Source organism: Humulus lupulus, chromosome 4 (genome assembly GCF_963169125.1).
Source record: "Humulus lupulus chromosome 4, drHumLupu1.1, whole genome shotgun sequence".
In the NCBI taxonomy this organism is placed as follows: domain Eukaryota; kingdom Viridiplantae; phylum Streptophyta; class Magnoliopsida; order Rosales; family Cannabaceae; genus Humulus; species Humulus lupulus.
This window is the reverse complement of record NC_084796.1, coordinates 220,391,631-220,450,271: the sequence shown is the minus strand read 5'-3', so window position 1 is coordinate 220,450,271 and position 58,641 is coordinate 220,391,631. Positions and strand designations below refer to the sequence as shown.

Below are 58,641 nucleotides of genomic sequence, written 5' to 3'. Positions count from 1 at the left end.
AGTATATAAGCTGGCGAGGCTGAATGGCGGATTAGTTCCACGAGCTTGAAATGGTGAACATCTACGACCTTATTATCATTAATGTAGGAATGATATCTTCACTTTAACCAAGCATGCATTTGATCTTTTGATTTTTATCAATAAAGTATTAAATTTCATTCAAAAGTTGTATTTTTTATTGTTATACTTTTTTGAAAACCCTCAAAATTCAATAACCTAAGATCACAATCATAGGATATTAAGGGGGTATAAGTGGTATAGAATCATACAATAGGCTCGAAAAAATATAACATAAATAAAAATTAACTCCAATAGTAATGTCATGATTATTAAACTGACATAAAGAAAGTAATAAGTGTATGGATCATTAACCAAACATGCGAACTAAACAAGCCTGGAACAAACCAGTAAGACCTAACCGATAGTCAAAAGTTGGAATTCTAGATAAACCAATTGAAAACTATAAGTCGAAACTAGGGGTAGAAATTTTCGCAAACAAGTTTCGACCTCGCAACCTCGAGGCCATACTCGAGGATGAGGAAAAGTAACTGGAAAAACAAAATATAACTACACTAACGAAGATTACATACCGTTTCAGTATTTTTTAGAAAAATACATGGTAAAAGTAAAGTTCGACCTTGACAATAATGAAGTCGAACATGGGCATTTCGAATAAACTATGCATGAATGTATTGAAATTCGAACTTAAACCCAACGTATATTTGTATGAATAAACACGCATAAAAGTAGGTCCTTGATAATAACATGCTCAAAATATTTCAATCCAGAAATATAATTCATAATATTAAGGCAAAAAGCTAAATGTAAACAATGTGCAAAAAGGTTTTCGAGCTAGAAAATTGAAAGCACAAAAATTACTATCATAATATAAATTAATAAGATAATTAAAATAGCACAAAATCGAGCTATAAACTGTCTTTGCCTCAAGGGCACAAAAATGTAATTACAAAAAATATAATGGGTCGCAACCCATGATCTCGGCTTCAGACGATAGATGCCTCTCTAGTCGCAGTCCCAGAAGCCTCCCCTGCTTCCTCAACCTCGAGCCTGGCCTCTTCTTCTTTAAGTCGAACTTGCCACCTTGCAATGAATTCAGTTTCCAGGTTGGCAAGGAAGCTGGTATCGAGGTTGGGGTTGTTAACCAAAATTCGATACATCTCCATGTCTACGACACGATATTTTTTGGTCTTAAACTCCTCTAGAAGACGAGCCTTCTCACCTTCTATAACTTCAAAGGTCATCTTCTTCTCTTCTTCCAACTTGGCATACAGCTCTCGAATCTTCTTGAGCTCGGAGTCCCGAACCTCGATCTCCTTAGAGGTCACTTCCAGCTTTGATTCAATTTTAGGAATTCTTTGGACCTCTTTCAAAGCTACCTCCAACCTCGACTCAAGCTCAGGAATCTTCTGAATCGCCGCATCCCTTGTGAAATTTCCAGCCGGGCTGCTTTAAGGTCATCCTCGAGCTTTAACTGGGCATCTCGAGCCTCCTCCGCAAGCGCTTTGCTTGTTGTAACCTCGTTATTCAGTAAGAAATTGTGCTGAACGAAGGATACGAATTCCTACACACACAAATAAACACAAAGGTAAGCAACGTACAAGCCCAAGTTAGTACAGAATAAGAAGACTAAAGCAAAAATAACTAACCGAAGAGAACAGCTCGCCGCTCTTTTCGAAAAGAGTGCTGGCGTCTCGACATGAGGTTAGGAATTCCCATTGAGGGGCCTTGAGGTTGCTGAAACTTTGACCTATACTGGTCAAAGCATCAGAACTGATATTGACTCTAGGGATTCCAACAGCAATGTCGACCACAAACTCGGGCACATAGGTCGAGATCGACTGGAAGCGGTCTCGTGTGGGAGCTTGGACTCGATTTGCTTGGGCTACATCGGGAGGCACAACCTCGGAGGGCGTTGTTGACTCAGTAATCTTTCTAAGCCCGACCTCAGAAGGTACGACAGGCTCGAAAGCATTACTTGGGTCTAGGGGCACCTGGGTCAGGGGGACTACCTTGGTCTTTTTGGACAGCTTGGAGGGGCGACCTCCCTTTTGTGACATTCTTTGGCATTTGTTTGCCTTAGAGGCCATAGGCTTGTTAAGCACATTATCCAGATCCGAGTCCATGTCACCTGAAGAACAAATGGTTGTACGTAAGTAATCAAAAAAGGCTACTATAAGAGTAAAAACCCCAAGAAAAAAGAAACCTAACTGGTACTTTTGGTCGAGCTTGAGCTCGGGGACCAAGAAATTCCCCTATCTTCTGATGACTCTAGGGGAGTCCCCTCTCAATAAGAGGGGGATAATCTTGAAAGGTCCTTATACACATTGGTCCCATACTATATAACTACCCCATCCCATACCTCATTTAAGCTATACATGGTCTGGTATTGTCCTAAACATCTATCGAACCTATAGACTCTAAGGTCAACTCTTGACCATGCTAAGAAGTTATCTCTTGGGTCCTCGAACACGATCATCATGTTAGGCTCGTTCTTAAGCAATGATGGAGAGCACATGGTGTGGACCAACACTACTTCACCTCCATTAGCTGAGCTTATTGAGGCCTCGTCGTGGGCTTCATTGCCCGAGACTGGTAGCTCATGATGACGGGAGTCAGCGACACAAAATTGCGAACCCGAGGTCCTCCTCCTCGGGGGAAATTTAGCAGTGGGAAGTAGCACATCTTCCCACCTCTGGTATTTTTGAATCCCCAAATCATCCATGGACTCACCTTCTCCTAAAAGGCCACAAGCTCGGAGCTTGTCTTCATGAAGGAGGTAAATGAGGGACATTCGACCATAAGGGAGCTTGAGAATTGCTGCCCTATGCTCCTTCATGGATTTTGTAGGAGTAGGCCGGTGGTAGTTGGCTATAGCAAGAATAGAGTGAATATTCCGAGCATAATTACTCAAGGAAAAATGGAAAAGACGTATTGAAATACTTACAGATGCATTGGAAGGAGTAAAATTGGGAAGGAGTGAGCCCATCCGTCTAGAAGAATGCTGTCTTGAAATTTGGAGGATGGTTTGGGATGTCCTCGAACAGCCGCTTCTCCTTTGGGTAGCTTGATAGGTAATAGAACTCGTCTCCTCCGCGAGCTCAAGAAGGGTTGCTCTTGATGCAGAAGAGATACAATATCTCTTGTGCTAAAGGCACGTCTTACTTCATTTCGTGGTACAACGACCTTAGGGCTGACAGAACTCTGAAAGAGTTGGTCTGGAGTTGGAAGGGTGTGAGGCCGACATAATACAAGAGATTTTTGAAGTAGCTCCTCAGGGGCAGCAAGGCCCCAGCCCTCATATGCTCACAGCTCCAGGCGACGAGCTTGACTTTACGGTCGGGATTGACATCTCCTGGGGCATAGCAACTCCTTTCATTGGAGGTCATAGGATGGCACATCAGGGAACTAGAAAGTTTTAGGCCATGATAGGCTAGCAGCTCAGAAATATGGCCGTTGGAAGTAACTGAGCTCCAATAGTGCTCAGCCTCAAAAAATTTCTCCGAGGTGGGGACTGAGAGAGCTTGGGAGGTCGATGGACGAGTTGAAGAGTCTTCCATTAGAGTAAATGAAAGTGCACCGGGTAGAAAGGCGACTGTGACTTTAAGCTTGGGATCTAAGGGAATAGGCCTGATCTCAGGGTCTGGATTAGGATAAGCTGCCACTCGGAGTCTCTTCCTCTTTCTCTCTTAGACCTCTTCGATTTGACGTTGAAAACTGTCTTGTTTGTCTTCTTCCTCACACCTTTCTTTGTGCTCAAGGATCAATCGCTGATTTCGGGTGAAAGGCGATTCAAGACCGGGAGTTGATGTGTGATAAGGGATAGCAAACTCGGGCCCCCACCAATTCTCAGAGTACTGCGACATCTAACAAGGAAGAAAAAGGCGAGGATCCATCATATAGAAGATAATAAGGAGATTATAATTTTCATAACTTGAGCTCGAAAGCTCGAGATAATAAGATTGCCTAAATCGAGACTGAAGGCTCGAAAGGGCGAGATTGACTTGGATGTTTGTCCTGAATTATTGTAAAGTTTGGGAATCGAGAGTGCACCCACGCAAGAGTGGGGAGAGTATTATCAATTTAGGAGAATCCTGGATTTCCAGGGAAAAAGGTGGCAGTTACCCTAAAAGGCAGCATTTTCGGGATTCGTGCATTAAAACCCTAATCCAATAACCTATTTCTTAAGCTACACGGAACCCATGATCTAAACGCCCCATAACCTGAAGAAACTCCATTTTCTCTCGGGACACATGGCATGACATAATGGGTCCATGGGCTACCTCAAAGAGATCCAAGCCCATCCCGAGCCTGATGAACAAGGAAGAAGAATGTCCTAATAGCCCAATCATCAATGAGCCCAACAACGTTCGGTGGACGTGACTATAACAAGGGATCCGGGACCAAGATGCAGGCCCAACTCATCTTCCCGGTCCCAGCATACCCGTATCCTCCAGGATGCCAACTGTTGATGCGGTTTTTCGCCAACAGTGAATTATATGAATAACTAGGATGGATTAGTGCTTAATGATAAATCGTAATAAGAAAATGATAATATTCAAGGATGTTGGAAGCCAACTACGAAGAGAAAAATGATCAGGTGCAGTCTAATCAATCAGATAAAAAAGGTAATTGGCCGTATGGCCTTAATCAGGTGCATGATGTTTGATCACGGATGTTTAAATTGCGTATTCGTGAATTCAAGAATTAAACAGACACATGATGTCTATTATAGGCACGTTTATATTGCGTGGTCAACTTTACAAAGATCCTGGGGTATGTCAGGCCTCTAATGTACCACGAGCTTAATTTAAAGCTAGCTCGTGTCTTTTGGTGCCATGTCTATACAATGGTTTCAGGTGATAAGCTGCTAAATGACTCATCAACTCGAGCTATTTGTTTAGGGGATCGTACCAAATTTCCCCAGATGAATGGTGAACACGTGGCACATTGATTATGGTGTTTTGTTAGTTCGCTTTGCCCGAGCTGCCTCAACAATGTACGCGCTGATATTCAGGGCGTACACCAATAGAGGTGGAAAGTTCACTAGTTTAGGAATAGGCCTTGTCAAGAATGAATCCAAGTCCTGGTGAACAAAGCAGGACTTCGGTAAATAAATCGGGACATTAGTGAAGGAACCTGGACTAGACGTCCGGGTAGGCAAAGTTTGATCTTCCCTGACGCTAACATGTCCCCAAGAAACATGGAAGTTGGTCTCCTCAACTAACTTGCAGAAGAGGTTACGCACAGAATGTACGTTGCTCCTAGGAAACAATACTGCCACTACTCTAACATATCCTGTCCCCAGGCGGACAAGTCTGAGAGTACGTACTATTGGCAGTTGTAGGGATTGGCCATGCCTAAGCCGGACCAATGGGCCATGATTACTATGTTTTATTTAGCAACATCCTTTGTATTATGCCTCCATTAGTGATTAAACCATGATTACATCCCTATTGGGCCTGGACTAGTCTAGCCCAAGCCCATTGCGCTTGACTACCTATAAATAGGACCAGTTGTGCACTGTAGCGGGGATCCCAAATTTTCTCTTGTAAGCAATTACTCTGCTCAAACTTGCAGAAAACTCCATTGTCAAAAGCTCTCTAGAACCTAATACAATTGACTCGTGGACTAAGACTCATTAACGCCCCAACCACGTAAAAACTCTGCTTGTTTATCTTTGATCCTATCATTTTAGCTCTAATTTCTCATTATATTTATAGTTTCCGAAAAACTCAGTAAACAGTTTGGTGCTTTAATTGAGAGTCGAAGGAAGCTTGAGTCAATCTCGACCATCTGCAAAAATGGTGAACAATAGGCATACAACAAGACAATGGAGAACCATTGCCCGATCAAAAATTTCCTCAAGACCAACTTGAGAATACGCCTTATCAGGGGCCTTTTCCTGATAACTCCTAGAACTTCAGGGATGGGGGTGATCATGATGAAGGCTATTACAAAGAAGATGAAGGGGATTACGAGGATCACGAGACCAAAAACCCTGTCGATTCTAAAGAAAAGAATATGGAGCCTGAGACAACAGGTCCACCTAAGACAACAGGTCCTCGATCAAGAAGCCAGAATAACTGAATAAAAAGAAGCCACCCGCCAGATGCAAGAGTCCCTCCTGGCTCTTCCGGCTTTCATTGCTACCCAAGGATTGACAGCCAATCCTTCAATCGTTTCACCTCTAGAAACACAGCCGCCTGTCCCACTGATCAGGACTGGCGTACCTAATAACACTGTCCTTATCCCTCCTCCGGGACCACATCCCGGAGCTGTCTCGTCTAATCCCACTCAGGAGAAAAGAAAAGCCAAAGTGGGCGATCCTGTGGGAAAAACAAACCCCCATAAGAAAGCTCATCCCGTTCTAAGAACCGGGACTGACCTAGGGAAATTCCCTAGGAATGGGCGGATAAATCCTGTCCTAGGAAAGGATCATCATAACGATCTGCAGGGGAAGCGCCCGCAGGGTACTAAGCCCTAAAACGTCCCTAGACAGGACGAACGAGAATGACACTTTTATCACAGCGCTTCCATGAACAAGGAACACAGAGGGCACAAACGTGAAAAATAACCAGAAGCCATCAATTCGGGTAACGATACTTCCCGAGTAGACTTGCGTGATGGCCTTAATGCCCAAAAGGAACAGGCTTGCAAGGAAAAGATTCGCCCCTGAAGAGGAAGCTTAAGGAATAACCTCAATGATAGGAGGAACGTGAAAGTCCCCTTGGATGATGGAGTGGCCATATAGTTCATGGAACAATTGGACTCTCTTAAGAAGGTCATGGATTGCTTGGTCTGAAAACAAGAAGGCGGAGGTTCCGATTCCAAAGAAGAGGAAAAGGATCCATGCGCCAAGCACATACTGGATGTTGTGCAATCGAAGGGGTTCAAGAGGCTAAACATATCTGCCTACATCGGGAACGCGGACCCCAGGGATCACTTGTTCCGCTACAATCGCTTAATGATCGTGGCTCACGTTTGTGACAACGGAAAATGCTTATATTTCTTGATCACTCTGGATCAGAGCTATCCCCTCTCTAGGACGACAAGCAATTCAGAAAGGCGGCCACCCTTGAGGAATTCATCAAGAGTGCACAAGGTCTCATCAACTGGGAGGAAGCCTGAATCCAAGCCTTTGGGTGGTGCAGTATCCAGTCGACCACCCAAAACATTCCCGGATACGAAGCGCAGTATCTGGCACCCTCAGTGGCGTTCGGATCTGTTGGGACCCATGGGATGCCATTCATGACCCCAACGGTCTATGGGCCCACTTCAACAGGGTATGCTTCAGCTCCGTCAGCCCCATTTTTTGGGTACGGAGTGGCACCCATCGGGTACAGTGCTGCTCTCGATGGAGCCCAACCTCCTCAAGCCGGAGGAGCTAAGGCAAGCATAAATCCTTCTCGAGGAAAAAGATCGGGCAAAGGTCAGAACCAATCCGAGCCCTCAAAAACGGGAAAAATGGGATACGAGCCCCAGTACATGGAGTATACCAACCTGTTGGACACCTGGGAAAATATCTACCTGGCAATGGGCAATGTAGTCCATTACCGTAAGCCTGCCCCCATTTTGAAAGGGGGAAATAATTCAAGGGACACCAGCAAAAGGTGCGCTTACAACAAGGACGTGGGTCATTCGACCGAAGAATGTCGTCAGCTGAAGGACAAAATTGAGAACTTGATCAAATTGGGGCATCTCCATCAATGGATAGGGATGCCGACAGGAGTTCTGGGACTGTCAGTAGCTCTTGAACAACCTATGGCCCCAGGTGCACCTTGGTTGTACCAACCTCCTCAGGGAGGGTACGCTCCAAGTTCGGGAGCACAGGCCCCCCAGGCAGCCCCAATAGTGCAAACACATGGACCTGGAATGTTGTATCCTCCCGGAACCACGCCTCCACGGGTAGATGGACATGTGGCCACTATATCAGGAGGCCCGCGTCTGGGAGGACCATCCCGGTATGATCACAAAAGATACCTCAGTGAGCTCGACCATGACCACGAGGTATGTGCCTTGGTCCAAACCCCAACGAAGCGCTTGAAATTGATGAACCTGCCCATCACATTCATGGAAGAGGATGCCCGGAACGTTCATTTCCCGAATCATGACCCCTTGGTAATTGTTGCCCAAATAGCCAACAAAAGGGTATCCCGATTTTTGGTGGATGATCGAAGCTCTGCTAATGTACTGTTCAAGTCGACCTTCATAGTGATTGGCCTGACAAAGGCAGATCTGGCTTCCTGGCCAACACAAATCTACGGCTTCAATGGAGATTCATTGATCCCGATGGGTAAGATTCAACTACCCGTGACGTTGGGGAACGGGGCTCAGGCCTCTTTCAAGTATTGTACTTTTGTAGTGGTGGACTGCCCCACTGCATACAACGTGATTTTTGGCCGTCCCGCCTTGGTACTATCACCTCCATCCGCCACCTCTGCATGAAATTCCCATGCGATAATGGAGGGGTGGGGACTGTACGGGGAGATCAGAAGAGCGCCCGGAAGTGCCGTCATGTCTCCGCTCGACCAATCTTCATGGTTCGTGAGGAGCCTCTTGAAGAGGAAAATGTGGATCCAATTCGCTTTCCTCCTGGACCATAGAAAGAATATCAACCGAAAATACTCCCTATTCGATGGTGTACGGATGTGAAGTGGTCATCCCAGTAGAAACGGCTGTCCCGTCTCATAGACGAGACACATATGATCCTGTCAAGAACCACACCTTACTCCAAGAATCCTTTGATCTCATTGAAGAGACCCGGGAAGAGTCAGAGGTGCAGCTGAGGATGTACCATGGAAAGATCGTCAGGCATGTTAACTCTAAAGTTAAGAGCCGAAGATTCAAAACTGGCGATTTAGTCCTTATAATAGGCTTCCATGGGACTCAAGATCTAGGAGTGGGGGTTCTGGGACCCAACTGGGAAGGACCCTATGAATTCCAAAATGAAATATGTCTAGGAACGTATCGCTTAAGGTGACTAGATGGAACGGAGGTCCCAAGGGCCTAGAACGTAGAACACCTCTGCCAGTACTATCAGTAGTCAGGAGGATCTGATTCTGTTATCCTTTCTAATTTTTGTTTTTTACAATGTACGCCCCAGGGTGATTTCTTGTTTAATGAAAATGGTGTATACAAAACATCATAAGAAATGTTATAAGGAGAGAAGAAGTTCACGCCCGTCTTTTTTTTTTTACACAAACAAGTGACCTAAGACTACACTCTTCCATCACTTGGGGGGTATGGCCATCTATACAAGTAAGTCCAGGAATAAAAACAAAACAAGATGCAAAGCCTAGAGCTTAGCTCTGATCCAGACTAGTATAGACTAGGGGTGCAAAACCCAACTCCCAACAAAATAGGATGCAAGGTTAAAAGCCCAGTCCTAACTTGGACATACATGGTCCGGGGGGTTCAAAACCTAATAGGACGTAAGGCTCAAAGCCTAGTCCTAATCTAGACATACATTTTCTAGGGGGTTCATATGCTAATAGAGCACAAGGATTTAAGCCCAGTCCTAACCTGGACATACATGGTTCGAGGGGTTTAGAACCCAATAGGATGCAAGGCTTAAAGCCTAGTCCCAACCCTGACATACATGGTTCGGGGGAGGGGGTTCAAAACCCAATAGGATGCAAGGCTCAAAGCCCAGTCCTAACCCGGACATACATGGTCCAGGGGTTCAAAACCCAATAGGACGTAAGGCTCAAAGCCCAGTCCTAACCCGGACATACATGGTCCGGGGGGTTCAATACCAAATAGGGCGCAAGGCTCAAAGCCCAATCTTAATCCGGACATACATGGTGTTGGGGGTTCAAAACCCAATAGGACGTAAGGCTAAAAGCCCAGTCCCAACCTGGACATACATGGTCTGAAGGGTTCAAAACCCAATAGGGCACAAGGCTAAAAGACTAGTCTCAACCCAGACATACATGGTTTGGGGAGTTCAAAACCTAATATGATGCAAGGCTCAAAGCCCAGTCGTAACCCAGACATACATGGTCTGGGGGTTCAAAACCCAATAGGGCGCAAGGCTCAAATCCTAGTCCTAAGCCAGACCTATATGGTCCAGGGGTTCAAAACCCAACACTTAAAAATTGGTCCAGACCTAACATGGTCCCGAATAACAAAATCCCTATTCATGTTTTCCTTCGAATGGCCTAGAACCATTGAAACTTGAGTCTTATGTTTAAGTTGTTTAAAGTTAGTCTTATAAATGGCCCAGGCCATTGGAACTTGAACCTCAGGATTGAAATAAGCTAATTAACTAATCTCTGGTGGTCCAAACCATTGGAACCTGAACACCAGAGTCAGGACAAATAAATCAGACAACATTTATTAACTCCTTAATGGTCCAGACCGTTGAAACCTGAACATCGGGTTTAGAACGAGTTAAATAATTAAGTCATATCTAAAACAAATCTCTTACGGTCCAGGTCGTTGGAGCCTGAACTATAAAGTTGGGATAAATCAGTTAAGTTATATTGATAAGTCCAAAATAGTCCAAGCCGTCAGGACCCGAACAAGGGTCTTAGGACAAGCTAAATACTTTCTACAACATTTTCCTATGGTCATGGCCATTGGAACTAAGACCCAACATTCGACCCAGATTCATACAGAGTGATAAAAACACTTAGTGAATTTTGTTCATGCAAAGTGATAAAACACGTAGTGAATTTTGAGGAAAAACAGACGAGTGTAAAATGGAAATCATAGTGCAGAAAATAAAATAAATATATAAATATGAATGATAAAAATTGTCTTGGACGCATCCGCGTCCATAGAATTAATACAATTACAAAAAACAGGAAGGAAGCCTTAATTAAAATACAAAGGCTCAGGCCTAGGCTTCGTCCTGATCTGGGACATCCATAGTATTCTCATCGTGTTCATCCCCAGCCAGAAGCGCCGCATCAACTTTCTCCTTGGCCTCAAATTCAGCCCTTTTTACAGCTGGATTCGGATAGACCCGAAGATTCATGTCTTTATCCTGGAGCCAAACCATGTAAATGGCCTCATCAAAAATGGCCTCCAGCAATGCATTAGCCTGCTTCTTCGCTTGACAAGCCTCCTCGCTCCACTTCATCTCCAGCTGAACCATGCCATCTAAGGTTTGGTTTCGGGATTCAAGGTTTGCCACCTTTTCCCACTCCTGGCAAAGTTGAGCCTCAGTTGCCTCCAGAAGGGCCTTGATCGAAGCCTCTAAGCCATGAACATGATGCAACTCTGCCTCTAGGTTGTCCACCAACTTCTTATGGTTGGCGTCCTTCCTAGACAAAGCTTCCTCATGCTGAGCTTGAACCCAAGCAGCCTTAATTCGGGCAACTTCCTTGGCCAGGGCCTCCTTAGCATCTTCCTGCTGGTTAACGACCCCTTCCAACTTCATCTGAGCCGTCTCCAACTTCATCACAATTTCTGCCACCAGATTTGAGTTCCTATGGGCTAACAGGGCATCCTAAAACAAACCAAAGTTAGAGAATATACAAGCAATAAGTATGGTAAAAGAAAAGATTATTCATAAAAATTTTATCATTTAAACAAAATAAACCCATAAAACTCTATGGCATACAAATATGAAGAATATCAATTTGAAAACATAAACCTAGATTGAGAGAAGATAGTGAAAAATATCGAAAAAAGGAGGAAGATCGACGAGGAAAGATGGCTGACAAAGATGGCGAGAGATGACCAGAGACAACGGAAATAGCTGAACGACAACGATAGAGGTAGATGACTGACAATGAATGCACACGACCGACAATGATGGCAGCTCAAAGAAGGATTTGGAAGAAGAATATTGTGTCGAGACTTTTTTGGTTAGGAGAAACAATACCAATTACTCCCACAGCAAGTAAACCTGCCTATTTGGGTCTGATTACTTATCCTACAAAAAGTGGGCCAGTGTTAGGTCTCTTGGATTATTAATCCAATATAATTTTATCACTAAACATGGGTTTCAGATTATTTATACCAATCCTAGTCGGACTCTGACAAGACAAATGAGCCCTTAATGAATAAGATTTTATCTTTAATTTAGTGTAGGTTTTTTTTTTAATTGTTTTCTTCAAGTTTTAATGTTTTTTAATAAAAAATATTTTTAATTATTTTAAAATTAATAAAATAACATTTTTTATTTGTCACATGATCAAACTGTTAAAAGTTTAAAGTGGATGTGATGGAATGATATATTTTCAACAATTGTTATAGGAGAGGGGGCAAATTAAGGGTGGACACGGGACCCGCAAAACCCGCCCGACCCGAACCCGGAGACCCCGTTTTTTCGAAAAACCTGTCAAATTTGGGTCTAACCCGACCCGAACCCGAACCCGAAACATATCGGGTCGGGTTCAGGTTTAAGAATCATGCACCGTCGGGTTCGGGTGTAACCCGAAACCCGACCGAAAATTAAAAAAAAAAGAATATAAATAAATAAAATCTGAAAGAAACTGAACTGAACCCTAAAGTAAAGCTAAACCCGACCCTTTTTTTTTCTTCTTCTCTTTCATTTCATTCAAGCTTCCGAGTCCCTGAATTTCAAGCTTCAGCTGGAGAGAAGAGAGCAGCCTCCTTAAGCACGGCCGCCGAGTACCACTGCCGACCCATCGAGACGAGAGCCTCCCTCACCCTCAGCACTCACGCGGCGGCACCACCAGAACGCACGACCACCAGATCGCATGGCCATGACCAGTGGCACGCCTCGCCTCGCAAGCTAGCGGTCCGGTAAGTTTTCTTTCTGTTACACCCAGATTTCGAGCCATGAAAATAGTGACCTCGAGAGCTGGATTCGTAATGAATGAACTCGTGAAGTCTGGAAAATGTCCAAAATCTAAGCTCGAGCCTGCGAAGAAAATACGGCCTCGAAGATGATAGCCTCGAAATCTACACAAGCTCGAAAGATAGATCCCGAAGTACATCTGTTCTCGGGATGGCCTCGGATCAGGGCTCCGAACATGACGCGTGTATGAGCTCGAAGTCATATGGCTTCGGGAAGATGCTATAGCTCGAAAATCAATAAGAAACCTGGGTGTATAGGGGCCTTGGTGATATAGGATAATAACTTTGAATATCCTAATGAGTCATCTATAAGAGACGTGGTCTACATTTATTACTATAAATCCCCTATAATCAAGGGATATTATTCGTTCAGTTATACGCCCCCTGATCTTCAGGGGATGTTTCCTTGTATATTGGATTGCAGGCTTTTAATGCCATTTAATTTATTTGCATATACAGAATAACTTCCCAAAATATGTGGGATAGTATTCTGAAATCTTCTCTATAAATAGAGAGGTCATGCACCATTGTAAATGACCGAATTTTTGTGATCTTGAGGGGAAAATATGGAGAATTCATCCTTGGAGAATTTTCAGAGATCGTCTCAAGTTTAATAACAAAGACTCGTGGACTAGGCAGATTTAACTGCTGAACCACGTAAAAGATCTCGTGTGTTTTATCGAATTTCATTTGGCCATAACTGATTATTGTTTTCGTGCTCTTCTTTCACTGTTGACGAAAAACGGCGTCAACAGTTTGGTGCTTTTTGGGAGGTGGACCAAGTGTTGGCTGGACCACTACAGTAAGCTGAGGCTCGGCCATAATGGAGGCACCAACCTGCGAAGTCGGCGTCGCGACGGAGCTCGTAACAGGTGGAGGAGGGGTTTTCTCGGACCTCCTGGGGACCTTGGTGGGCCGGTCAACCTTTCGTGAACCCGCCCTGGGACGCTTGTTCCTTTTGGCGCTGCCACTCTCGATGATGTTGTCAAGGTCGGAGTCCATCTTGCCTGCATAGTCACGCCACAATGTGAATCATAACAAAAAGAGGGAATAGTATATAAAGTGATTCAGTATCGCATAGATATACAAAGTAATGATAGAAGAAACCTAACTGGAACTCTCCCCCAAGCTCGAGCTCGGGGACCATAAAATTCCCCCATCTTCAGAAGAGGCGGGGGGAGTACCTTCCCTATAGGTGGACGTCAACCTCGAAAGGTCCCTATAATCATTGGTCCCATATTGGACGGCTATCCCGTCCCACACCTCGTTCAGACTGTACATGGTGTCATACTTCCCGAGCCAACTATCAAACCTATGAACTCTGTCGTCTACCTAATTCCATATGTAGAAGTGGTCCCTATCTTCCGGGCATAAAACTAACCTATCGGGTTTGTGTTTTAATAGGGTGGGGGACCACATTCTTGAGCTAAGGATGACTTTACCTTCTTCATCCGAGTCTGAGCTCGAGGCTTCATCGTTAGCCTCGTTCCCCGATGGTGGACTCCTTCGGCGAGCTGGAGGTGGAGGCCTCACCTCTTCCCAACGATCATACTTTTTATTGGACCAGTCCGAGGTGGACTGGCCATCTCCCAAAAGCCCGTAAGCTCGGAGCTTACTCTCATGTAAGAGGTATGAGAAGGACCTCCTGCCGTAAGGGAGTTAGAGCAGAGTCTCTCTATGCTCCTTCATTGCGTCGTCGGGAGTAGGACGGTGAAAATTGGCTGGAAAATAAGACACATTGCAACTAAGTACGAACCTACAAATAAAAGCCCTAGCACAGAGATAAAGAAAGTTGGAGTACTTACGAATCCGTCTAAATGAGTAGCATCGAAACGGGGACAAGCCATCTGTCCAGAAGAAGGCTTTCTTAAAGTCAGGTGGATGATTAGGATGATCCTCAAACACCTTTTTCTCTTTGGGGTAGCTCGAAAGATAGTAAAAGCTGTCTCCTCCCCGAGCTCGGGAGGGGTTGCTTTTCAGACAGAAGAGGTATAAAATCTCCTGTGGTGAGGGTCCTTCCCACTTCAGCTCGTGGTATAGCGACCTCAGGGCAGACAGAACCCTGTAAGAATTGGTGTTGAGCTGGAATGGAGCCAGCCCAACAAAGTCCGTGAAGTCCTTGAAAAATGACTTCGAAGGCAGTAACGCTCCTGCCTTCATATGCTCTTGGCTCCAGGCCGCATATCTCAGCTTGGGATTTCCATCTCCCGGGGCGCGGCAGCTTCGCTCACTGAGGGTAGGAGCTCGACACCTTAGGGTGCTTGACAGCCTAAGACCATGGAAAGCCAGGATATCAGCTATCTGGCCTAGTGAGGTAATCGAGCTCCAGTAGTGCTCGGCTTCGAAGAACTCCCTCCTTGGTTGCGAGGTAGAAGGCTCCCCCATGAGCGAGAATTGGAGCTCTCCCGGGCTATAAGCAACGGTCACTTTTAATTTAGGGTCGAGGGGAATCGGCCTGGGTCCAGAATCAAGTTCTGGATAAAGAGCCTCCCGAAGGGTTCTCCTCTTCCTCTCTATAACCTCGTCAATTTGGCGGCGATAATGAGCTCGAATCTCCTCCTGTTCACGTGCGAGATCGTACTCGCGAATCAGACGTTGATTCCGAGCAAACAGCGACTCCGGGCTCGAGGTTTTTGGTGAGTAAGGGATTGCCAGCAACGACCCCCACCGTCTTTCCAGATTCTGTGACATCTAGCGAGAAAGAAAAAATGTTGAGGGCCATGCATGCAAGGGTTCAAGAATTACGAGCTTGACAGGATAAGCTCGAAGAATGCTTAAGAATGCAACGAGCTCGAAACTAAGACTCCGATTGAGAGTCAGAACGTGTTCTCCATGAGAAAAAGGAGGAGAGTGGACAAATTTTTTTGAAAATCCCAAAAATCAGGGGAAAAAGAGTGGCGGTTATCCAGAAAAGGTAATCTTGGGTATCGTGCGTTCTTTAAAACCAAGGTTTTATACCCGATATCTTGGTGTGCAAGATATGCCTTTTAAAATTTTGAAACCCAGAAAAAAGAGACCTTGTTCTACACCAAAACTGGATTTGAAACCAGAGATTTAAACCTAGTATGGGAACGTAAACGTGGAAGCCTATCGGTCAAAAATTTCCTAGCATATCATACTAAGGAAATATATTAGCGCACTCCCAGAAATAACAAGAACAATATGGACAGAAACTGGCATAAAGGAAAATAAAAAGACAATCAGACACTTACACAATGATGGCGATTCTAGAGAAATCGTTGATTGAAGGAGAGGCTGCAGATATGAGCTCACGGTCTCGAACAAACTGGCGGTCCTCTGTTTCTTCGGCTGAGAAAACATGCACAAGCAAGAAGTTCTCAGGGATAGTTTCTGGTTTTGCTCTTTTCTTTCTTCTGATGAGCGAAAAATAAAAGGAAGACGATGAGTGGGGTCTTGTATATAGATGGAAAAAGGGGATTAATCTGAGCCATTGAACAAAGCCCTTGCAAAATCCAACGGATAGGGATTAATGATATGATGGAACCAGAAAGGTGGCAAACGAATGATCGTGGGCAGATTCCCAAGGTACTCGAGTACCTTGAATGGGCAATACCCAACTGACACATGTCCATTTTCAAGTATGTGACGGTGCGATTCCCGAAGAAAGTAGTTCAAAAGTTTCCTTCTCATAGGATTCGAACAAATACTTTTGAGGGGGCAAGATGTTACACCCAGATTTCGAGCCATGAAAATTGTGACCTCGAAAGCTGGATTCGTAATGAATGAACTCGTGAAGTCTGGAAAATGTCCAAAATCTAAGCTCGAGCCTGCGAAGCAAATACGACCTCGAAGATGATAGCCTCGAAATCCACACAAGCTCGAAAGATAGATCCCGAAGTACATCTATTCTCGGGATGGCCTCGGATCAGGGCTCCGAACATGACGCGTGTATGAGCTCGAAGTCATATGGCTTCGGGAAGATGCTATAACTCGAAAATCAATAAGAAACCTGGGTGTATAGGGGCCTTGGTGATATAGGATAATAACTTTGAATATCCTAATGAGTCATCTATAAGAGACGCGGTCTACATTTATTACTATAAATCCCCTATAATTAAGGGATATTATTCGTTCAGTTATACGCCCCCTGATCTTCAGGGGATGTTTCCTTGTATATTGGATTGCAGGCTTTTAATGCCATTTAATTTATTTGCATATACATAATAACTTCCCAAAATATGTGGGATAGTATTCTGAAATCTTCTCTATAAATAGAGAGATCATGGACCATTGTAAATGACCGAATTTTTGTGATCTTGAGGGAAAACTCTGGAGAATTCATCCTTGGAGATTTTTCAGAGATCATCTCAAGTTTAATAACAAAGACTCGTGGACTAGGCAGATTTAACTGCTGAACCACGTAAAAGATCTCGTGTGTTTTATCGAATTTCATTTGGCCATAACTGATTATTGTTTTCGTGCTCTTCTTTCACTGTTGACGAAAAACGGCGTCAACACTTTCTGTTAAAGTTAAAGCACCTAACTCTCTAGCTCCATATTGACCTTGAGCTCATTTTGTATTTACATTTATAGTAATTAAAATTGATGAGCTGATTTTGTATTTACATTTAGTATATATATATGTTTTCTTTCTGTTAGTATATATGTTTTGTATTTAGTGATGAGCTCATTTTTTCATAAATATATATATATATATATTTATATAATTTGTTTTGTATCTGTTTTCGGTGCATATTATGAATACAACTTGATGCCTGCTTTTTTGTGACTCATCCCAAACTTATCAAAGTGAAAAACAAGCCTTCCACTTCATTCATTACAATAAGTAGAGAATACATTCGAAGTGGAAGGGACTCTGATTAAAAGTATAAAAGTATGCACTATTATAACTCACAATGTTTTTTTTTTAGAAAATAAACAACCATATTTTTGGAAAAAGATGGTATTTTTGAAAAAAATGGTACTTTTGAAAAAAAAATAGCATTTTTGCAAATTTGGGCTTTTCGGCCCAAAATCACAAATGGCCCAGCCAACCTGAAAATGAAACCCGAACAAACCCGAAAATTTCGGATCAGTTTCGGTACCATTTTTCTTAACACGAAACCCGCAAAACCCGAACTCGATGAACCCGAAATCCGAAAATCCGACCCGTGTGCACCCTAGGGCATATCATCAAAGCAAAAGAAATATTGGGAGGCAAAAATCTACTAGTGTCATAGTTGATGGAGAAAAACCTATTTGTCCTTATTTTTTTCATTGAATGCATGACATCAGTTGTTTTTTTTTTCCCAGGCCTCATTTAATGCTCTGGAAGAACTGCTGCGCCGCGAGAAATCCTGCTCTATACAAGTTCTCGGACGAGGTTTTTGAACAGAACTTCGATAGGCGAGAGGTGTAAGCACCGCGAGGTGTGAAGCGATCTCGTACTAAACGAAACGACTTTCACTTTCCATAACCAAAATGAAAGAAAGTTAACATTCTTTTTTTTTTTTTAATGCTCTGTTTTCTATTTGGCACAAGAGTGAAATCAGTTGCAGATTTTGACACCTGGAGTTTAATGTGAATTTGTGGTTGTTACCCATAAACTGAGTTTTATTTTGTATTTCGTTGGAATGTAAACAGAGTTTACGTGATATGGTCATCCTTCAATGTAGTCAACATGAAAATTATGATTCACCATTTCCATTCCCTCAAAAAAAAAAGAAAAAACAAATTCACCATTTCCAAACATAAAGAAAATATTAATTCACCAATTTATAACCCAACTAATTAGTGATAACTACATTTTACCACCAGTGGCCATTTTTGTGCATTTACTTAAATATGTTTGTATTAAAAAAAAATATATAATGTAAGTTATTTTTAATAATAAAAGATAAGTTATTGATTGCATTAATAATCCATTAAAATAGTTAAAAATAAAATCACGATTAACAGATTGTTGATAATTTCATCTAAAAATAATATAATTTTTAAGAGTACATAAACGATCTCAAAATTTCCTTTTTTTAAAAATACTTGAATTGATAGTTCTCATAATACCATCAAAATTAATCACAAAATTAGAAACAATTTTTTTTTTAAACTTGTTTCCTCATTAATTTCATATTTCATAACTTACACATAACATCTCTCTTCTCATACAAACACACTTATATACCAAAATAAAAAATTTGGCAGCTAAAATACAAAATGTTACATTTTGGGTGTGACTATTAGTACCAATCCATTAAATAAATTATATTTATGGTAAATTGATGGTGAAAGTACCAAACCTTTTAAAAACGTTCCAATTATAGACCAATTTTTTCTATAAAAATATTTTTAGGATTTCTTTTAGATATTTCAAATTTATTTTATCAAACATGCTTTGGAACTTTGCAATAAATAAATATTTTAATTTTTTTAATCTCATTTTTACTATATTATATTTTTTTAATACAATAAATAATATCGGGAAAAAAATATAATATAGTAAAAAAATTGAAAAAAAAAACTTAAAAATATTTATTTATTACAAAATTCCAAAATCTTTTAAGAAAATAAAATTTGAAAGATTTCTTTTTAAAAAATACCTACAAATAGTTTTCTAAAAGGATTATTTGCGGCAAAAATACTAAATTTTTTTATCGGTAAAACTACCTAATTTTAATATTTTGTTGCAACTGCTATTATCATCTCCATTAAATAATGCATTGACTAATTAGTTTGCCACATGTCACATTTTTATTAATTCACTTCATAATTTAAAAAAAAAATCTTTTTTAAAATCTTAAAAATAAGTGTTCCACGTCTTTCTTGGGGGATAATTTCATGTCAACAATTCCTAACATGTGGCCACGGACCTCACGTTTCTCGAGGAGTCCTCAGAAAGATACTGTCAAGTTAGTCACCTTAAGAAGTCATTGGAACCAGAATAGTTGTTTACCCAAGAAGGGAGCTTAGATTCACCCATAAACCCTTAGGGTAGAAATTCTCGAGGGGTCCCGAAGAGATGTTCGGGAAATACTTACGAAGACATCTCGGAAAGCCTGAGGAGTTCCTTTGAGAAATGGACTAGCGGATTCTCCGGAAGACCTGGAGACCACCAAAGATACGCCCAGCACGGACCTCATTCTCAAAGTGGTCCCTAATACCTTTCTGTTAGGATTTCGAGAACCACATCTTTAAGTAAAAACGTTCCACACTTGATTGTCGCCCAATCGACCTTATCACCCGACGACACAATTCAGTTTCCTTATGAATAATGGATAATTCCCATTTAATTGGGAAATTAATATAAACTTTTTATATTATTGATTCCAGTCTTAATTCCCCCATGTCGCCTATAAATAGCGTGTGAATGTGTCATTTGTAGGGATTTGAAACCCTAATTTTGGACTATCGTTTTATTTTGAGGCAAAACATTCGTCTGCCCATGTTGTAAAACCCTAAGAGGTTTGTGATTCCAGCAAGTCATTCTCAATACAAGTGACTCGTGAACTCGACCATATTAACGGTCGAACCATGTAACAGATTGTCTACTCTTTTATTGTTTTCTACACATTTTTTTTCTTTCTACTTTTATAGTTGATGGAACTTTGGATCTTGACCATAAAATGATTAATCGTGACATTCATTTTATCTTTAATATGCCTATTTATCCATCACCATGAAAAAATTAATAAAACGGCAAACCAATGGGTGACCAAAGACTCCAATATCACTCGTTGACCCTTAAACGTTTCAACAATTTAGTAGAACATTAGTGAACTCGACCATCAAATCACTAATATTACCATTTATTTCATCTCTGATATGCTCATTTTATGCATCACAATGAAAAAATAGCAAACGGCATGGGTAGATCATTCGATGATTAAAGCCTCTTAATTGACATTTAAAAGTCAACTTTAACTATTTAGTACTTCGTACGATTAATGATCTCGACCATTATGGGATCAATCATGACGTTGATTTTGTTTCTTATGTGGCCAATATATACATCACCATAAAAAAATAATAAATTGGAGACGAGTCTATATTTCATCACATTAAATGTATTTAACAGTGACCCATAAATGTATGACATTACATTTTTCTCCCTGGTCAGATCATGTATTATGATATAATTGCACCAGCTAATATCTGATTTAATTGTGGCACCAATTTATGCTATTAGACAAAATCGTGGGAGGAGAATATGATATCCGTACATCTATTTACAGGACTGACTCATTCACGTTATTTATTCATGCTCACTTCTTGTACAAAAGAATTCTTTAAAAATTGCTTCTAGGCTTTAAACACATAATGATTAATAAGAGTGACTCCTAATCTAGGTAAAGTTAATTACTGAATTATGTAAAATTTCAATGATCATATTTGTTTCTTGTTCACAATTTCAATTGCTTAATTATCGCATTTTTATTTCGTTGATGAATTTTTTTTTAAGAAAACTAATACATTATCTTATTTATTTTTATTTAAATTATATATTAAATAAATTAATATAAGAAAACCAAGAACATGTTTCTGTAATTGAATTTAAATAGAGATAATGATAAAAACACTTATATTATATGCAGCGGAATGAATAAGTCATTCATTCATATTCTCTAACCCTTGTATCCTTTCTGTTGCAGGGTATCACCAAGAAACTGAACCGATCTTCAAATTTCTTCACAGTCTTCTAAACTATTCTTAGAATCACCTAGACTAGAGTAGACAATTATCAATACATGTGATAGATATAAAGAGAAGAAGAAGAAGAAGAGAAGAGAATATTGAGGCTTAGAAAATGACTTTTGTTGTAGAGAGTCTAAAACTAAAGTATCAAAACTAGATCTCCTGATCATCTGCTCATCTCCAGATCTTCTGATTTCAACTCTCACTTAGCATTCTTTTTATAGGCTCAATTATGTCACTTATTTAAATTAAAAATCAATAATATAATAGGTAATATCAGCCATTAGGTCAAAATTATCATGGGTTTTAAACCCATAAAAATTTTCATTTAATTATAAGCCCGTTGGACTTAAAATCAAGACCCATATTATTTTCTATTGATTAATTAATTAAATAATTATTTAAATTCTTTATGAAATAAATTATTTATAATTTGAACCTTTATTTAAACTTATTTATTAATTTAGACACTAATTTTTTTATCAAGAAAAGAAATATTATATTTATCAACCAACAAATACAAACAAAGGCCGGAGTAGATAACTCCCCCTCAATTACAAGCTAGAGAAAAAATGTATCATCAAATTTTCCCTCAAGTTCAGATTTTTACATCTAAGGCTAAGGTTATGGACTCTAGCTTTAACCGAATCTCTAATAAGAACATCAATATGGGCCACAGAAAAACAGCAATTCTCCAACCAGCATTTGTTTCTGTTTTTCCAAATGAAATACACTGAAGCAGCCAAGGTAGCAGAAACTACCCGAGACAAGGCATCATTTCTGGGCTCATTTAGCTAGCAACACCAATTCTGGAAGTTCCCAGGCCAAAGTAGATCTCCCAGTCAATTAGACACTAATTTTTATTAATTAATAAATCTGCACTAAAATATCTTTTCTTCTCTAAATTGTATAACTTTGTGAAACTATACGAAATTGATCTGGTCAACTTTGATAATTCTAATTGATAATTAAATCAATAAATTGAGACTATCTAGATGATTTTATCCAAGGTACAGTGGGGACCGTGGGCCTATGAAATCAAGCTCTAATAAGTTATCATAAATTTAATAAATAAATTTACTAACTTATTAATTATTCGTGCCTCCGCTAAAGACAATATAGATACGTTATTAGTTATCCATTGTTACAACCATAATTATCACTCAATCCTCTATGGATGGTCTACAATGAGATGTGACTAAAAATACCGTTTTACCTCTCATTGTCTTTTATCATTAAAACTTTTAGTTCCTTGTAAATGATATTTCAGTAAACTAATATTAATTACTGAAATGAGATTTCTATATGTTGACTCTCGATTTAGTCAACGACACAGAGTCACTAAAAACGATAAGAATTATGAAACTGAATGCAAGAACTAAAACGACACAATGATTTTGTAGTGGTTCGACCCCATAGATTGGTAAAAACCTGCGTCCACTTAGTGTTTTTATTGATGTAAACTACAAAACTTGCGATCAACAAACTAGGGTTCACTAAGTTTCACAAGCTTTGAGGTTGAATACAAAGAATCGTGTATTGTTCTCTCTGAATACAAATTATTGCCTATCCCTTAAATGAATCCCATGAGTCCTATTTATAGGCTCAAGAATGTACATATGGGTCTATGGGCCGTTCTTAACTTTTGCTACAAGCATAATAAAATAGCAACAAAAATAATGACATTTACATATAAAAGTAATCAAATATCTTAGGAATATCTAACTCATAACCTTCCCTAACTACAAGCCTCGATCCTATGAGTAGATCTGGTCGCATATTTCAGCACACCTTCTTTTCATGCAGCTCACCATATTCCTTGCGCCTATCGAGCAACTCAGTTTCCTCTTGATACTCTGGTTGTTGATCGACCTAGTCTTCATCAATAACCAGGCACGTGCTATCCATGTGCCTCTTAAACATGTCACGTCATCATGCAAATATTTTAGGAAAATATTTGCCCCAAATTTATTTTAATGCGATAAGCATATAATAAACTTATTCGACCAGAAATCTGGCGCACCTGTCACATCTGTCAGTACTTACTTTCTCGAAAAGGTAAGTAATCATTGTCCTTTTAGTTCCCCTGACACATTTTGATGGTTATTGTGATTCCCCATGCATCAAAACTCTATTCTTGTCATTACTCACCATTAATGCCCCTTCACTCCTTTTCATTTTTTACCCGAACCTTCTCTCTCTTCAAGAACACTTCAGAATAAACCTCCGAGAAACCCAAAGAGTCTAGTGTGGTTTGAGGCATCTTTGAGCGAATTCAAGCAAAACCTTTGTGATTTCTTCCACAATCCGTACTTCAAGTAAGTTTTCCACCCCTACTCTAATCTTTGTAGCAATTTGCATGCATTTTGGCTTTGATTTACCTATTTTCGTAACTGGTTTTACACTGTTCTTGGCGATTTTTTGGGTAAATCGAGTTTAGGAAAAAAATACATAGAATTACCATGCTAGAATAGGGATTTTAGGCAATATAATGTACAAAACAATGTTTAGAAGGAATATGGAGTTTATTTACACTGATTTCGGGCCCAAAATCGAAGTGAAATTTTGATTTTGGGTATTTCGGGAAAACTGGGTTTTTCCCTCCTATTTTCGGAGTTGAAAAGTTTTTCTTTTCATATTCGCTTTTTGATCAAATTTTCCAACTTGTTCGCATGTTTATTGTGTTTTTATCAAGATGCTGCTGGTTGTAAAAAAGCTTAACTTTTATACATGAGCAGCGATATCCTTACATTTTTTTTCTTCTTTCTCTATTGGTCGTAGATTCTCACTTCCCCTTTGCTCTTCTCAGATATTCATGCATGATCTTTGTGGAAGTGAAAGACCAATAGACAAAGACCTGCTTGCTCTGCTGTTTAGGAATCAAGAGCAACATTCTCTGCATTTTCCAAAGCCTTTGACACCATCTCCAATTCCTACAATTAGCTTTCCTCAAAATCCTCCAAAGAACCAACCGAACACGGGTCGTGTCAAACACATTTCTCATAGGGAAAGAAAAACCACAAACTCACCTACCACAACCATCTACTAACATCGAGGGTCCTTCGAACAACCCTCAACCTTTGAACGTTTCACCACCAGAGATTCAGCCCAAGGTCCGTCCACATGAAGGGTCACGCGCAGAGGTACCCTGGTACATCACCCCTTCGAGCATCATATCGAACAAGATGGTGGAAAACTGCCCCAAGAAGTACGGGCTTCCTGGGATTATCTTATACAAGCCCACATCCGATGTAATGCCCCGAATTCTCCGATGTGGTTTAATGGCGGGATTGGTAGGCTGGGAGGGCCATAACTGTTTAATTACGCCATTAAATGATAATATGCATGTTTATGTGAATTATATTATAATATGATGTTAAATGTATGGATGTGGGTCCACATTTCATGACAGGGGTATTTTGGTCATTTGGCTCGTTGAGGGCGTAATTGTATATTTGTATGCATGTCTGTGATATATTGTTAAGGCCACATTATAATGTGGATTTGTTCGAGCTATTCGGCATGAGACGATCTTTGAATGTTAAGTAGCAGTTTAGTCATAATGGGATTAAGTTCGAGGCTCGGGGTGAGTCTCGGGGTGTTTTTAATGATTAGAGCGTTACCAAGAGATAAAGGGTAACAGGATATGAATTATTGGTATTTGAGAATATTGAGAATAGCGGGAATTGGAGAGCGTTAATTATGATTAACGAAATAGGTGAAAGTTGACGATTTTACCCTTGGGGAGACTTTAGAAGATTTAAATGACCTAGGGGCATTAAGTTCATTTGGCTTGGGTTATATATGTTTTTGGTTGGCTATAGAAACATATAGAACAAAACAGAGCATGTTATTGGAGCTTACCCGTACCTTCCTTCTCCTCCATCTCCTTTGTGATTTTTGTGATCTTGTTGAGGATTTAAGCTTGGAAAGTAGGCCTTGGGTGTTTGGGAGAGTGTTCTACCATTGAAGAGCACCACAACCTGAATTTGAGGTAAGTTTTTAGCCACTAGTTTCCATGTATGCTATGTTTTGGTTGTTAGTTTCAGCTCATGATTTTGATGTGGATAGTTGGAAACAATGGGAGTTTTTGTGTAAGATTGATTGGGTTTTGGTGAGGGGGTGATGTAGATGAAGTTTAGGGGTTGAATTGGATGTTTTGGTAAGGTTTGGGATTGGTTTGGAAGGTTGGTTTCAAGGGGAATCGCAAGGAGGGAAATTCAGAGGAGTTGCTGGTCTGATGTTGGTGCCCCAGCGCCAGTCCTAGCGCCCCAGTGCTATGCAGGGCAGAGAGTAGCCCTCTTTGTTTCTGGGGCAGCGCCCCAGCGCTGGTTGGCAACGCCTAGGCACTAGGTCAGTTTCAGGGTGTGTTGTTTTTAGGGCTCGGGATGGTTTTTAAGGCTCGGGGGTTGGTTCCTTTACCCCTTTTGAGTAGATTGGGAGTCCCGAGAGTGAGGGATTGATCCCGGGAGTGTGGTTTAGATTGTGGACCATTCATTGATTTACCTTATTAATGGTTTCTAATTGGTTATGACTAGGTAAACGCTAAGGAATCTAAAGGTTGGTCGTTCTCAGGGGTCGTTCTTATATTATTTCTCGCTCGAACCAGAGGTAAGAAAAGTGCACCCCATACGTGACATGCATGGTTGTTCATGAAGCATGTTGACTGAGTAAATGTGGACATGGATTGATTATTGAATGCTTAGCAAATCTTGCTCACTTGCGCATGGTACTGACTCATTAGTCAGAATTGGTGTAGGTGTCAGTATCAACTGTGAAGCTGTGACTCATTAGTCAGGTTCGGCAGTGGTACTGGGCACTGGTCACATGGAGCTGACTCATTAGTCAGGACGGCTTAAGCGCGATCAATGCAAGCCAATAAAGATTAGATCTAATCGACATCTGCATTGGATGACTCAAAGAGCATTAATGCTGGACCGACCTCAAGTTCGATGAATACTATAAGCGCTTGTGTGGCTTACCCATCAGTCACTCATCTGTTAAGTTAGAGACTCACCCATCAGTCTCTCATCTGTTTAAGGCTAGTGGCTTACCCAGCAACCACTCTTCTGTTTAAATTAGTGACTTGCTTGTCAGTCACTCAGTATGGTTTACTAGAACCTCAAGTGATATTCACTCATCTGTTTAAGAGCTATAAGTTCTGTGTGATTATAATGATAATCATTTGGTAATGTTTATATACAATACTGTGTTTTCTTGCTGGGCTTTGGCTCATGGGTACTATGTGGTGCAGGTAAAGGGAAAGAAAAGCTCACCCAGCCCTGAGTGGAGAGCTTAGGTGGTGATGTGTACATATGCGGCCGCTTAACCACCACGGCCAAGGAGTTCTCAGAGGAACTAGGGGGTTTACCCTATTTTTTGTCGCTTAGGTCGGCGGGTTTGTAAATTTGAATCAGTAGTGACCATCTTGTATTATAAACAACTTGTAAATGTTTTGATGAGCTCATGAACAGTTTTATATACTTAATAAAGCATATCCTTTCCTTTTTACTGATTTTCCACCTTAGCCTATTAATAACACCTAGAACACGTTTTTAACCAAAGGACCCGGGTAGCGGGTCAAATTTCTGGTTCACCGTAACTGTTCTGGGGTAGCCAGGGCGTTACACACGACCAGAGGGCAAACGTTCCCGGAGGTACCTATAGCCTGGTTGAGGTACCACATAGAAGCAGGGGTAATTTAAATTCAGAAGTTTGACTTTGAAAGTCGGGAATTTTGGATTGCCCCTGCACGAATTTTTCCGAGGGGTGGCCAATTATTTTGAGATCGCCCCATTCCAAATAACTCCCAATGGATATAGAGTACTTTCAGGACTCTATATCCTGTATAATCACAAAAAATGGCCTGTGCCTACCCCATGAGATCAACTACCTGTTCGATCTCAAATCCAATCTCAACCAAAGCAACACGAGGTTCTTCCATTTCTATCACCAAGAATATAGTCTCACATTCTTGAGTGATATAACTTATAAATCCAACTTAGGAAAAGAACTTCCAAGAGTACTTCCTCACGATCGACCTAGTCGAAAACAACATGACCTTCACACGAGCAGTAAAATCTTTAATCTCTGTTCCACTTTCTTCTAGTCGCTTTGTATCTTTTCCTTGTTCTTAGTTAGTTTGCATTGTGCCTAGGTCCATGGTATCGACCAAAACCTACTCCAGAGATGGAGAGAAGAGCTGCAGCCCTGGCCAACATGACGAATATAGAAAAAAGTGACAAGGAGTTGGTCACGGAAAGCAATTAGAGCCTCACCAAGAGGTGAGGGAATCAACTGAGGGGAGTGCCGCTGGAGAGGGAACTGAAGAACAAGAAAACCCCGAGCAGCAACAGGATGTGTCACAGCCCCAAAGGTGCCGACCAACGGGAGTGACCATTCGAGAACCCAACCCCAACACTCGACTAACCAATATCCCTCCCCAACATGGGAGGGGGAAACAAAAATTACCCGAATATGCTGGTCCTACACTCGAATCCTTCAATGAGAATGGTATAGATGTTTTATTTTTAGATACATTCCCCATCCCTTATCATTTATTCGATAAGGACGACAATTTTAATTTTTCGACCAGTAGTTTAGCTTGGACTTCTTCGAGACAGATAGTGAGGGTAGCAATAATTCCTTAGATGACGTAGCGACCAATAATTGTAGTTTGGGTATACTACTTAGAATTTCTTTTCAGCTTGTTCCTTATCATGTAAAACTATTTCTTGACATATCTACTATTTTTTTTTTCTTGTAGTCATGCAATTCGACGATGCATTTAACATCTATGCCTCTGGAGGCAAACCAGCAAGCTCGAAGAAGTCTCGTAGGTAAAATTTAGGAGATGCCAGTGGGGAACCTTTAAGAAAAAAGGCTCGACCAAAAGACCCTCTGGCTCCTATTCCTTCCAAAATGACTACACCTCCTCCTCCTCGCATCAGGCCCTCCACCGACCAGGCAGGAGAATCTTTGGCAGCAGAATTGTTGAGCAATGTTTATAGCTCAACAAATGATAAGCTTCAGAAAATATCCAAGCACCGTCGCAGCCAAGATTCCTTTGCATGTCTCCCTTAGTTGAAACCCAGCTAGGTCCTTGCTCATGGGTTCAACAAAGTCCTCAGCGTATGTTTCTTCTGTATTTTATTATATTCGAACAATATTTCTTTTGATTAGCTATGACAACTTCATCTTTCCATTGTTCGCAGGGTCTTCTTACCGTGAACAACGGTTAGTGCCGCGCCGAGGAGGCTGACTCAAAACATGCTGAGGAGATCAAGGCATGGGTGGCCAAGGTTATGGCAGCTGAAGACAAAGCTGCTATTTTAACCAAGGAGATGAAGAAGAGCCAAGAAAATCTGTCTAAGGCTATTGCGGCTAAGGATAAATTCAAGGAAGCCTCCGAGACAAACTATATGGAGGTAGCCAACCTGCAAGAAGATCTAGAGGCAAGCATGAAGGAGGCCAACAGTCTGGAGGATCGAGTGAAGCTGCTCGAAGCGCAAAATGCCCAAAACTTGGAGAGGTTTTGAGGAGCTGCCTCAGCTGATTTTACATGTTTTGGAAGAATAATCAAGATGCAAATTTGATTTCCTTCTTGAGTAGGTAAAATAGGCTAATCTTGCCAAGTGCGCCGCTTTCCTAGAAGAGGAGAAAAGTGCCCAAGAATCTCTTGAAATTTCTTTGGCGAAGGACGTCAATGGTGTCGAGGAGGAATCCGGACCCTCTGTTGATCAGCAACCTCAATAGGACCCCCCTTCAGCTGCACAGTAATTAAAAAAAAAATTATGTAACTAGAACACCCGAACAGACTGTTCGCAGTGTTAAGATAGTTTGCTACCTAAGGCAGTTTTATTTACTTTTAATATTTTGAATTACATCCGAGCAGCAATTGCTCGCGGTGTAAAGATATTTCGTTTTGATATTATAATATTTGCACATTACAATTACTATTATAACATTGGCGCGTATGACCGAACCTAGCATAACACCTTATTATCTTACAAAATTAGCTAAAAAAGTTTGAAAAATACTCTAAGTGTCATAGTATGCTTTCACTTATTTTGCTTGCTTAGTATCTTATATGCCCCCCAAGTGATAGAAGAGTTTAAGGTTCTCGGTCACTTTCCCTTGACCAATACATGTTCAAACATTGTTGCTCGCGTACTTATAAACAATCAATGATAATATAGCAAAACAACACACGTAATGAGCAAATACTTGTAATAAATACAATAGTTGGCAAGAATAACTGGCTGCGTACAGTTCCTTTTATTTCTCAAAAAAATGGACAAAAATTCGTGTCTGTACGAGTGATCAAAAATTGATCTTACACTTATAAGCGACCAGCCATCTAACTAACCATCCCTTCTTCAAAAACTTGTAAAAAGTAAAATTAATACAAGCCAAATCTTTAAAAAGAAATGTTCATTGATAATACTTGCGCAGGTGTTCTCCATTCCAATAGCGAGGAACGAGATCTCCGTTAAAGCGAGCAAGTTTGTATGTGCCTGGTTGAAGAATTTCTTCAATTTGATACGGACCCTCCCGGTTTGGTCCAAGTACTCCATAAGCCTGATCATGAGTGTTGAGAAAAACTCTTCTAAGAACCAAATCTCCTACGTCAAACTTTCTTTCACGTACGTTAGAATTAAATTATCGAGCAACCTTTTGCTAGTAAGATGCAACTCATAATTGAGCCTGCTCGCGCCTTTCGTTAACCAAGTCCAAAGACTCCATTAATAACTGGTTATTCGTATTCTGGTCGTATGTTATCCTTCTATGTGAGGGTTGATTCAACCCAACTAGTAACATGGCCTCATACCCATAGGCTAAGGAAAATGGTGTATGGCCTGTTGTTGTTCAATGTGCTGTTCTATAGAACCAGAGTACTTCTAGCAATTGTTCTGGCCCTGATCCCTTTGCATCTTCGAGCCTTTTCTTCAGTGTGTCCTTCGGAGTTTTGTTTACAGCTTCTACCTGTCTGTTGGCTTGTGGATGGGAAACTGATGAAAAGCTCTTCATTGTGCCATGCCTCTTGCAAAAATCGGTAAACAGATTGCTGTCAAATTGTGTGCCATTATCTAATGCAATATTTTTTCGGCAACCCATATCGTAATACAATGTTTCTGACAACGAAATCCAGCACTTTCTTGGTTGTGATTATTGCAAGCGGTTCAGCTTCAGCCCACTTAGTAATGTAGTCAGCAACAACTATTGCATACTTGACATTCTCCTTTCCCGTGGGCAAAGATCCGATCAGATCTATTTCCCAGAATGCGAAGGGCCATGGGCTTTGCATCTATTTAAGCTCATTTGGGGTTGCTCGAGGTATCTTGCAGAATCTTTGGCATTTATCACACTTTTTAACAAATTCCATAGAATCCTCAATCATTGCTGGCCAGAAATATCCTTGTTGAAGAATCTTTTTTGACAAACTTTGTCCCCGGCATGATCGCCACAGAACCCTTCATGCACTTCTTGCATCAATTCCTTAGCTTTTTCCTTGGAAAAACATCTCAATAAAGGCATTTTTTTACCCAAAAATGGCTCCTGATGATGTGGCAAGAATTTATTACACGTGGTTGGCACATGCAGCGTTATAGTGAAGGGATGTTATTCACCTATCGACCAGATGTTTATTGCTACATCAGATCTCGTGTTTAGATGCGACCAGTCTGGTCGCATGCTTCAATTTATTTCCTTTAAGAAACGCAATCTTGTAATAACTACATTTATTATATTTTCTCTTTATTGCCTTGATACGCTGATATTAAGGATAATTAAGGCCCATTGGCCCATGTAACCCCCTTGAGCCTATAAATATGAATGAGAGGTCTCAAGGAAGGGACTTTTGAACCTTGAACTTGTATACTCATAGAGAGAGCATAGTGTGATTATCCACTGAAAGTTGTAATTCTCCTGAGGCTTGTGAAACTCAAGAACCCTAGTTCTTTGATCATGGAATTGAGATTCAAGATCAATAAGAACACTAAGTGGAAGTAGGTTATTACCACACAGTTGGAGCCGAACCACTATAAATCGCTTGTGTTGCTTTCTTCCTATTTGATTCTCTTCTTAATTTCCTTTTCATTCTTTGTCGTTATTTTGACTCTGTGTCGTTGGCCAAATCAAGGGTTAACATTTTGATGCTTTTGTTGAGAGATTAATCAAGAAGCTTTAGGAAGATCAAATGGCGAAGACATTCAAGAGAGCTGGACAGGCTGTTGGCGTTACATCATCTCAACCTCCTCCTCCAAATGTGGCTGAAAATGAACCACACTTGGATTTTGAAGAGGAGGAAATGGATTTCGAGACACTGAGGGCAACACTAGGCATGTTGCAGGATGAGTTGGCCAATCTGAGGGCCAATCAGGAGAATGTAGCAGAGACCTTGATGCTGCAACAAAGGGAGATTGAGCGTCAGCGTCAGGAGCTAAATGAGTGATAGGTAGAAATGGACCGTTGGCAGAGAGATGCCACAGCTGCTCTTGAAGCAGCCATTCAGTTGGCCAGAGGACATGCTGCGCCGAACTCTCAACCGGATCAGCCAACAAATGCACCACTGCAATGACCCCTAATCCATGTCCTCCGCTCCAACCAGCAATCCCTCAAAGGCCGGGGCAGCCACCTGTTGCTCAAGATGATGTCCCAATTCAGGAACCTGAGCGACAGCCACCCTCTCAAGCTGGTCACGGCAATCCCCAGCGCCAGAGGCAGAATAGGGTCGGGCAGCCTCCCCACAGCCCTAGACGCCCAAGGGACGATGACCCAAATCCACCGAGCAAGGGGCAACATCCTTCTGCCAATAGAAGACATAACGAGTCAGGCTCTGCGGTCAAGGTCCCCCCATGGCATAATAATGCACGGGGACCCACCGACCAGCGCAGGCCTCCCTTTGACACTCAGGAGATACCAGCCAGAGGAGGAAACAGCATGACCAGCCAGTCGCGCCATAGTTGGCTGCAGTTTAGGGATGGCCATGACTACAATGAAGCTGATTCCTGCAGGGGGAATGTTGGTCGAAGACACGAGGAAATAGGTGGAGATAGAAACCCCCCACAGAGAGAAAATAGGCCTGCGAGCCATAACGTTGGGGGGCAGCCCTGACAGCATAACGTCTTCGATCGGCTGGGCACTAGCGAGTAAAGGCGCAGAGACGATGACTTGAGGGACGTACTCAATGACAGATACGAGAGGCATGATGAGTACACTCCTTTGGCACCAGTCGCCCCAGCGATCCCAGACGCGGTTCAGGCTCAAATTGATGCTCTGAACCAAGTGGTACTGCAGCTAGTCGGGAGCTGGACATCCCACATAGAGTACGACTGGAGGAGAGGCACTCCGTTTGTGCAGAGGATTACTGTGGCAGAAACCCCCAGCAAGTTCAAAATGCCGGTACTGCCAAACTTTGATTGGTACGGGTGTTGGAATAAAGCTTATACAGGATCTTTATTTATTTTCATGTATATCTAATATTAAACAAATTAATACGAGATAGCCTAAAACCTGTTTCTAAAATTGAATTCAAAGAGAAACAAAAAATAAAATACTTACAGTATACGCAGCGGAATTAAAGAGTCCTTCCTTCAGTTTCTCTAACTCTTGTATCCTCTCTGTCGCAGAGTATTATCAAGAAACTGAACCGATCTTCTATTTTCTTCACGATCTTCCAATGTATCCTTAGAACCACCTAGACTAGTATGGGCAATTCTCAACACATGAGATAGATATAGAGAGAAGAAGAGAAAATAACAAAGTGGCTTAGAAAAGGACTTATGTTTAGAGAGAATATAAAACTATCAGAAAATCGGACTTGTGACTTATCTGTCGTCTATTAAATCTTCTCTCTAAGCACTCCTTTTATAGACTCAATTAGGCCATTTAATTTAATTAAAAAATCAATAAAATAACAGCCATTTTGAAGCCCTAGGTCGAAATTATCATGGGCTATAGGCCCGTGAAATTTCCCATTTGATTATAAGCCCATTGGACTTAAAATCAATGCCTGTATTATTTTCTATTGATTTAATTAATTAAATAATTATTTAAATCCTTTATCAAATTAATTATTTATAACTTGAACCTTGATTTAAATTTATTTATTAATTTAGATACCAATTTATCTTAATTAATAAATCTGCCATAATTTCTCTTTTCTTCTCAAAATTACACAACTCTGTGAAACTATCCAAAATTGACTTGGTCAACTTTGATAATTCTAATTGATAATTAAATCAATTAATTGAGACTATCTAGATGATTTTATCCAAGGTACAATGGGGACCATGGGCCTATGAGATCAAGCTCCAATAAGTTATCATAAATCTAACAAATAAATTTACTAACTTATTAATTCCTCGTGACTCCACTATAAACTTGGAATTGCACTCTTGAATTCATAGAACGCTCTATAACAAATATAGATACGCTATTAATTATCCATTGTTTCAACCATAATTTTCACTCAATCCTCTATAGACGGTCTACAATGAGATAGGACTAAAATACCGTTTTACCCCTCATTGTATTTTATCCTTAAAACACTTAGTTCCTTGTAAATGATATTTCAGTAAACTAATTTAATTACTGAAATGAGATCTCTATCATTTAACACCTTGAACCAAACTAAAAGGAAACCATCATTTCACTTCTTCATCAGAAGCTATAGATGTTCATATCTATGATTAGCACTCCCACTCAATTATACTACCGAGTTCCCAAGATGTAAGTATGGGCTAGTCCGTAGGGTAAGCTGGTAACGAACAAGTCAAAGAACTCGAATAATACAATCAGTTAGAATACTAACCACTCAGAATTGAGATTGAATTGACCTATGGTCAACTATATGATATGACTAGAATAGATAATAACGGTATGTTTACTTATCTTATCAACTGTCAATATCGGTCCTGTCCGATGTAACAAATACATCCGATCTTATCTACTTTGCTAATGTTCTGGCAAGAACATAACACTGTAATGTGTAAGTAGATCATTTCGTAGATTGGCAAGTCAGTGTAAATCCGGTGCACTGACTAATCTTAGGACTAACTTATTTTTGAACATATAATCATATTTATATTCCACTGTGATTACATCACTATAAATAAGATTAGCTATATGCTCGGGATTTAATAGAAGTTTATATTAAACAAATAATCATGAAAATAAAACATGTGAGCAAAGTGATTGACCAAGTCAAAAAATGATTTCTATTCTTTTATTGATAATAAAATGAGATTACAAAGAATTTGGGTTTTAATTAGGGCATAAAACCCCAACAACGGGGACCCAGTATCTCATGTGAACAATTTTGAGATACAAATGGATATTCATAAGGTGTCGGACGATGCCCGCTATAGGATCTTCCCCGCCACCCTATCTGACACCACCAAGGAGTGGTTCTTTAAGATCCCTCATGCTAGTATAATATCCTGGGAAATGTTCGTAAAATTCTACGCGGGTCGCGTACACCCCACTGAGGCTAACAAGCTAGTTGAGATACGCCAAAAGGAGGGAGAGCCCTTAAGGGAGTACGTCCAACATTTTATGCGAGCAGCGGCTAGAGCCAAAACAGTTGGCGATGAGGGAAAGATGATGGCCCTAATTGCGGGGGTTAGACGCCATTCTCCCCTCTGGAACAGCCTGAGAAAGAATGGGGTAAGAAGTACCCAAGAGTTCCTAGATCGAGCTGATCGATACATCAAGCTTGAAGATGCAATCGCTAACGAGGGGAAGTCTCCTATGAAAGACAAAGGACTGAAGGAAGATCCCGTGAAGGCTGCCAATGGGTCAGATAAACCCAATGGCAACAGGAAAGGCAACGGGTACGAAAATGGCAGAAATGGTGGAAAATGGGCGGGCAATGAGCCGTCAACATCTGAAAATAAACACCCCAAAGGCAATAAATATGAGCCAAGATTCACCAACTATACGACCCTTGTCAAAATTAGGGCGGAGGTCTACCAGGCGGCCAATGGCAATGTCTCTTATAAGCGACTAGCGCCTATAAGGAAGGATATCTCCAAGAGAGATACAAAAAAATTCTATCGTTTTCACAACGATTACGGACATGACACCAATGAGTGTAACCAGTTGAAGGACGAGATCGAATTCCTGATCAGGTAGGGACACCTAAGGAGATACGTACGAGCCGCAGAAGAGTCTCAGCGAGAGGCTAAGGGTGGCAACGAGTAGGCGCCTGCACGCCAATGCTTGCCACCTTTACAGCCAGCTCCTGTGGCAGGTACGTTACTCACCATCTATGGCAGCCCACACCTTCCAAGGGATAGTGGGAAAGTAAGAGAGCGATACGCTCGAACCTTACACCATGACCAGGACATCGAGATGATGAGTGTGGAGAATCGCCCACTAAAGAAATTTCGAACATAGGAGGAGCTGATAACCTTCTCTGAAGACGATGCTCAGTACGTCTGGTTCCCACACTCCGATCCGCTGGTCGTTGACGTCCAAATTGCCAACATGTTGGTTAAAAGGGTATTGGTTGACATAGGAAGCTCAGTCAAAATCTTGTATAAGTCTTCACTGGAAAGGATGAAGATGTCCATCAAGGACCTGGAGCCGTGTAACCAAACCATATATGGTTTTTCTGGCAAAGGGCTCACCCTGACAAGGTCGATTAGGCTTCTTGTTACAGTAGGAACTGCACCTGCAAACATGACATTACTCACTACTTTCATAGTAGTTGATTGTCCTTCAGCGTATAATTCTGTAATTGGAAGGCCAATTTTGGTCGACCTGCGAGCCATTACCTCGATTTGGCACCTTGCCATGAAATTCCCAATCGACGTAGGGGTAGGATACGTGTTGGGAAACCAGCAAGAAATGAGGGAGTGCTACAACGCCTCGATATCTAAGGCAAAGAAAGGTGGATCGAGGGAAGCTGCTGGGAAGGAGTTGCAAACGGCCAGTGATGTACAAGCCCAATCAGGTGATTCTGTCACCAAATAAGGTGTTTCCCAAAGTGAGGACAGGGATTTGGATCCTCGCTTTGGGGATTTTTATGCAGAGATAGGACCCATCGAGGACATTGAAGAGGTCCAACTCAATGAAGCAGATCCGACCAGGGTTGTGAAAGTCGGTAAAAACTTAGAGACAACAACGAAACAAGAACTGGTGGAATTTTTAAAGAAAAAATAGGAAGTCTTTGCCTGGTCGCATAAAGACATGGTTGGAATAGACCCTGTGGTCATTAGCCATGTCCTGAACATAGACAAGAGTTTTCCACCAATACAATAGAAAACAAGGCTGCTTGACAAAGACAGATCAAAAGCTCTAAAGGAAGAAGTCGAGAAGCTAAAGGAGACCGAATTCATCAGGGTAGCGTTTTATGCATCTTGGGTCTCTAATCTTGTACTGGGTCCCAAGCCGAATGGAAAGTGGAGAACGTGCGTGGATTTCACAGACCTTAATAATGCCTTCCCTAAATATTATTTCCCACTCCCTAGAATCGACCAGCTGGTCGATGCCATTGCAGGGCACGAGATCCTCTCATTTATGGATGCATACTCCGGGTACAATCAGATCAGTATGCATCCACCTGACGAGGATCACACTAGCTTTCGGACCGATGCAGGGCTTTACTGTTACAAAGTGATGCCCTTCGGTTTGAAAAATGCTGGTGCGACTTACCAATGACTAGTCAATCACATGTTCAAAGAGCTGATCAGTACAAACATGGAAGTATATGTCGGTGACATGCTGGGTAAGCCGAAGAGGCAGAAGGACATATAGGGGACCTGCAAGAGTGCTTCAACATCTTGAATAAATATCAGATGAAGCTAAATCCCCTCAAGTGTTCCTTCAGATTTGGATCAGGAAAATTCTTGGGATTTATAGTCAACACGCGAGGAATTGAGGCCAATCCCGAGAAGATCAAAGCCCTGGTCAATATGAAATCACCGACAAAAATCAAGGATGTTCAAAGCTTGACTGGAAGAATTGCTGCTCTCAGTAGATTTATTTCCAAATTAATGGACAAATGCGTCCCATTTTTTAATCTACTCAGAGGCAACAAGAAGTTCGAATGGATGGAGGAGTTCGAGCAGGCTTTCCAAGCTTTAAAGACTCACATGTTGCAGCCACCGATTCTATCGAAGCCGGTCGATAAAGAGACTCTGTTAATCTACTTGGTGATCACAGAATACGCTGCTAGTGCTGTTCTAGTGAGAGAGGAAGAGGGTGTGCAAAAGGCCATTTATTATGTAAGTAAGAGGCTAATAGGAGCAGAACTGCGGTAGCCACCAATTGAAAAATTAGCCTATTGCTTGATCTTAGCCTCCAAAAAGCTGTGGGCATACTTCCAAGCTCACCCAATCACAGTTTTGACTGACCAACCTTTACGGCAAAATCTGCAGAAGCCAGAAGCCGTAGGCTGATTGTTGAAATGGGCGGTTGAACTTGGGAAGTTTGATATCTCTTACTTACCACGAGCCGCAATGAAAGGACAAGCTTTGGCTGACTTCATCGCAGAACTCATTGGGCTTCTAGACAACGAGCATCCAGAAGAGCCTGGAGAGCTTGAACCTCAAAACCAAACTCCCTCATGGAAGTTGTTCACGGACGACTCTTCTAATGAGCATCATGCTAGAGCCGGAGTGATTTTGATAATGCCTGAAGGGCATCAATTTCACTGCGCAATTAGATTCGACTTCATGATGTCCAACAACGAAGCATAGTACGAGGCATTGCTCGCAGGGTTACGATTAGCCAGAGACATGAACATAAAGTCACTTGAAATATACAGTGACTCTCAATTAGTGGTCAATCAGATCATTGGAGAATACCAGGCCTGAGGTCTAAAGATGGTTGCCTACTTGAATAAAGCAAAGGATCTATTGGCACAATTTGATAAGTACATTCTTCAGCAAGTGCCTCACGACCAGAATTCAAACACTGATGCTTTGGCCAAATTAGCGAGCGCCAAGGATGCTGATACCCTGAATATAGTACCAGTTGAATGGCCGTCGGCACCAAGCATCCAGATAGAAGAAACCTATTTGGTGATTGAGGCAGTAGATACATGGATGGCACCTTACATAGAGTTCCTGACGCAAGGTGTGTCACGGACGGACATAAACAAAGCTAGGACCCTTCAGCGGCAGGCTGCTAGGTATATCTTGGTCGATGGAATCTTGTACCGAAGGGGATAATCAATGCCACTCCTCAGGTGTATTTTGAAAGAGAAGGCCAAAGAATTGATGAGAAAGGTCCACAAGGGCTTTTGTGGGGACCATGCTGGCGGGTAGAGTTTATAAAAAAAGATCCTAAGGCAAGGATACTTCTGGCCAACAATGAATGAAGACTTGATGGAATTTGTGCGGAGGTGCGACAAGTGCCACAGATTCTCCAAAATTCCGCGAGGAGCCACTAATGAACTAAAACAGATGCAATGTCCGTGGCCATTCACAGTCTGGGGTATAGACCTAATCGGATCTTTGCCCACAGGGAAGGGTGGCATCAAATATGCCATGGTGGCCGTTGATTACTTCACAAAGTGGGCCGAAGCTGAGCCACTCGCAACCATAATGACCAAGAAAGTCCTAGATTCTGTGGTGAAGAACATCGTGTGTCGCTATGGATTGCCAAGAAAAATTGTCTCAGACAATGGTACACAATTTGATAGTGATCCGTTCACAGATTTTTGCGAGGGGCATGGAATTATCAAAACTTTTCTTCAGTTGCCCACCCTCAGGCAAACAGACAAGTCGAGGTAGTCAATAAAACGCTAAAGGATACTCTGAAGAGGAGGCTTGAGGAAGCAAAGGGGGCATGGCCAGAGCAATTGCCTGAAGTCTTCTGGTCATATAGAATGTCCCATCGCACAGGAACAGGCCATACTCCATTTTCCTTGGCTTATGGATATGAGGCTATGTTGCCTGTTAAGTTAGATCCGCCATCGCATCAGAGAATGACGTTCGATGAAGGCTCTAATAGCCAGCTATTGATGGAATCTCTAGATTTGGTGATGAAAAGCGTGAGCAAGCCCAACTCCGAGTAGTGGCATACCAGCAAAAGGTCGCCTAGTATTTTAATTCTAAAGTACGTGGAAGGAAATTAAATGTAGGAGATCTAGTACTTAGAAGGGTTTTCCTCAACACCCACAACCAGGCCGCTGGAGTACTCGGACCTAACTAGGAAGGACCGTACCAAATTGAAGAATTCCTCCATCTAGGCACTTACAAACTTTCTCGCTTAAATGGAGATCTCATTCCTCACTATTGGAATGGAGAACAACTAGAAAGTACTATCAATAAACAATTGTTCTTAAAGAATTAGCTTCTATTAATTTTACTTTATACAAGTTATGAAAAAGGGTTGGTCATTTTATATGACTAATCGCTTATAAGTGTAAGATCATTTTGGTGATCACTCGTACAAGCACGTCTTGTCCATTTACTACGAGAAATAAAAGGGACTATGCGCAGCCAGTCAATCTTGCAAACTATTGTATTTATTACAAGTATTTTCTCATTACGTGTGTTGTTTTGCTATATTCTCATTTTAAAATTTATCCTACGAGCAGAAATGTTCAAACAGGTCCTAGTCAAGGCAAGTGACCAAGGACCTAAAGCTCCTCAATCACTTGGGGGCATATAAGGTATCTAGTAAGTAAAGCATATCAAAAGGTATGTAAACACACGAGCAAAATAAGTGAAAGCATGCTAGGGTACTTAGAGTATTTTTCAAAATTTTATTATTTTGTTAAATCAAACCAAAGTACTATGCTAAGTTTGGTCATGCGAACAGGTGTTATAATAAGATGAAAATATTATATAATACCAAAAATGAATCCTTTTACACCGCGAGCAGTCACTGCTCGGATGTAATTGTTTGTTAAAAGGAAAAAAGGTGCCCATGCAGCAATAAAAATAGAAATTGTCTTTACATCACGACCCGTAGGTCATGTATCTAAAATATAAAGTAAGAAAAATAAAAACACTACGAGGCAGGAGGGTCTTGAGGAGTGTCCTGGTCGACGGTAGTTCTAGCTTCATTTTCCGCGCCGTCAATCCTCGTTGCTAAGGAGATTTTTAGGGAGGCAGGAATTTTGGCTCTTTCTTCTTCCTCCAGGAGAATAGTGCACAGGGCTATTTGAGTTCACCTTAGACGTTCGGAAAGATAATTGAAGTTGGCCCCACGATTGTGCTTCCAGAACTCGTAGAAGCAAAGGTGAGTGGCTTCCCTATACTTCTCCAAGTTGCTGTGGTTAGTCTCCTCAAGCACCTGGATGTGACGCTCCAACTCCTCAGTCTCCTTTCTGCTCGCAATTAGATCAACCTCAAGCTGTTTGGCCTCTTGGCAGTTAAGTCTAGCACACTCCCTAAACTTCTCTTTGTCTGCATTGGCGTTAGCCAGGGCAGTCTGGAACTGCAGCAGCTCTTCGGTCAGTTGGGAGTTTTGCTCGAACAATTTGGTGTTCTTGCCGAGCAGTTATGTGTTTTTCTCGAGTAGTTCAACATTCTTCCCCTTGAGCACCTTCATCACCTCAGTGTGCATGGTGTCAGAGTCTTTGGTCTGGGTGACCAAAGTCCTTATGCGGTGCCAACTAGCAGTTATTGTCAGCAATTCCTGCGATCAGGTGAAGAGATAAGAGGATGGTAGTTAATGACAAAGTAAAATAACTCAGCTAAAGAAAAGCACCTTACACTAGCTATCTCGTTCAGCCCTCGGTTTATTATCTGGTTGGCCTCCATGGAGTTGGTGCCGACAATGGCCTCTCAGCTGCGTTTGTGCTTTGAGAGTTTTTATATCCTCTCTCTGGCTGAGCCAACTACCGTGTTGGTTAGGGCATCTTCAGGTTGACTGCCTTAAGGTGTCTGGTCGGTTGGCGCTGGAGGGGTATAGTTCTGCTCGGCGGCTGCAGGAGAAGATTGCTGGTCAAGTGGTGTCGGAGGTGGCGTTGTTTCCTTTGAGGGAGCAGCAGCTGGAAGATCCTCAGTCCGGGCCTTCTTGTTCGAAGAGGCCTTGCTATTTTCCCTGCGGTGCCGCTTGCTTTCTTTCTTCCTGCTCGATGGAACAGCAGGTGCGGTGTAGCGGTCGAACATATCTCTGGAAGACATATCTGCAAGTAAGGAAGCATTGCAAGCAGTTAGATGACATGTATAGATGGAGTTAAAAATGAAAGCAAGGAAATTATAAGTAAAGTACTCGTGCTATAACTATTGGTCGCTACATTACTTACTGAACTGCTGTTACACTCACTCACTGCCTGGAAGAAATCTGAATTTAAATTTGGAGTGTACTTAAAGTTGCCGTCCCTGTCAAATAAATGATAGGGAATGGGCAAACTGTCTAAGAATGAGAAGACATTACCGTTCTCATCTGAAGACTCATCGATGGGTGTAGGGGGTTCGAAAACTTTCTTTTTTCCCTTTCTCGAAGGGGCAGGAGAGCATCTGCTTGCGAGGTGCTAGAGGGTTCGCTAATTATCACTCCAGTTGTCCTCCTCCTTGGAGGTTGCGACACGTCCGGGTGCTGCTCGGGAATTTCTCCACTAGTTGACTCCCTCACGTCCTGGTGAGGTGTTAGAAGCCCAACCAACCTTAGGTTGGCTTCAGTGACCAGTTGTTTGACGCTTTTTTCTACGTCAGTCATGCTGGCCAGTAATGTTGCTCGAATCTCCATTTCTGGAGTAGGGGCTGGTCTCATCCATGGACCTGAAGAGGGCTAATTTTCTAAGGAGAATGCAGATAGAATAAAAAGAAATAAACAACCAAGAGAACGAAGAAGTTACCTCCTTGGGTGAAGGCTAGGTTGTTGGCGACCAAACTAGTAGTTAAAAAGTACTCTTGGTAGTACTTTCCTACATTAGACTTGTAGGTAGTCTCACTCATGAAGGTGCGGGTCGATTCCTGATCCCAGAGATGAAAGCACCCCGTGTTGTCCTGGTTGGGGTTAGATTTGAGATCGAACAGTAATTGATCTCATGAGGCGAAGGGAGAGGCTATTTTTTATGGCTGTAAAGGATATAGAGTGCGGAAAGCATTCTATACCCATTTTGGGCTATTTGGAAAGGAGTGACCACGAAGTAATTGGCCACTCCCTGGAAGAAAGGATGGAGAGGTAGGGTTGCCCCTGCCTCAATGTGATACCTCGACCAGGCACTGAAGGCGCCACCGGGCAGGTTTGCCCGCTGGTCGGTGGAAGGTAGGAATAAAGTTACCCCCGAAAGTCCGTACTTTCTGAGGAATTTTTTTACCATCCTAGCAATGATTTGGCTAGGAGGGGAAAGGTACCATTCGACGTCTGGTCAAAGGACATCGCAGGGGCAGGCCTGTCTTTGGATTTCGGGACTAGTGTTTTCGGCTCTACCACTGGTCGAGGGAATTTCAGCTCGAGGAGTAGGCTGATTTTCAGAAGGTTTAGATGCTTTCTTTTTCTTGGTGGTGGATTTTACTCTACCCATATTTGATGGACTGGAAGGAGGTCTGTTGGGTGGAATACGAGAGAAAGGAATCTCTGGGATGAGTAGCGATGGCTGTTCTTCGTCCATAAGCAGCTGAGTGAGCAAGTCGTCGTCAATTGGCCTCTCATCTCCTCACGGATCTTGCATGAAAATCTGCGAACAGAGAAGGGGAGATGATAATCTACGACCCAAAAGACCAAGAAGTGTTAAGAGTTGGAATAACGTTGATCGCATATAAAAGTTAAGCTTTTATATGACCAGCAACATTCTAGCAAAGACACTAAATTACATACGAGCAGTTTGGAAAATGGATCAAAAAGCATAAGTAAAAAAAATTTCAGGAAAAACTTTTTCGACTCTGAAGGGGCGGGAAAAACCCAGTTTTTCTATAAGCTTAAAAATCAAATTTTTACGCCCTAAATTCATGATCCTAACTACCAAACTAGTTCCTAATCCCAGCAAGGTGTTATTTTCCTACCATATTTAGCGTAGATCAACATACCCATTTACCCTAAAATCATTTTGCAAGAACTGACAGAGATATTCAAGAACTCAGAAATAAAAAATAATGGGAAAACATGCACAGCACAACATAATAGAAAGACATCAATTAGAAAACTTACTTGTATAAAAGATGGAGTAGATTTCTGACATGCTAAGTCGATATTGGCTGGGCAGGAGCTTCGTGGATCGCCAAGAATCGTCTAAGTTTCTGGAAGTTTTGCACCTTGTTCTTCAGAGTTCTTGAAGGCAAGAGGATTGGTAAAAAGTAAAAAATGAAGAGAGTGGGTTATTTATATTGATCGTGGCACTGTAAAAGAGGTAATAATGGGATTAACTTTTCAAGGCATGGGGAAGCACGATAGCCGTCAGACAACTTTTGGGAAACTGAAAAGACATGATTGGTTGCCTTTTTCGAGAAGGCATGGACGACTTTAACAGATTTGGTGGGGTATGCGAATGGTCAGTCTCCTAAGTTTACTTTATGCTGGTCGAAGTAAATTAAACTTGGGGGGCAAATGTTTACCCAAAAATGGCTCCTGATGATGTGGCAAGAATTTATTACACGTGGTTGGCACGTGGCAGCGCTTAAGTGAAGGGATGTTGTTCACCTATTGACCAAATGTTTATTGCTACATCAAATCTCGTGTTTAGATGCGACCAGTCTGGTTGCATGTTTCAATTTATTTCCTTTAAGAAACGCAATCTTGTAATAACTACATTTATTATATTTTCTCTTTATTTCCTTGATATGCTGATATTAAAGATAATTAAGGCCCATTGGCCCATGTAACCCCTTTGAGCCTATAAATATGAATGAGAGGGCTCAAGGAAGGGACTTTTGAACCTTGAACTTGTATACTCATAGAGAAAGTATAGTGTGATTCTCCACTGAAGGTTGTAATTCTCCTGAGGCTTATGAAACTCAAGAACCCTTTTGATCACGACATTGGGATTCAACATCAATAAGAACACTAAGTGGACGTAGATTATTACCACACAATTGGGGCTGAACCACTATAAATCGCTTCTGTCACTTATTCTCTTCTTAATTTCCTTTTCATTCTTTGTCGTTATTTTGACTCCATGTCGTTGGCCAAATCAAGGGTCAACATCATTAAATATCCTTGTCAATATAGGATTCCATCGAGCAGGATAAATTGAGTTGATTGCCTTTGTAGTGTCCTTGCCTTATTCCTATCTGTAGGTAGCCATCCTTGCTCGAGATATTGAATAATGGGAGTCATCCACGTGTTAGACACTTGTATTACTAGGGAAGATTCTTCTATTTGAATGATAGGAGCTATCAAATGTTCGATCGGTACTATGCTCAAAGTGTCAGCATCTTTGGTACTCGCTAATTTGGCCAAGGCATCGCCATCTGAGTTCTGGTTACGAGGTGCTGGAAAATATACTTCTCGAATTGTGCTAGCAAGTGTTTTGCCTTGTTTAGATACGCAACCATCTTAAGACCCCTAGCCTGATATTCTCCAATGATTTAATTAACAACTAACTAGGAATCGATGTATATCTCTAATGACTTTATATTCATATCCTTGGCTAGTCTCAAACATGCGAGCAGTGCTTCGTACTCAGCCTCGTTGTTGGAGGCAGTAAAGTTGAATCTTATTGTGTAGTGGAACTGATGCCCTTTTGGGGTAATTAAAATCAACCCTACCCCTGAATTGTGCTCATTAGATGACCCGTCTACGAACAACCTCCAGACGGGAGTTTATTATTGATCTTCAGGCTCTATAATCAGCTCGCTTGCTGGGAGTCCAGTGAATTCAGCTACGAAGTCTGCTAAGGCCTGACCCTTTATGGCTACTCGAGGTGCCTAAGAAATTTTGAATTGCCCTAGCTCAACTACCCATTTTAGTAGTCGATCAGTTGCTTTTGGTTTTTGTAAGACTTGCCGTATTGGCTGGTTGGTGAAAACAACTATGAGATGAGACTAAAAGTAAGGTCGCAACTTTCACAGTATTAAGTAGTAAGCCAATTTCTCTATAGTCTTATAGCGTAATTCTGATCCCACTAGCCTTTTGCTTATGTAGTATACTGGCTTTTGAATGTTGTCTTCTTCCCTGATTAAAATAGCACTGGTAGCATACTCTGTTATGGCTAGGTAGATATACAAAGTTTCTCATTCGACCGACTTTGACAGAATGGGTGGTTGCGACATATGGGCTTTAAGTGCTTGAAAAGCCTGTTCGCACTCTTCTATCCACTCGAACTTTTTGTTTCCTCTGAGTAGATTAAAAAACGGGACGCACTTGTCCGTAGACTTAGATATGAATCTACTCAAGGTCGCGATTCTCCCTGTCAGGCTTTGTACATCTTTAACTTTGGCTGGTGATTGCATCTCGATCAGTGCTTCAATCTTTTCAGGATTGGCTTCGATTCCTTGCGAGTTTACTATGAATCCCAAAAAATTTCCTGATCCAAAGCCAAAGGAACACTTAAGAGGATTAAGCTTCATATGATATTTGTTCAAGATGTTGAAGCATTCCTGCAGGTCCTTGGTGTGTTCACCAACTTTTATTGACTTAACCAGCATATCATCGAAGTAAACCTCTATGTTATTGTCGATATGATCTTTGAACATGTAGTTTACTAGTCGCTGGTAAGTCATACTAGCGTTTTTTAAACTGAAAGGCATTACTTTGTAGCAGTAAAGCCCCGTATTTGTTCGAAAGCTAGTGTGTTCTTCATTAGGTTGATGCATACTAATTTGATTATAGCCAGAGTATGCATCCATGAATGACAAAATTTCATTTCCTGATGTAGCATCGACCAACTGGCCGATTCTTGGAAGTGGAAAATAATCCTTCGAGCAGGCTTTATTAAGGTCTGTGAAATCGACGCATGTCCTCTACTTACCATTTGGTTTAGGAACAAGTATGGGATTAGAGACCCAAGTTGGATAAAACGTTACCCTGATTAATCCATATTCCTTCAGCTTCTTGACTTCTTCCTTTAAGGCTTTAGACATGTCCTTGTCGAGCAACCTTCTTTTTTGTTGCACTGGTGGGTGGTTTTTATCTATATTCAAAACATGGCTGATAACTGCTAGGTCTATCCCAACCATGTCTTTATGCAACCAGGAAAAGACCTCCTTGTTCCTCCTCAAAAACTCCGCCAGCTCTTTTTTTACCGACTTTCACAACTTTAATCGGATCTTTTTCTTCTAGTTGGACCTCCTCGAGGTCTTCCATGGGTCCAATGTTTTCTTCAAAATCCCCAAAGCGAGGATCTAAGTCCTTATCCTCACTTTGGGAAACGACCTATTTGGTGACTTGTTCACCTGATTGGGCTTATGATTCGTTTACCCCCAGCAACCTTTTTTCTGTTGCGCTCCCCGATCCGCCTTTTCTTGCCTTTGTGATCGAGGAGTTGTAACATTCTTTGGCTTCTCGCTGATTTCCCAATACGCACCCAACTCTTGCATTAGTTGGAAACTTCATGGCCAGATGCCAGATCGAAGTTACTGCTCACAAATAAACCAAGATATGTCTTCCAATCACAGCGCTGTACACGGACGAACAATCAACTACTATAAAAGTAGTGAGTAATGTCCTATTTCCGAGTGCCAATCCTGCCGTATCGGGAGTCTGATTGACCCTGTGGGAGCTAGCCCCTCACCAAAGAAACCGTAGATGGTCTGGTTGCATGGTTCTAAATCCTGCACTGATAGTTTCATTCTTCTCAGTGAAGACTTGTATAGAATGTTCACCGAGCTTCCAGTATCCACCAGGTTTCATTTAACCATCATGTTGGTAATTTGTACGTCCACGACCAAAGGATATGAGTGGGAGAATCGTACATGCTGTGCGTCCAGCTCAGAGAAAGTTATTAACTCTTCCTCTGTTCTAGATTTTTTGGGAGTTCGCTCCTCGATGTTTAGCATTTCTATGTCATGATCTTGATGTAGGGTCCTGGAATATCTCTTTCTTGCCTTACCACTATCACCAGATATATGCGGTCCCCCGCACATGGTTAGCAAAGTACCAGCAACCGGAGCTGGCTGCTGAGGAGGCGAGCGTTGGTGTTGAGGCGCTTGTTCATTGCCTCCGTTAGCCCCTTGATGGGAATCTCCCCCTGCTCTTACATATCTTCTAAGATGTCCTTGTCAGATAAGGAACTCGATCTCATCCTTTTGTTGGTTACACTCGTTGGTATCATGACCATAGTTTTTGTGGAAACAACAAAACTTGGTTGTGTCCCTCTTGGATATGTCTTTCCTGATAAGGGCTGGTCGCCTAAAGGGGACTGTGATATGACTGAACCGATACACTTCAACTTGGCTATTGACCAGGGCCAGGTAATTGGTGAAACTCGGCTCATATCTGTTATGCATAGGGCACTTGTTATCAGACGTTGTCTGCTCAGTGTTTTCCATTTTTCCTCCATTCTTATTATTACCATTGTCGTTGTTGTCGTTAGATTTTCCAGACCCACTGGTAGCTTTGGCCGACTCTTCCTTCTTGCCCTGGTAAGCCTTTGGGGACTTTCCTTCATTGGCGACAGCCTCCTCCAGCTTGATGTATTTGTCTGGTCGATCCATAAATTCTTGAGTGCTCTTGACTCCATTTTTCCATAGGGTGCTCTAGAGGGGAGATTGGCGTTGCACTCCAGCTGTGATGCCCATCATCTTTCCCTCATCTCCAACAGTCTTGGCCCGAGCAGATGCTCACATAAACTGCTCTATATACTCTTTAAGAGACTCTCCTTCCTTTTGTCAGATATCAACCAACTTACTGGGCTCTGTTGGATGTATTCGACCAGGATAAAATTGTCCGTAGAATTATTCTACGAACATTTCCCATGAAACTATGCTGGTCAGTGGAAACTTGAAGTACCACTCCTGGGCAGAATCAGACAAAGTGGTAGGAAAGATCCTAAATTGAGCATCTTTGGACACCATCTGGATGTCCATTTGTATCTCAAACTTATTCACGTGAGATACCGAGTCTTCTCTTCCAGTGAAGTTGGGCAGTACTGACATTTTGAACTTTCTTGGGATTTCTGCCACAACAATTATGTTGATGAATGGGGTGCCCTTTCTCCAGTCATTCTATATGGGACATTTTATTCCTGATCAGTTGTTTCATAGCCTGATTCAAGGCATCTATTTGAGCCTGAATAACGTCTGGTATGGTAGAAGCGGCCAAAGATGGGGGGAAGTACTCATCGTGTCTTCCCTTCGGTCATTAAGTACGCCCCTTAGATCCCCATCCCTACGTCTCTACTCGCTGGCACCTAGTCGGTCAAAGACGTTGGGTTGTTTAGGCTGCCCCCAGCATTTTGGCTTGTTGGTCGGTTGTCCATCAAAGGAGGATTTTGCTGCCCATTCCTTTCTTCCTGATGTCGGCTATTGTTCCTCATATCATAACCAGAGTTTGCTTTGTTGTAATCATGGCCATCTTTGAATTGCGACTTGTGAGTGTACGACCTGCTGTATGCATTGTTCCCCTCTATTCTCCCTGGTCCATCTCAGTAAACAGGTGGAGGCCTGCGCTAGTTGTTGGGTCCCCAAACATTTCTCTGTCATGCGGGGTCCCAGACCGCAGAGCTTGAGTCCATTTGTATTCTACTTCTTGAGGGACATTGTCCCCTGCTAGGAGGGTTCTGTTCGCCAGTTGTTTGATGTCTAGGGCTTCTGGGACGCTGTTCGTCCCTATTCCTGTTTGTGCTGTTGCGTATTATCTTGACCAGCACGAGAGGGTGGTTGCTGCTCGTTATTTTTGTTAGGATTCTGGGTCTGCCTTTCTTGCTGAGCAGCTGGGTGTGGTTTCAGTCACTGTGAACTCCTTGAGTATGGTGGATTTTGAGGACACTAGGGGTGATCCAATTGCAGATTTTGAGGAGGGTGAAGGTTTGGTGGCAGATCTGGCTGAGAGGTTCGTGCAGGTGGAGCATGAGGCTATCCTCGAACCAACTGAATGGATGCCTCTAAATTTTCTGTAGTGTCTCTCTGTTGACGATCCATGTCTGCCCGTCATTCGTTCAGCTCTCGGCATTGTCAGTCGATCTCCATTTGCTGCATCACCATAGTTTCAGCTGCATTCTCTTTCTTAGATTTTAGAGTGGCTAACTCGTCTTGCAACACTCCCAAAGATGTTTGTAAGGTTTCAGCTTCCATCTCCTCCTCTTCCAATTCCACCTGTGGCTTATCCTCCGCGACACCTGGTGGAGGAGGTGGATTTGGCACATTTTCAGATGTCTGTCTAGCTTGACCCGCTCTCCTCGAGTTCTTCGCCATTGTTATCATGAAGTTCTTGAGTTTGAGTCTCAATTAAAGCACCAAAATGTTGACTCTCGATTTAGTCAACGACACGGAGTCACTAAAAATGATAAGAATTATGAAACTGAATGCAAGAACTAAAACAACACAAAGATTTTATAGTGGTTCGGCCCCAGATATTGGTAATAACCTACGTCCATTTAGTGTTTTTATTGATGTGAACTACAAAACCTGCGATCAAGAAACTAGGTTTCACTAAGTTTCACAAGCTCTGAGGTTGAATACAAAGAATCATGTATAAAAGCACTTGTTCTCTCTGAATACAAAATATTGTGTATCCCTTAAATGAATCCCATTAGTCCTATTTATAGGCTCAAGGATGTACATATGGGCCTATGGGCCGTCCTTAACTTTGTTGGGGTTTTATGCCCTAATTAAAACCAAATTTCTTTGTAATCTCATTTATTATAAATAAAAGAATAGAAATAATTTTTTTGACTTGGTCAATCACTTTGCTCACATGTTTTATTTTTATGATTATTTATTTAATATAAACTTCTATTAAATCTCGAGTATATAGCTAATCATATTTATAGTGACGTAATCATAGTGGAATATAAATATGATTATATGTTCAAAATATTTAGTCCTAAGATTAGTTAGTCCACAGAATTTACACTGACTTGCCAATCTATGATATGATCTACTTAGACATTGTAGTGTTATGTTCTTTCCAGAACATAAGCAAAGTAGATAAGATCGGATGTATTTGTTACATCGGACTGGACCGATATTGAAAGAAGATAGGATAAGTAAACATACCATTATTATTAAATCTAGTCATATGATATAGTTGACAATAGGTAATTTCAATCTCAATTTAGAGTGGTTAGTATTCTAACTGATTGTATTATTTGAGTTATTTGACTTGTTCGTTACCAACTTACCCTACGGACTAGCCTGTACTTACATCTTGGGAACTCGGTAGTATAATTGAGTGGGGGTGTTAATAATAGATATGAACATCTATAGCTTCTAATGAAGAAGTGAAATGATGGTTTCCTTTTAGTTTTGTTCAAGGTGCTAAAAGATAGAGATCTCATTTCAATAATTAATATTATTTTATTGAAATATCATTTACAAGGAACTAAGTTTTTTAAGGATAAAATACAACGAGGGGTAAAATGGTAATTTAGTCTCATCTCATTGTAGACTGTCTTTAGAGGATTGAGTGACGATTGTGGTTGTAACAATGGATAATTAATAACTTATCTATATTTGTTTATAGAGTGTTCTATGAATTCAAAAGTGCAATTCCAAGTCTTTAGTGGAGTTACGAGGAATTAATAAGTTAGTAAATTTATTTGTTAGATTTATGATAACTTATTGGAGCTTGATTTCATAGGTCCATGGTCCCCATTATACTTTGGATAAAATCATCTAGATAATCTCAATTAATTGATTTAATTATCTATTAGAATTATCAAAGTTGACCAGGTCTATTTTGGATAGTTTCACAAAGTTAAACAATTTAGAGAAGAAAAGAGAAATTATGGCAGATTTATTAATTAAGATAAATTGGTATCTAAATTAATAAATAAGTTTAAATCAAGGTTAAAATTGTAAATAATTAATTTGATAAAGGATTTGAATAATTATTTAATTAACTAAATCAATATAAGATAAAATATGCTCTGATTTTAAGTCCAATAGGCTTATAATTAAATGAGAAATTTCACGGGCCTAAGGCCCATGATAATTTCGACCTAGGGTTGATTATTGACTATTATCATATTGATTTCTTAATTAAATAAGTGACCTAATTGAGTCTATAAAAGGAATGCTAAGAGAGAGTTGAAAACATAAGTTGAATCACAAGTTTCTGATAGGTTTTAGATTCTCTCTACTGCATAAGTCCTTTTCTAAGCCCCATTGTTCTTTTCTCTTCTTTTCTTTGTATCTATCTCTTGTGTTGAGAATTACACACCCTAGTCTAGGTGATTCTAATGATACTTGGGAAGGCATGAAGAAAATTGAAGAACGGTTTAGTTTCTTGGTAATACTCTGCGACAGAAAGGATACAAGGGATAGAGAAACTGAAGGAATGACTCAATCATTCCACTGCTAAATAATGTATTTGTTTTTATCATTATCTCAGTATGAATTCAATTTTAGAAACATATTTTAGGTTTTCTTATATTAATTCGTTTAATATAAGATCTACATGAAAATAAATAAGTTCATGTATAAGTTTTCCTACAACTGGCCTCAGAGCCTTTGCCACTCTTTATTTTCATGCATGAACATGTTCAAAATTGAATTATTTGATGTGTTGAGTAATTGGATGGATTTCATGATATTATGAAACATATTGAATCCTATGTGATTATTAACAATTTTAGGTTATTTTGTTGTGTTTTCTATGCCATTAATTTTTATATTTGCTTTATTTTGTGTAAAACATGGTAAAAATTAATTAGAAAATGGTTTTGGTTTGAAAAGTTGCACAAAAAGTTATTTCGAAATTTTTTACTTTGGCTGCGAATCGCACACGCGCGCCTCTCCTCTCCCTGCACACCGACGCGAGCACGCGCACGTATCACCCTGCCACCGCGCACACACTCCTCAGCCAAGCACCCCTGCGCGCGCGCGCACACCCAGCTGCAGCCACAGTGGACAGTACCCGTCACGGTTACTATTCATCACAAAACTTTTTTTATTATTATTTTTTAAATAAAAAATATGAAATTGATTATTTATAGTAAAGCCAGAAATATCATATTTATTTATCATTTAAAAATGTTTTTTAAAATAAAATATTTTTGTTGTTTGAGATTTAAATAATTAGATATTTTTCAAAGATTCAAATCCAAATTTAAAAATAGACTTACAACTTAATTTTAAAATTTTAATATATAAAAATATTTGATTTAATATATGAGATATTTTCTTTTAAATGCTCGTTATTTTTATTAAATCTTTATTTAAAAATATAAATATCTTTTTATTTTATAGTTTTTAATATTTAAATTATTTGAAATTTGAAATTTGTTAGTTAGATATTTTCATGAATATTTGAATTTGTTTAACTATTTGGAGATATTTTAGGGTTGTTATAACTATTAAAATATATATTTTTTTAAATGGTTAAAATATTAGCTTATAGTTGTAACAAACACAATATATTTTTTGAAAAAAAGTTAAGATATTGATTTTAAAATTTAAAATTGGTTAGATTTTTTAAAATATCACCTTTTTTCAAACCAATTATGAAAATAATTTTTAATGGGATTTAAATTAACTTTGGTTAATTGTTGATAAATTCTATTTAAATTAAATTAATATTTTTTATATTAACCTAAACAAAGTTGATTGTTGATAAATGAAATTTAAATTAAACATTGTTAATTGTTGATAAATTTCATTTAAATTGACTTATTTTTTTGGAAAAAAATAATTAATTCGAAATTTTGATAAATTCTAGAAAATTAATTGTGATATTTTTTGCAAATGAAATAAATTTTGGTATTTTTGCATAAATTCATAAACTTGCTCATATAGTAACATGATTAGGCCCATCCAATCATAACATGCCTGTTTGCACTATATGTGGTATTTTCCCAATTGGGATGAGATGCATATAGTGGCCCATATGTTTGCTAGATATATTAATTTTGCCAAATAAAACATTCATAAAATGATCGGTTTTATTTGGGCCTATTAGTAAATGTAAAGTAAAAATTCCTCTCTTGTGGGTGGTTCCACTTGTAAATGCCCATTTGCTTTGCATGGCTATAGTAGGTCTAATCAATTAATAACAGCTAATAAAACAAATGTTTAAATTCCTATCTTTTGGACCTTGTATGGAAGTATGGGGGCCTTTGTAGTGCAAACAACATACTGGACCCAGCCCTCCTCCATGTAAGCCCAATTGTTAAGGCCCATTTGCCTGAGTTAGACTTAAATGTATAGGTTCATTATAATAGTTAAAACTAAATATTGATTAGCAATAAATTAATTCTAATTTAATTGAATTTGTTTCAATGTGACACTTTAAAATTAATAGAAAATTATAGGACTTTGCTTTTAAGAATTTAACTTTTTCAATTTTTCGGAGAACCATAGTCATTAATTTTCGAAAATAAATAAATAATAAAAATATTATTTTTAATTTTATAATGAGCTTATTTTAAGAATTATATTCGATCTCCACTGTCAATAGCTTAATGGGGCCTTGAGACGATTTGATTTGTCCCCCTACGAAAGGTGTTCATTAGTTATTTTGAAAATGTTAGATTTTGAAAGATAGATAATTATAGGTCAAATTCTACTAGATTCACCCCTACGATGACTACCAGGACCAAGTCTATTGATTATCGAAACCGCGGGTCTAGCTCATAAAATAAGAGATTTTGTTTTCTTATTTTGATTGAATAGTAGGTTGTTAATAATGGTGTCCATTATTAAATAAGTTTAAAACATTATTTAACTAGTGATATTTTTGACTCTCGCCAACCGGGACAATGATATCATAGATTAGTTAAAAACCTAAAGAAATAGAGATATGATAGTTTTTGGAATTTTTTCTCATATCTTACATATTTTGGTAAATGTTGTGCTATTTCTTGAAATTTGTGTGAATAGAAGTTTTATTGAGAAAAAGTGATTGATTTCTATTTTATTGATAATTTCTAGTTTTAATTATGGCTGTGTCTACTTCCACCCCTTCTCAACTTTCCACGGAGAAACTCACTGGAGAAAACTTCATTAAATGGAAGAAAAATATCAACATTGTGTTGATTGGTGACAAATCCAAGTTCGTCATGACTGAGGAATCCATAGAAGTTCCAGCAGAAGGAGCTACCAAGTTTGTGATGGATAAGTATGAGTGTTGGCAGGTGACTAACAACAAGGCGCGGTACTACATGTTGACTAGTATGGTCTGCACTCTCAAGACAAAGATGGAGAATGTTGAGACGACCTACGAAATCATGGATCACCTCCAAGACATGTTTGGTGCCAAGTCAGCGCAGACTTGTTTTGAGGCCACCAAGAAATATGCCAATGCACGGATGGCACCGTCTGAACATGTTCATGATCACCTGATCAAGATGACAAACTACTTTCAGTAAGCTAAACTTCACGGAGCAACAATAGATGAGGAAACTCAAGTCGGCTTAATCCTCAATAGTCTCTCTCCGGCTTTCCTGTCGTTCACCACCAACTATGTGTTAAATAAACTCAACTATGGTCTGACACAGCTCATAAACTCAACGTTTGACTTTCAACCTCTCCCACTGGGAGACGTGGGAAGTCTCCCACCTCTTCCGATGGGAGACATTGAAAGTCTCCCAAATTTAAAAAAATAAATTAAATAAATTTATAATTAATATTATTTAAATTTGATTTAATAATTAATTAAATTGAAATGATTTTAATTTTAATTTAAATTGATTTAATAATTAATTAATTTGAAATTATTTTAATATTAATTTAATAATTAATTAAATTGAAATCAATTTAATATTAATTAAAATTGACATAATTAATAAAATAAAAAAATGCAAGAAACACAAAATTTGTTAGACATATACAATAAATACAATATTTGTTAGACATATTCAAAATTAACAAATATTGTATTGTGTATGAAGAAAGAGGTAAAGAAATAAAAAAACCAAATACAATATTTGTTAGACATATTCAAAATTAACAAATATTGCATTATGTATGAAGAAAGAGGTAAAAAATAAAAAAAAAACCTATCAACGAGGTCGGTTTCTTTGGATTATTGGTAACATATACTATAAAACATATGACTATAAAAATGTATATCATATAGGACTACAATATTAATGGCCATTAACTCATTAATATGGCATGTGATAAACCATCTAGGTCCTCTGTTTACTAATCGAGGTAGGTAAGATCACATGTTAGTATATGATAACCCATCTAGGTCATTTGTCTATTAATCGAGGTAGGGTAAATCATAACTCTAAACCATGAAAATTATAAAAATTCTTGGGGTTTGCTATCTAAGCAACTATAAACCCCAAGTGCCATAAAAAATATTGGGGTTTGCTATCTAAGCAACTATAAGCCCCAAATGACTATAAGACATATTTATATACATATATCATAGCATAAACATATAAACACATATAATCTATCCTATTTTCCTTAGCAAAAACCGGGATATGAAGACAAGAACAGGATTGGAACACTCCTAAAAACCAACAGTAAGAATGGTGAGTTTCTAAAGAAAAGAGATGAAAAGAAAACTAAACCATCAAAGGCGAAACTTACCAAGAAGAACCTTAAGTTTTCAAGAAACTTAAACTCCTAGCCAAGAATCATAAACAAGAATTAGGATCTGAAAAGAAAGAAAATAAAGAAAACTAAAGAAGCATAAAGAACTGAACTTAAGGATAAGAATACCTTGAATGATCTTATGAATCGATCTAAACCTCGATACTGAAATCTCACTATATCTCACTTGCCAAGTGTTTAGAAAAGCTTAGAATGATAAAGCTTTTAACCCAAAAACCCAAGTGTTTCTCTCTATAGTAACACTAGTAACTTGGAGGCTCTGAAGACTGTTTGAAGAATGAAGAAAATGGCTGAGTACTAGGTCCTATTTATAGAGTTCAAGGAGTGAAACTAACCCCTTTAAATTTGAATAAATAAATGAATTTAACAAGAAAAATATTTGAATTTTCGTTCAACAGATGCCCAAAACTCAGTCAAAATCATTCAAAGGGAGGTCCAAGTGGTTAAGGTTGTTTTTAAATTTAAAAATCCTCAAGATTCAAAAATAAAGAACCAGGGGCGATATATCGCTTACCCTGGGCGATATATCGGTTGGACCATTTTCCCGAGCCCCGTTAGAACGTTTGTGCAAAGTCGACGTGTTTTCTGTATCTTCCGTAGGCGATATATCGGCCCCTATAGCTGTGATATATCGGCATACGTTGATATATCAAACATGTATTTGCACTTTTTCAGCATATTTTTAACTGAATAAACAGCTTTGACTGAGTCATAATACGTTCCTAACAACTGCTGGAAGGTTCTAGAGCTTCTAGATCTTTCTTTTATTTAAACTATTCATCAAAAATTCTTAAATCCTTAATAAACATAATTATGACAAGTGTCATGCTCTTAATAATTCTATCTAAACCTTAGGTTATAATAAATATATTTCTAGAAGCAGCAATATTAATAAACCTTATGTTATAATTAATATTCTTCAACTATAGGTTAAACTTATAAAATCCATAACTGTTGCTATGAGTGTCCAACTAAGTCTCGGCTTGAACCAAAATCCACAGAATCTAACATACTACAAAATAATACTAACTACTACTACTATTTAGCTAGCTAAGTAAATATTCTAGGACACTACAATTCTTCCCTACTTAAAAGAATTTCGTCCCCAAAATTTACTTACCAAACAATTCCGGATACCGAGCTAACATCTCTTCCTCCAACTCCCACGTTGCCTCCTGTTCAGAACTATTACTCCATAGGACCTTGACTATCGGAATACTCTTAAACCGTAATTCCTTCATCCCTCTATCTAGGATGCTAACCGGTCATTGCTCGTAACTCAAGTCTTTCTGGAGTGCTATCGTATCGTACTTCAGGACGTGAGATGGGTCTGACACATATCAACGTAGCATCGAGATGTGGAACACATTATGGCTATCTGCTAGAGTTGGCGGTAGGGCTAATCTATATGCAACTGTTCCCACCTTGTCCCAAATCTCAAAAGGCCCTATAAACCAGAGACTAAGCTTGCCTTTCTTCCCAAACTGCTTTACACCTTTCATAGGAGATATCTTTAAGAAGACTTGATTTCCGACTTTGAATTCCACATCATGCTGCTTGGCATCCGCATAACTTTTCTAACGGCTATGAGCAACGAGCATACACTTCTAATCAATGCTATTGCATCCTGAGCTTCTCTAATAGCTTCGGGTCCAAGAAGTTTCCTTTCTCCCACCTCATCCCAATGTAACGGCAATCGACACCTCCTTCCATAAAGTAACTCATAGGGTGCCATCCCGATCATTGACGGGTAGCTATTGTTGTAGGAGAATTCTATCAGTGGCAAATACTTACTCCATGATCTTCTGAAATCGAGTACCCAAGCGCGCAACATATCCTCTAAAATATGTATGGTATGCTCGGACTGACCATAGGTCTGTGGATGAAATGTCGTACTAAGACTTAACTTGGTACACATAGCTTGCTGCAAGCTTCCCCAAAATCTCGATGTAAACACCGATCCTCTATTAGATACTATGGTCTTAGGGATTCCATGTAGTCGTACTATTTCTCGAACATAAATGTCTGCATACTGATCCGCTGTGTATGTAGTCTTGACAAGCTAGAAGTGAGCTGACTTGGTTAGTCTATCTACTACTACCGAAGCTGAGTTGTGCTGCTTATTTGTTCGTGGTAGTCTTGTCATGAAATCCATGGCTATGTCTTCCCACTTCCATTTTGGGATACTAAGCGGTTGCAATAAGGCTATATGCCGCTGATGTTTTGCTGTCACTTGCTGGCATACTAGGCATTTAGACACATATTCCGCTACATCTTTCTTCATTCCTGGCCACCAATATAATGGCTAAAGGCCGTGAGTCATCTTGGTCGACCCTGGGTGGACTGAGTATGAGGTATTGTGCACTTCTTCTAAAATCTTCATCTTAATTCCATCATCATTCGACATGGCTCTTATATCTCAAGAACCCCTGTCCTGATATGGAGAAATCTGTGGCCTTGCCTTCTTTGACTGTAGCTATGTGAGATACTAATGTGTCATCATGCCCTTGCCCGATCCGTATATCTTCTAATAGACTTGACTGGATGGAAAAGTTAGCCAATTTACCAATGACTACTTCTATTCCGGCATCGATCAGCTCTTGCTGAAGCAGCTTTTCAATTCCGGAAAACGCTGCTAGATTCCCATAACTCTTTTTGCTTAGTGCATCAGCAACTATGTTTG

The 58,641-nt window shown here is 40.3% G+C and overlaps 2 protein-coding genes across 2 annotated transcripts; one reads left to right on the top strand and one right to left on the bottom strand.

Annotated features, from left to right (window-relative positions):
* The first annotated feature begins 7,269 nt into the window (after positions 1-7,269).
* LOC133832916 (uncharacterized) lies at positions 7,270-8,466 on the top strand. Its single transcript, XM_062263191.1, has one exon. It carries the CDS (start codon positions 7,270-7,272, stop codon positions 8,464-8,466), a length of 1,197 nt encoding a protein of 398 aa, XP_062119175.1.
* Positions 8,467-41,282: 32,816 nt separating this feature from the next.
* Positions 41,283-42,967, bottom strand: LOC133832915 (uncharacterized). The gene is made up of 2 exons (XM_062263190.1): positions 42,787-42,967; positions 41,283-41,536 (listed from the first exon to the last, which is right to left on the bottom strand). Exons 1-2 carry the CDS (start codon positions 42,965-42,967, stop codon positions 41,283-41,285), a joined length of 435 nt encoding a protein of 144 aa, XP_062119174.1.
* Positions 42,968-58,641: the final 15,674 nt, after the last annotated feature.

Excerpts from the sequence above, each read along its gene's own strand:
- LOC133832916 (XM_062263191.1), top strand. The coding sequence starts at position 7,270 with ATGACCCCAACGGTCTATGGGCCCACTTCAACAGGGTATGCTTCAGCT.
- LOC133832915 (XM_062263190.1), bottom strand. The coding sequence starts at position 42,967 with ATGGACGAAGAACAGCCATCGCTACTCATCCCAGAGATTCCTTTCTCT. Across the intron at positions 41,537-42,786 it reads TGAAATTCCCTCGACCAGTG|ATATGTCTTCCAGAGATATG; the intron begins GTAGAGCCGAAA and ends CCTTACTTGCAG.